A 72,089-nucleotide genomic window follows, 5' to 3' on the forward strand; every position below is an offset into this window, starting at 1 on the left:
GAGAACATTGTATTGAGATCCAAAGAGAGAGAAGAAACCATCAAGCTAACAACTATGGACCCGAATGTCTGAGGTAAACTACTCACACATCATCAGAGAGGCTATGGTGTTGATGTAGAAGCCCTCCGTGATTGATGCCCCCTCCGGCGGAGCTCCGGAAAAGGCCCCAAGATGGGATCTCTTGTTGGGGAACGTAGTAATTTCAAAAAAAAAAATCCTACGCACACGCAAGATCATGGTGATGCACAACAACGAGAGGGGAGAGTAGCGTCTATGTACCCTCGTAGACCGTAAGCGGAAGCGTTATGAGAACGCGGTTGATGTAGTCATACGTCTTCACGATCCGACCGATCCAATTACCGAACGCATGGCACCTCCGAGTTCAGCACACGTTCAGCTCGATGACGTCCCACGAACTCCAATCCAGTAGAGCTTCACGGGAGAGTTTCGTCAGCATGACGGCGTGATGACGGTGATGATGTTGCTACAAGCGCAGGGCTTCGCCTAAGCACCGCTATGCTATGATCGAGGTGGATTATGGTGGAGGGGGCACCGCACACAGCTTGGAACAATCAACTTGTGTGTTCTAGGGTGCCCCCTGCCCCCATATATAAAAGGAGCAAGGGGGAGGCCGGTCGGCCCTTGCAGGGCACGCCAGGAGGAGTCCCCCACCTAGTAGGAGTAGGACCCCCCTTTCCTACTCCTATTAGGAGGGGGAAAGGAAGGAGGAGAGGGAGAAGGAAGGAGAGGGAGGAAAGGAGGAAAGGGGGGCCGGCCCCCTAGTCCAATTCGGTTTGGGCTAGGGGGCCGCGCGCCGTGCCTCCTCTCTTCCACCACTTGGACTATGAGGCCCAATACTTCTTCCACGTATTCTCGTAACTCCCCGGTACTCCGAAAAATACCCGAATCACTCGGAACCTTTCCGATGTCTGAATATAGTCATCCAATATATCGATCTTTATGTCTCGACCATTTCGAGACTCCTCGTCATGTCCCCGATCTCATCCGGGACTCCCAACTACCTTCGGTACATCAAATCACATAAACTCATAATACCAATCGTCACCGAACGTTAAGCGTGCGGACCCTACGGGTTCGAGAACTATGTATACATGACCGAGACACGTCTCTGGTCAATAACCAATAGCGGAACCTGGATGTTCATATTGGCTCCTACATATTCTACGAAGATCTTTATCGGTCAAACCGCATAATAACATACGTTGTTCCCTTTGTCATCGGTATGTTACTTGCCCGAGATTCGATCGTCGGTATCTCAATACCTAGCTCAATCTCGTTACCGGCAAGTCTCTTTACTCGTTCCGTAATGCATCATCCCGCAACTAAGTCATTAGTTGCTTTTGCTTGCAAGGCTTATAGTGATGTGCATTACCGAGAGGGCCCAAAGATACCTCTCCGACAATCGGAGTGAGAAATCCTAATCTCGATCTATGCCAACTCAACAACTACCAGCGAAGACACCTGTAGAGCACCTTTATAATCACCCAGTTATGTTGTGACATTTGTAGCACACAAATTGTTCCTCCGGTAATCGGGAGTTGCATAATCTCATAGTCATAGGAACATGTATAAGTCATGAAGAAAGCAATAGCAGTAAACTAAAACGATCAAGTGCTAAGCTAACGGAATGAGTCAAGTCAATCACATCATTCTCCTAATGATGTGATCCCGTTTATCAAATGACAACTCATGTCTATGGTTAGGAAACATAACCATCTTTGACCAACGAGCTAGTCAAGTAGAGGCATACTAGTGACACTTTGTTTGTCTATGTATTCACACATGTATTACGTTTCCAGTTAATACAATTCTAGCATGAATAATAAACATTTATCATGAAATAATGAAATAAATAATAACTTTATTATTGCCTCTAGGGCATATTTCCTTCATCTCTTGGGTACAGAAGGTTGTGGCAGTGGAAATAGGGTTTCGTGATGCTCCTGGATGTTTTTGGGGTATGTGGACATATATAGGAGGAAGAAGTAGGTCGGTGGAGCCACGAGGGGCCCACGAGGGGCCCACGAGGGTGGAAGACGCGCCAGGGGGTAGGCGCGCCCCCTGCCTCGTGGCCTCCTCGTAGGTTGCTTGACGTCCACTCCAAGTCCCCTGCATCATGTTTCTTCCAAAAATAACTCTCCCAAAGGTTTCATTCTGTTTGGATTCCGTTTGATATTCCTTTTCTGCGAAACACTAAAATAGGCAAAAAAAAACAGCAATTTGCACTGGGCCTTGCGTTAGTAGGTCGATACGTCTCCAACTTATCTATAATTTTTGATTGCTCCATGCTATATTATCTATTGTTTTGGACATTATTGGGCTTTATTATCCACTTTTATATTATTTTGGGACTAACCTATTAACCGGAGGCCAGCCCAGAATTGTTGTTTTTTGCCTGTTTTAGGGTTTCGAAGAAAAGGAATATCAAACGGAGTCCAAACGGAATGAAACCTTCGGGAACGTGATTTTCTCATCGAATACAACTCAGGAGACTTGGCCCCTACGTCAAGACATGTAACAGGAGGCCACGAGGTAGGGGGCGCGCCTACCCCCCCCCCCAGGCGCGCCCTCCACCCTCGTGGGCCCCATGTTGCTCCACCGACGTACTTATTCCTCCTATATATACCCCCACGTACCCCCAAACGATCAGAGACGGAGCCAAAACCCTAATTCCACTGCCGTAACTTTCTGTATCCACGAGATCCCATCTTGGGACCTGTTTCGGAGCTCCGCCGGAGGGGGCATCGATCACGGAGGGCTTCTACATCAACACCATAGCCCCTCCGATGAAGTGTGAGTAGTTCACCTCAGACCTACGGGTCCATAGTTAGTAGCTAGATGGCTTCTTCTCTCTTTTTGGATCTCAATACAATGTTCTCCCCCTCTCTTGTGGAGATCTATTCGATGTAATCTTCTTTTTGCGGTGTGTTTGTTGAGATCGATGAATTGTGGGTTTATGATCAAGTCTATATATGAATAATATTTGAATCTTCTCTGAATTCTTTTATGTATGATTGGTTATCTTTGCAAGTCTCTTCGAATTATTAGTTTGGTTTGGCCTACTAGATTGGTCTTTCTTGCAATGGGAGAAGTGCTTAGCTTTGGGTTCAATCTTGCGGTGTCCTTTCCCGATGACAGTAAGGGTAGCAAGGCACGTATTGTATTGTTGCCATCGAGGATAACAAGATGGGATTTTCTTCATATTGCATGAGTCTATCCCTCTACATCATGTCATCTTGCTTAAGGTGTTACTCTGTTTTTAACTTAATACTCTAGATGCATGCTGGATAGCGCTCGATGAGTGGAGTAATAGTAGTAGATGCAGGTAGGAGTCGGTCTACTTGTCTCGGACGTGATGCCTATATACATGATCATACCTAGATATTCTCATAACTATGCTCAATTCTTTCAATTGCTCAACAGTAATTTGTTCACCCACTGTAGAATACTTATGCTCTCGAGAGAAGCCACTAGTGAAACCTATGGCCTCCGGGTCTATCTTCATCATATTAATCTCCTACTACTTAGTTATTTACTTTGCCATTTACTTTGCTTTTATTTTACTTTGCATCTTTATCATAAAAATACCAAAAATATTATCTTATCATATCTATCAGATTTCACTCTCGTAAGTGGCCCTATAGGGATTGACAACCCCTATTTGCATTGGTTGAGAGGATTTATTTGTTTTGTGCAGGTGTGAGGGACTCGCGCATAGCCTCCTACTGGATTGATACCTTGGTTCTCAAAAACTGAGGGAAATACTTACACTACTTTGCTGCATCATCCCTTCCTCTTCGGGGAAAACCAACGGAGTGCTAAAAGAGGTAGCAATAAGGATTTCTGGCGCCGTTGCTGGGGAGGTCTACGCAAAAGTCAACATACCAAGTACCCATCACATACCCTTATCTACCGCATTACATTATTTGCCATTTGCCTCTCGTTTTCCTCTCCCCCACTTCACCCTTGCCATTTTATTCGCCCTCTCTCTCTCTATCCTCCCTCTCTATTTGCCTCATTTTTGTTCGCTTGCTTTCTGTTTGCTTGTGTGTCAGTCTGTTTGCTTGTCGTTATGGCTAGTCCCTTATCTTCTCCGTTGTCTCCCGAGAATGAAATTCTAAATTTTAAGCAAAGGGAGGGTGAAAATCTAAAAGATGCTTGGTATAGAATTTGCAATGCTCAAAATAAATCTACTAGGAAGCAATCTACTACCATTCTCCTTCGTAATTTTTATGTAGGTTATGTTCTTGATACTATTACCGGAGGGAACTTTTTGGGTAGCCATACTTTTGATTCTTATAGTTCTATGTTAGATTTATTTGGCTCACCCCCTCTCTTGGTTAATGGAACTATATTACTTTGGAGCATGTAATGCAAAGGCTTGAAATTATTGAAAATAAGGTTGCTACCGTAGAATTGATTGAAAATTTGGATAAAAAGATCCACAGCCGAATCTCTCAATATGGATCTAAAGTAGGAGTTACTTTAAAAGATATTAAAGAAAAGGAACCCATAGTTAATGAGAAAATAAATCACGATTCCGTTAGGATCGATAAACTTGAGAATATTATTACCAACTTGGGAACCGCTTTTTCTTCCGTAAAGAATACTCCAAGTCCTTCCACTAAAGTTTCCAAGCTTGTGTACGTTCCTAAAAATAAGGGTGAATCATCTAGTAAGGAAAATGCGGATCTCAAATCTATAAGTGTTCATCCCAATCTTTTTGCTATCATTCAGGAACCATTTGTTACAAATGAATTTTTAGATCTTGTGCCTAAAAGTTTGATAATTAATAAAAAGAAAGAAATTTCTAAAGATGGTAGATGCCTCATTGAAGAATTGCCTACCAAAGATGGCAATACCTAGATCTATTCTTGCTTGTTATGCCTAGCTAAGGGCGTTAAACGATAGCGCTTGTTGGGAGGTAACCCAATTTTATTTTTATTCCTTGCTTTTTGCTCCTGTTTAGTAATAAATAAATTATCTAGCCTCTGTTTTGGTTGTTTTTTTGTGTTTAATTAGTTTTTGTGCCAAGTAGAACCATTGGGAAGACTTGGGGAAAGTCTTGTTGAACTTGCTGTAAAAAACAGAAACTTTAGCGCTCACGAGAACTGCTGTCATTTTTATTTGGAAAGTGATATTTAGTTAATTCTTTTTGCAGATGATTAATAGATAAATCCCTCACGTAAAGCAATTTATTTTAGAATTTTTGGGGTTCCATATCTTGCACTAGCTACATATTACTACATATTGTTCTGTTTTTGACAGATTCTGTTTTTCGTGTGTTGTTTGCTTATGTTGATGAATCTATGGCTAGTAAAATAGTTTTTAAACCATAGAGAAGTTGTAATACAGTAGGAATAACACCCATATAAATAAAGAATGAGTTCATTGCAGTACCTTGAAGTGGTATTTTGTTTTCTTTCGCTAACGGAGCTCATGAAATTTTCTACTTTAAGTTTTGTGTTGTGAAGTTTTCAAGTTTTGGGTGAAGATTTGATGGATTATGGAACAAGGAGTGGCAAGAGCCTAAGCTTGGGTATGCCCATGGCACCCCCAAGATAATCTAAGGACACATAAAATCCAAAGCTTGGGGATGCCCCGGAAGGCATCCCCTCTTTCGTCTACTTCTATCGGTAACTTTACTTGGAGCTATATTTTTATTTACCACATGATATGTGTTTTTCTTGGAGCGTCTTGTATGATTTGAGTCTTTGCTTGTTAGTTTACCACAATAATCCTTGATGTACACACCTTTTGAGAGAGCCATACATGATTTCGAATTTGTTAGAATACTCTATGTGCTTCGCTTAAATCTTTTGAGTTATATAATTTTGCTCTAGTACTTCACTTATATCTTTTAGAGCATGGTGGTGGATTTGTTTTATAGAAACTATTGATCTCTCATGCTTCACTTAGATTATTTTGAGAGTCTTAATAGCATGGTAATTTGCTTAAAATCCTAATATGCTTGGTATGCAAGATTAATAATAAAACTCTCTTATGAGTGGGTTGAATACTATGAGAAGTTTGATACTTGATAATTGTTTTGAGATATGGAGATGGTGATATTAAAGTCATGCTAGTTGAGTAGTTGTGAATTTGAGAAATACTTGTGTTGAAGCTTGTGATTCCCGTAGCATGCACGTATGGTGAACCGTTATGTGATGAAGTCGGAGCATAATTTATTTATTGATTGTCTTCCTTATGAGTGGCGGTCGGGGACGAGCGATGGTCTTTTCCTACCAATCTATCCCCCTAGGAGCATGTGCGTAATACTTTGCTTTGATAACTTTTAGATTTTTGCAATAAGTATATGATTTCTTTATGACTAATGTTGAGTCCATGGATTATACGCACTCTTACCCTTCCACCTTTGCTAGCCTCTCTAATACCACGCACCTTTCGCCGGTATCATACACCTACCATATACCTTCCTCAAAACAGCCACCATACCTACCTATTATGGCATTTCCATAGCCATTCCGAGATATATTGCCATGCAACTTTCCACCATTCCGTTTATGACACACTCCATCATTGTCATATTGCTTAGCATGATCATGTAGTTGACACGGTATTTGTGGCAAAGCCACCATTCATAATTCTTTCATACTTGTCACTAATGCATCATTGCATATCCTGGTACACCGCTGGAGGCATTCACATAGAGTAATATTTTGTTCTAAGTATCAAGTTGTAATTGTTGAGTTGTAAGAAAAATAAAAGTGTGATGATCATCATTATTAGAGCATTGTCCCAGTGAGGAAAGGATGATGGAGACTATGATTCCCCCACAAGTCGGGATGAGACTCCGGACGAAAAATAAATAAAAGAGGCCAAAGAAGCCCAAATAAAAAAAGAGAAAGAAAAGAGGCCATAAAAAAGAGAAAAGGCCCAAATAAAAAAATAAAAAAATGAGAGAAAAAGAGAGAAGGGACAATGTTACTATCCCTTTTACCACACTTGTGCTTCAAAGTAGCACCATGATCTTCATAGTAGAGAGTCTCTCATGTTATCACTTTCATATACTAGTGGGAATTTTTCATTATAGAACTTGGCTTGTATATTCCAATGATGGGCTTTCTCAAATTGCCCTAGGTCTTCATGAGTGTCACGCCCTCGATGCGGCTATATCTCCCACGTGTCGAAGCATGACTTAGAGGCATAACCGCATTGAAAGCAATGTCGCAAGTGAGGTAATCTTCACACAACCCATGTAATAAATAAGGGAAAAGATACATAGTTGGCTTACAATCGCCACTTCACACAATTACATGAATAAAGCATTACATCATCCAAATACACACAAGGTCCGACTACGGAACCAAAATAAAAGAAGGCTACCCAAATGCTACACAGATCCCCGATTGACCCCAACTGGGCTCCACTACTGATCGACTAGAACGAAAACAACACAAAGGACAAGATCTTCAACGAGCTCCTCCTTGAGCTCGGTTGTGTCATCTGCTCGGTATCCTCAGCACCTGCAAGCTGGTTTTGGAAGTATCTGTGAGTCACGGGGACTCAGCAATCTTACACCCTCGCGATCAAGACTATTTAAGCTTATAGGTAGGGTAAAAGGTATGAGGTGGAGCTGCAGCAAGCGACTAGCATATATGGTGGCTAACATACGCAAATGGGAGCGAGAAGAGAAGGCAAGGCACGGTCGAGAAAACTATGATCAAGAAGTGATCCTAGACTACATACGTCAAGCATAACTCCAACACCGTGTTCACTTCCCGGACCCCGCCGAGAAGAGACCATCACGGTAACACACACGGTTGATGTATTTTAATTAAGGTCAACTTCAGGTTTTCAACAACCGGACATTAACAAATTCCCATCTGCCCATAACTGTGGGCACGGCTTTCTAAAGTTCAAAACCCTGCAGGGGTGTCCCAACTTAGCCCATAACAAGCTCTCACGGTCAACGAAGGATATTCCTTCTAGCGGGAAGACCCGATCAGGCTCGGAATCCCGGTTACAAGACATTTCGACAGTGGTAAAACAAGACCAGCAAAGCCACCCAGATGTGCCGACAAATCCCGATAGGAGCTGCACATATCTCGTTCTCAGGGCACACCGGATGAGCAAGACGTCGGGTGGGCCAGCCCAGAGTTGCCCCTGGTAGCTCCGGACATCGCTCAGTTGGACCAACACTCAGAGGAGCACTGGCCCGGGGGGGTTTAATAAAGATGACCCTTGGGCAGGCCTACCCAAGGGAAAGAAAAAGGCTAGGTGGCGAATGAAACCAATGTTGGGCCTTGCTGGAAGAGTTTTATTCAAGGCGAACTGTCAAGGGGTTCCCATTATAACCCAACCGCGTAAGGAACGCAAAATCCGGGAACATAACACCGATATGACGGAAACTAGGGCGGCAAGAGTGGAACAAAACACCAGGCATAAGGCCGAGACTTCCACCCTTTACCAAGTATATAGATGCATTAATTAAATAAGAGATATTGTGATATCCCAACAAGTAAACATGTTCCAATGAGGAACAACATCTCCATGTTCCAACAAGGAACAAACTTCAATCTTCACCTGCAACTAACAACGCTATAAGAGGGGCTGAGCAAAGCGGTAACATAGCCAAACAATGGTTTGCTAGGACAAGGTGGGTTAGGGCTTGGTTCAACAATATGGGAGGCATGATAAGCAAGTGGTAGGTATCGCAACATAGGCATAGCAAAAGAGCAAGCATTTAGCAAGCAAAGATAGAAGTGATTTCGAGGGTATGGTCATCTTGCCTGAAATCCCGCAAGGAAGAAGAACGAGTCCATGAAGAAGACAAACGGACGTAGTCCAATGGGTCCTCACAAACGCGACGTTAACGGAACCAACCCGAAGAAGCAACACCGGAAAAGAAGCACACAACATAGTAAACAACCACCACATAAGCATGGCAAGATGCACAACCGAGTATGATGCATGTCCGGTTTAAAGAAGCATGGCATGGCAAAGTGCGCAAACAACCCTACAAATTAAGTGGAGCTCAATATGCAACTCCATTGCATATTGACGAAACACCACAATCAAGTTATTTAGTTCGATCTCGTTTATGTACCCAACAATATTAAATGTTGTTAGCATGGCAAGAGGTGAAGCAAAACAAAACTACCTATCTAGGCAAGTTTAAATGAGGCCGGAACAACAAACAACAAGTCCGGAAACTCCTCATGTGCATATTTTAAGGTTTGGTACTGTTCTGCCCTAAACACAATTTTAGAGTTGTTAAGCATGCAAAGTGAAACCACCATGTTAAACTGGCAAAATTCTACCCCATTTACATATAAAGTTTATTAAATTCGGAGTTACGGTTATTTAGTTATGAATTAAAGCATTTTAACATGGCATAGGAGCAAATTTAACCAAACAGCATTTTAAACATTTTAAACATGGATGAAAAATTGTATATTATGAAACTAGACAAAATTTTAGGCATATTTCATATATAAAGCATTTTAATCCGATGTGTGGTTTAGAAGTTATTAAATGCATGATCCCAAAGGGGTTTTCTGTAAAAATGCAAAACCTGGGATAATAGCTAAATTCGTAGAGCCTAAAAAAATAGATACTGGGCCAAATCATGTTGGCCCAGCAGGAAGAGGGGATCTGGAGGGCGGCTCACATCGGCCCAACTGGCGTTGCGGATCTGGACCGGGGTGAACTGGGCCTTGAGGCGATGCGAAGGGGGCAGCCCATACGCACCAGCGCTCGTGCTCCCCGCTCAAACAAGCGCAGAACAGAGGAGGCGGCGCAAGGCAGAGACAACGGCGGTGGCTGCTGGCAGGCTTGCGGGGCGGGAGAAGGAGCGGCTCCGGCGCGGCTGGAGACGAACTTGGCGCAGCTGGAGACGGACTTGGCGCGGCTGGAGCGTCTCGATCCGGGCGATGGGAAGCAGCGGCGTCCCGATGAACATGGCGGCAGCCATACCGTGGGTCCGGCGACGAGGTAGGAGGGAACAGGTCAAGGGACTCGAGGTCCACCGGCTCTGGGCCGAGATGGGGCACGCCGGCGTCGAGGAGCTCGCGGCGTGAGGTTGCGGGGGCTCCGGCTGGGTGTTCCTGTGAGGGACAGAGAGGGGAAGTGAGGAGCAGAGGAGAAAGCAGAAGGAGGCAGGCGAAGGAAGGAGAGATGGGGCGGGCGTGGTGGAGCTATTGGCCTGCCCCAGCGGGTGGCGAGGACGTAGCGGAGGGGTCAAGGTGCTCGGGGCGAGGGCGCCATGGGAGGAGCACAAGAGGAGCTCAGGGTAGGAGGCGCGCTGGTTGGTGGATGGATCTGGAGAGGTGGTTGGCTCTCACTGGAAACGATGGAGTTTGTTGGGTCGGCTGGATCGGGAGGGATCCCGAGGAAAACAGAGTGGCGGCGGCGCACTGAAACAGAGGGAATTGGTCTAGGGTTTGTAAAAAAAAGGGGTAGGGATTCATCTGTTATAAATACCAAGTGGGTTAGACTGTTTAAATAGGTAGGGATTAGGGTAGGGCTATCTCGTCCCTATGATTATAATCGGACGGCCGAAAAAATTAGGTTAGGAGAGTCAAAGAAGAAAACGGTGATGTTTTGTAGACGTTCGGGGATGATACGGACACAACGGTAGCAACAGTCCGAATCGGGTTCGGGACAATTTTCGGACGCGTGCGTGAGGAGGGCCGCGGGCTGACGAGAGAGCTTAGGTTGAATCTGGCGGTAGGTAGTGGGCTGTGTAGACAGTCTCGAGCTGAGAGAAGAGAAGAGAGGGAGGCCGGCGACTGTTTCCGGAGGCCGAAAACGTCCGACGATAGACCGGCTATACCGCCGCTATAGTTTAACGGTTGGGCTATCAAACGAACTCCGAATGCGATGAAACTTGGCAGGCGACCTACTAACACTATAACAACACCACATGCCAACTTTCAACCCAATCCGAGAACATTTTCCGGCCACTTATAAAATACTATTTTGGACATGCCGCGGGCGCGTGTAAGTGTGGCTAGGCTCAGAACGGACAACGGACGAAACGAGGAGACCGGGATGGATGCAAGTTTTGAAAACAAGATGATGCAATGCACATGATGACATGGCAAGATGCAACACGCAAGCAAAGACATGGCAAATAACTGGAAGACACCTGGCGCAACGGTCTCGGGGCGTTACAACACTCCACCACTACGAGAGGATCTCGTCCCGAGATCTAGAATGGCACCGGAGAGAAACAGAAGAGGAAGAGAAGAGGTAAAACTAAGTTGCTTCTTTGACAAACGAGTGAGACCAAAGAACCTTGAAAAGGTTGAGCAAATTGAAAGAAAGAAAGAAACGGAGAAGAACAAAGTTGAAGACACTCTGTTAGAAAAGAGGAACAAGGAATAATACGGGAACCTTGTAGGTTGAAAGACATAAGAAGAAGGGTTACAATGGATAAGAGGTACATGCAAGCACTCCGGTTGAAACGAGATGTACAATGAATGATAAAGGTCAATTACGACAACACTTCGGTTGGAAATGGAAGGTAAGAATATGAACTTGGCAAAATGAAAGCACTTGGATGAGACTCCGGTTAGAAGAGGAATGATAGACACAACACTCCGGTTAAAACAAGATAGGGAAGGAATAAGAATGATATAATTTGGGCAGCACTCTGACTATAAATGGAAGGAATCGAACATGATCTTGGGAAGATTGGATGATACTTGATGAAATCAACAACACATTACCTCCGGAACTATTGAAAGAATGGCACAAGGGGTAAGAAAGATTTCAGACGGCACTCCGGTTGAGAAGGGAGCCAAAAACTTGACAGAATGGGAAGAACTTGAAAAGAGGGCATGACACTCCGGTTAAATGGATAAGCACGAAAAGAACATGATCTTTGAAAAAAACGAGATGATGGTTGAATATAGCAACAATACCATGCCTCCGGAACGAATGTAAGAATGGAATCAAAAGAACGGAGAGGAAAGCAACATCTTCTACCTCAAATGAGCTTGAAAAGCATCTTTAGGAGAAGGGTCGAACGAAGTTGTTGGAAATCCAACAACGAAAAGAATAAGCTTGATATGGTCTTATGGAATACATCTTCAATTATGAGGTGACAACCTGCCACTCGCGGGAAAAAGAATTGGATTGATAAGAACAAGGAGACGAGAAACTATCTCACCGGGAGGATAAATGAAGAACTTGGATCATTGATAAACACCATAAGAGCGACAATCCTTAAAGGAAAGCTTTAGGTGAAATATAGCCCAAGATAACTCCAATGAAGAGATTGGTGGATTTAAAATAACTCATCTTGGTGACTCGTGAAACACGAAGCACGAAGGGAAATTATCAAGAATGACATAACACCACCTCCAATGATATGGAAGAAAGAATTGCACTCCGGATTGCAAGATGAATAAAAACTTGAGCTCCTTAGAAAAGAATCTCGATTAAAACTTCAAGAAGAAATAACATCCTTTATGAACCATCATGTAGAACCTTCATGAAGAACTCTGGTAAACAAAAAGAATAACGAAAATAAAGAGAAGTTGGAAACACAAGGTGAAACCTTGTAATGATTTAGATGGATCCTCGTGGTGATATAATTGAAAGAGCTTGGAACTCCGGGAAAGAAAGATGAGCACTTGAACCCAAGAATTTAATCATCATGAACAAACTCCAGAAGAAAAGATTAACATATGGATGAAACAAGAATAAGAATTACATTATGCTTATCCTTCACCAATTTAATTGATGACAAGCAACGGATTTGGCATATTACTTATTCTCGTAGAAAGGATTTAAGATAGATATGACATAAACTTGAGAATGTCTTCAACGAACCACCGGTAGAATGAAACAACGAAAGAATTAATATGATAACGAATGACGAGAACTCTTGAACGAACCACCGTAAGCATTAAAATAAACGAAGTAAAGGGATGAATCACCGGGATAAGAATTGTGAAAAGAACGAAGATACTTGAGACAATCTAGATGCACTAGAACGAAGGGATCATGACTGATTAGAGATCACTTGACCGATGCATCGGTAAAATTTAGAGAAAGAGAGCTGAAAGCTGAGGATGAATAAATCTTAGATGATGGGCTCCGGATGATCAAACTGAAAATACTCCTGAATTTGCTCCGGATGGTTGAAAAGAATTCTGATAATCGAAAACAATAAAGAGAGGATGGCATCAAAGCTAGAACCATGAATCTTGAAGAGAATGGAGCAAGATTTAGAGGAAAAGCTCTTCTTCGTCTTCAAAATCCGAGAATGACGACGAGAAACACCACCATGAATCGTTTAGGCACTCCGGAAGAATCAAAAGCGAAGAGATTGAGTCAACGATGAAAAGAGTTGGAAAGATCTTGGAGAAGGGCATTTGACTGATGATAACTCATTCTTACGTCAAACTTTAGAAAAGAATTTGAGAAGCTCCGGAAAAAATAAGAAAAGTCAGGTAAGATCTTGGGAAAAGACCTGTGGGTTAGGGCCCACTCAAAAGAAACACCGTTGATGATTTAAAAGATAGATTGCGCTAGTTGAATTACATGGCTTAAATAAGATAAGAACCTCGAAATAGCTTGAACAAATCGGGAATGGAAACGTGTATCCTTTGAGATATCTTCGGCACTCCAGAACAAATGGATGGCGAGAAGTGAATGATTATGAGGTGCACCGGCATGGAAAAAAACATTGAAATGAGGAAAGGATATACTCAACAAAGCTTGGATTGAAACCACCGGAGAAGAAAAGAACGAATAATGATAACTTGAAGCTCCGTCAGAATCTTCATGAGAATCACCGGGTAAGAACATGAAGGAAAAAAATGGAGAGACTTCACATGAATAAAATGATACTTGATTAAGAAATCTGAGTCTTTGAAGAAACAAGGGTGGTAGGGTGGGAAAAACAAAGGCAACTTGGAGACGGATGAAACAAACACCGTTGAGAAGAACTGAGATTGAATCTTGCGGATGTTGAAAAGATCGGATCCACTTGAAGAGAAAACACGCCGGTTGAAAAAGGTTTGACATGACAATCTCGATTATCATGAAGGTTCGGTATTCACATCGGAGTATGAGAACACTATTTGGGGAAGGTATGGAATCAAACACTTGACATTGAAGCGACTCGAATACCACAACTCAAAACAAAACAAAGGATTGGCTTGCAAAATAAGCCAGAACAAACATATGATAGAGATTTCGTCTGAAGTTTTCGTGGTGGGGCCTACACGGGCTCGATCGTACAACACCATCATGTACAAGGCAGTGCACATGACATACGAAGCGTCCCCGAGTCAGCATAGCCAAGGACTCTTTAAGACACAACGAGACCACTGTAAAACCAACCGTGAATAGGCGGACCACTAGACGTCGAACCCCAATTTCATATCATACATCTGTCGGAAAGATATCCTAAGAGCTACTTGAATTCCCACTTATAAACTCCTAAAATTTTCTGGTTATGCAATCAGGTGTTGGGGATACAGGGGAAGCATAATATCTCACCCAAAACTAGCAAATCCTACATCCAGCTGTATCCATCCTTCAACACATAACCAAAAAAAACCTTCGGAAATCATTTACCTCAACCTTCGAAAAGCATCCGTTATATGAGTTATGGCAATACTCCCGAACTCCCGCCCCAGTACTGGGTGGCGTCGAGGTTATCTCACCAACAACTGCATAAAAGAGATTTTCGATGTCGGCGAAACTAAACTCAGGTATTCCAGAACTGCAACGATAAAATTGTGATGACAACACCTCGGAGCTCAACTCCCCGGGACACTGCCACAACCCCTAAATGACAGGAGGCACCAAGAACAATGTTCTCGTCACAAAACCATCGGAACGATTCCAAGATACCCGCGTGATCCTAAAATTTTTTTAGTGAAATTTGAGAAGAAAAGAGTCAAACTCTACGTCAGGATGCCTTACCAGAGCGATGAAGGGACTGGGGAGTAAAAAGAATTCCTAACTCTCCGATATATATAATCCTAAATGACTCAAAACATTTTTCTAGACTCAACAACGCCAGCTATTCGATCAAGCAGGGGCTCCTAAGGTCGGGGAAGGCTCTGATTACCAACTTGTTACGCCCTCGATGCGACTATATCTCCCATGTGTCGAAGCACAACTTAGAGGCATAACCGCATTGAAAGCAATGTCGCAAGTGAGGTAATCTTCACACAACCCACGTAATACATAAGGGAAAAGATACATAGTTGGCTTACAATCGCCACTTCACACAATTACATGAATAAAGCATTACATCATCCAAATACACACAAGGTCCGACTACGGAACCAAAATAAAAGAAGACTACCCCAAATGCTACACAGATCCCTGATCGACCCCAACTGGGCTCCACTACTGATCGACTAGAACGAAAACAACACAAAGGACAAGATCTTCAACGAGCTCCTCCTTGAGCTCGGTTGTGTCATCTGCTCGGTATCCTCAGCACCTGCAAGCTGGTTTTGGAAGTATCTGTGAGTCACGGGGACTCAGCAATCTTACACCCTCGCGATCAAGACTATTTAAGCTTATAGGTAGGGTAAAAGGTATGAGGTGGAGCTGCAGCAAGCGACTAGCATATATGGTGGCTAACATACGCAAATGGGAGCGAGAAGAGAAGGCAAGGCACGGTCGAGAAAACTATGATCAAGAAGTGATCCTAGACTACTTACATCAAGCATAACTCCAACACCGTGTTCACTTCCCGGACCCCGCCGAGAAGAGACCATCACGGTAACACACACAGTTGATGTATTTTAATTAAGGTCAACTTCAGGTTTTCTACAACCGGACATTAAAAAATTCCCATCCGCCCATAACCGCGGGCACGGCTTTCGAAAGTTCAAAACCCTGCAGGGGTGTCCCAACTTAGCCCATAACAAGCTCTCACGGTCAACGAAGGATATTCTTTCTAGCGGGAAGACCCGATCAGGCTCGGAATCCCGGTTACAAGACATTTCGACAATGGTAAAACAAGACCAGCAAAGCCACCCAGATGTGCCGACAAATCCCGATAGGAGCTGCACATATCTCGTTCTCAGGGCACACCGGATGAGCAAGACGTCGGGTGGGCCAGCCCAGAGTTGCCCCTGGTAGCTCCGGACATCGCTCAGTTGGACCAACACTCAGAGGAGCACTGGCCCGGGGGGGTTTAATAAAGATGACCCTTGGGCAGGCCTACCCAAGGGAAAGAAAAAGGCTAGGTGGTGAATGATAAAACCAATGTTGGGCCTTGCTGGAAGAGTTTTATTCAAGGCGAACTGTCAAGGGGTTCCCATTATAACCCAACCGCGTAAGGAACGCAAAATCCGGGAACATAACACCGATATGACGGAAACTAGCGCGACAAGAGTGGAACAAAACACCAGGCATAAGGCCGAGCCTTCCACCCTTTACCAAGTATATAGATGCATTAATTAAATAAGAGATATTGTGATATCCCAACAAGTAAACATGTTCCAACGAGGAACAACATCTCCATGTTCCAACAAGGAACAAACTTCAATCTTCACCTGCAACTAACAACGCTATAAGAGGGGCTGAGCAAAGTGGTAACATAGCCAAACAACGGTTTGCTAGGACAAGGTGGGTTAGGGCTTGGTTCAACAATATGGGAGGCATAGCAAAAGAGCGAGCATCTAGCAAGCAAAGATAGAAGTGATTTCGAGGGTATGGTCATCTTTCCTGAAATCCCGCAAGGAAGAAGAACAAGTCCATGAAGAAGACAAACGGGCATAGTCGAACGGGTCTCACAAACACGACGTTAACGGAACCAACCCGAAGAAGCAACACCAGAAAAGAAGCACACAACATAGTAAACAACCACCACATAAGCATGGCAAGATGCACAACCGAGTATGATGCATGTCCGGTTTAAAGAAGCATGGCATGGCAAAGTGCGCAAACAACCCTACAAATTAAGTGGAGCTCAATATGCAACTTCGTTGCATATTGACGAAACACCACAATCAAGTTATTTAGTTCGATCTTGTTTATGTACCCAACAATATTAAATGTTGTTAGCATGGCAAGAGGTGAAGCAAAACAAAACTACCTATCTAGGCAAGTTTAAATGAGGCCGGAACAACAAACAACAAGTCTGGAAACTCCTCATGTGCATATTTTAAGGTTTGGTACTGTTCTTCCCTAAACACAATTTTAGAGTTGTTAAGCATGCAAAGTGAAGCCACCATGTTAAACTAGGCAAAATTCTACCCCATTTACATATAAAGTTTATTAAATTCGGAGTTACGGTTATTTAGTTATGAATTAAAGCATTTTAACATGGCATAGGAGAAAATTTAACCAAACAACATTTTAAACATGGATGAAAAATTGGATATTATGAAACTAGACAAAATTTTAGGCATATTTCATATATACAGCATTTTAATCCGATGCGTGGTTTAGAAGTTATTAAATGCATGATCCCAAAGGGGTTTTCTGTAAAACTGCAAAACCTGGGATAATAGCTAAATTCGCAGAGCCTAAAAAAATAGATACTGGGCCAAATCATGTTGGCCCAGCAGGAAGAGGGGATCTGGAGGGCGGCTCACATCGGCCCAACTGGCGTTGCGGATCTGGACCGGGGTGAACTGGGCCTTGAGGCGATGCGAAGGGGGCAACCCATACGCACCAGCGCTCGTGCTCCCCGCTCAAACAAGCGCAGAACAGAGGAGGCGGCGCAAGGCAGAGACAACGGCGGTGGCTGCTGGCAGGCTTGCGGGGCGGGAGAAGGAGCGGCTCCGGCGTGGCTGGAGACGAACTTGGCGCAGCTGGAGACGGACTTGGCGCGGCTGGAGCGTCTCGATCCGGGCGATGGGAAGCAGCGGCGTCCCGATGAACATGGCGGCGGCCATACCGTGGGTCCGGCGACGAGGTAGGAGGGAACAGGTCAAGGGACTCGAGGTCCACCGGCTCTGGGCCGAGATGGGGCACGCCGGCGTCGAGGAGCTCGCGGCGTGAGGTTGCGGGGGCTCCGGCTGGGTGTTCCTGTGAGGGACAGAGAGGGGAAGTGAGGAGCAGAGGAGAAAGCAGAAGGAGGCAGGCGAAGGAAGGAGAGATGGGGCGGGCGTGGTGGAGCTATTGGCCTGCCCCAGCGGGTGGCGAGGACGTAGCGGAGGGGTCAAGGTGCTCGGGGCGAGGGCGCCATGGGAGGAGCACAAGAGGAGCTCAGGGTAGGAGGCGCGCTGGTTGGTGGATGGATCTGGAGAGGTGGTTGGCTCTCACTGGAAACGATGGAGTTTCTTGGGTCGGCTGGATCGGGAGGGATCCCGAGGAAAACAGAGTGGCGGCGGCGCACTGAAACAGAGGGAATTGGTCTAGGGTTTGTAAAAAAAAGGGGTAGGGATTCATCTGTTATAAATACCAAGTGGGTTAGACTGTTTAAATAGGTAGGGATTAGGGTAGGGCTATCTCGTCCCTATGATTATAATCGGACAGCCGAAAAAATTAGGTTAGGAGAGTCAAAGAAGAAAACGGTGATGTTTTGTAGACGTTCGGGGATGATCCGGACACAACGGTAGCGACAGTCCGAATCGGGTTCGGGACAATTTTCGGACGCGTGCGTGAGGAGGGCCGCGGGCTGACGAGAGAGCTTAGGTTGAATCTGGCGGTAGGTAGTGGGCTGTGTAGACAGTCTCGAGCTGAGAGAAGAGAAGAGAGGGAGGCCGGCGACTGTTTCCGGAGGCCGAAAACGTCCGACGATAGACCGGCTATACCGCCGCTATAGTTTAACGGTTGGGCTATCAAACGAACTCCGAATGCGATGAAACTTGGCAGGCAACCTACTAACACTATAACAACACTGCATGCCAACTTTCAACCCAATCCGAGAACATTTTCCGGCCACTTATAAAATACTATTTCGGACATGCCGCGGGCGCGTGTAAGTGTGGCTAGGCTCAGAACGGACAACGGACGAAACGAGGAGACCGGGATGGATGCAAGTTTTGAAAACAAGATGATGTAATGCACATGATGACATGGCAAGATGCAACACGCAAGCAAAGACATGACAAATAACTGGAAGACACCTGGCGCAACGGTCTCGGGGCGTTACAATGAGCAAGCAAGTTGGATGCACACCCACTTAGTTTCTTTTTCAGCTTTCATATACTTATAGCTCTAGTGCATCCGTTGCATGGCAATCCCTACTCACTCACATTGATATCTATTGATGGGCATCTCCATAGCCCGTTGATACGCCTAGTTGATGTGAGACTATCTTCTCCTTTTTGTCTTCTCCACAACCACCACTCTATTCCACCTATAGTGTTATATCCATGGCTCACGCTCATGTATTGCATGAAGATTGAAAAAGTTTTGAGAATGTCAAAAGTATGAAACAATTGCTTGGCTTGTCACCGGGGTTGTGCATGATTTAAATATTTTGTGTGGTGAAGATAGAGCATAGCCAGACTATATGATTTTGTAGGGATAACTTTCTTTAGCCATGTTATTTTGAGAAGACATAATTGCTTTGTTAGTATGCTTGAAGTATTATCATTTTTATGTCAATATGAACTTTTGTCTTGAATCTTTCGGATCTGAATATTCATACCACAATTAAGAAGAATTACATTAAAATTATGCCAAGTAGCACTCCCCATCAAAAATTCTGTTTTTATCATTTACCTACTCGAGGACGAGCAGGAATTAAGCTTGGGGATGCTTGATACGTCTCCAATGTATCTATAATTTTTGATTGCTCCATGCTATATTATCTACTGTTTTGGACATTATTGGGCTTTATTATCCACTTTTATATTATTTTTGGGACTAACCTATTAACCGGAGGCCCAGCCCAAAATTGTTGTTTTTTGCCTGTTTTAGGGTTTCGAAGAAAAGGAATATCAAACGGAGTCCAAATGGAATGAAACCTTCGAGAACGTGATTTTCTCATCAAATACAACTCAGGAGACTTGGACCCTACGTCAAGACACATAACAGGAGGCCACGAGGTAGGGGGCGCGCCTACCCCCCCCCCTCCCCAGGCGCGCCCTCCACCCTCGTGGGCCCCCTGTTGCTCCACCGACGTACTTCTTCCTCCTATATATACCCACGTACCCCCAAACGATCAGAGACAGAGCCAAAAACCTAATTCCACCGCCGTAACTTTCTGTATCCACGAGATCCCATCTTGGGGCCTATTCCGGAGCTCCGCCGGAGGGGGCATCGATCACGGAGGGCTTCTACATCAACACCACAGCCCCTCCGATGAAGTGTGAGTAGTTTACCTCAGACCTACGGGTCCATAGTTAGTAGCTAGATGGCTTCTTCTTCTCTCTTTTTGGATCTCAATACAATGTTCTCCCCCTCTCTTGTGGAGATCTATTCGATGTAATCTTCCTTTTGCGGTGTGTTTGTTGAGACCGATGAATTGTGGGTTTATGATCAAGTCTATCTATGAATAATATTTGAATCTTCTCTGAATTCTTTTATGTATGATTGGTTATCTTTGCAAGTCTCTTCGAATTATTAGTTTGGTTTGGCCTACTAGATTGATCTTTCTTGCAATGGGAGAAGTGCTTAGATTTGGGTTCAATCTTGCGATGTCCTTTCCCAGTGACAGTAAGGGCAGCAAGGCACGTATTGTATTGTTGCCATCGAGGATAACAAGATGGGGTTTTCTTCATATTGCATGAGTCTATCCCTCTACATCATGTCTTGCTTAAGGCGCTACTCTGTTTTTAACTTAATACTCTAGATGCATGCTGGATAGCGGTCGATGAGTGGAGTAATAGTAGTAGATGCAGGCAGGAGTCGGTCTACTTGTCTCGGACACGATGCCTATATACATGATCATACCTAGATATTCTCATAACTATGCTCAATTCTGTCAATTGCTCAACAGTAATTTGTTCACCCACCGTAGAATACTTATACTCTCGAGAGAAACCACTAGTGAAACCTATGGCCCCCGGGTCTATCTTCATCATATTAATCTCCTACTACTTAGTTATTTGCTTTGCCATTTACTTTGCTTTTATTTTACTTTGCATCTTTATCATAAAAATACCAAAAATATTATCTTATCAGATCTCACTCTCCTAAGTGGCCCTATAGGGATTGACAACCCCTATTTGCGTTGGTTGCGAGGATTTATTTGTTTTGTGCAGGTGCGAGGGACTCATGTGTAGCCTCCTACTGGATTGATACCTTGGTTCTCAAAAACCGAGGGAAATGCTTACGCTACTTTGCTGCTTCATCCTTTCCTCTTCGGGGAAAACCAACGCAGTGCTAAAAGAGGTAGCATAGGTTAGTCCCAAAAAAAATATAAAAGTGTATAAATAAGCCCATTAACATCCAAAACAGATAATATAATAGCATGGAACAAACAAAAATTATAGATACGTTGGAGACGTATCAACAGTCTACGAGGGTACGTAGACAACACTCTTCTCCTCTCGTTGCTATGCATCACCTAGATAGATCTTGCGTGTGCGTAGGAAATTTTTGAAATTAATGTGTTCCCCAACAAGCATGCCAAGTTTCAGGAATTTCTTACGAGTTTTGGATTTACTAGAATTTAAACACCATTAGCAATTCTAAACATCATGTCACTCAAGCGATCAATCATGTAGGCATTATGTTTCAATTGTTTCATAACATATGCATTAATTTTTTTGCTTAACAATGTAATTATCAAATTCATTCAAGCATTGACTAGCATATTTATTATAAGGGATATCACCTTCATCAAATCTTATAAGATAATTTACCTCTGCTACTTGTGTCGGGGTGTCAAGTCTATGTATTTCTTCAATAGGTGGTAGATTCTTAACATCTTCAGCTTTAACACCCTTTTCTTTCATAGATTTCTTTGCCTCTTGCATATCTTCAGGACTGCGAAATAGAATGCCCCTTCTTCTTCGGAGTTGGTTTAGGCGGTGGTTCAGGAAGTGTCCAATCATTATCATTACTCAATATATTATTCAATAGTTCTTCAGCTTTTTCAATAGTTAGTTACTGAAAACACAACCAGCACAACTATCTAGGTAGTCCCTAGAAGCATCGGTTAGTCCATTATAAAAAATATCAAGTATTTCATTTTTCTTCAGAGGATGATCAGGCAAAACATTAAGTAACTGGAGAAGCCTCCCCAAGCTTGTGGGAGATTCTCTTCTTCAATTTTCACAAAGTTAAATATTTCCTATAAGGCAGCTTGTTTCTTATGGGCGAGAAAATATTTTTCAGAGAAGTAATGTATCATATCCTGGGGACTACGCACACAACCAGGAGCAAGAGTATTAAACCATATCTTAGCATCACCCTTTAACGAGAAAGGAAACAACTTAAGAATATAATAGTAGCGAATTTTTTCCTCATGAGCGGATAGGGTGGCTATATCATTCAACTTAGTAAGATGTGCCACAACGGTTTCATATTCATAACCATGGAAAGAATCAGATTCAACCAAAATAATTAACTCAGGATCTACGAATAATTCATAATCCTTGTCAGTAACAAAGATAGGTGAAGTAGTAAACTTAGGATCATATTTCATTCTAGCACTCAAAGATTTTTCTTTAAGCTTACATAGTAGTTTCTTAAGATCATCTCTATCATTACAAGCAAGAAATTCCCTAGCTATCTCTTCATCCATAACATAACCCTCAGGTATCTTAGGCATTTCATATCTAGGATAGCTAGACCCAATAGGTGACTCATAATTTTCAGTTTCAATAATTTCATCAGTTTTAGTAATTTCATCAGTTTCAGCATTCTCAAATTCTTTAGCTTTAGCAAGTTGTTCATCAAGAAATTCATCTAGTGGCACAGTTTCATCAAGCAAAGTACTAGCATCATTCATAGCAGAAGTAGCATCATCAATTACTTGCGAAATACCATAATTAATAGCAGGTGGTGGTGTTGCAAGCTTACTCAAAACAAAAGGTGAATCAAGTGCAGAGCTAGATAACAATTCCTTACCTCCCCTCATTCTAGAGGGAACAATCTTGGTTCTATCATCCTTAAGATTCTTCATAGTGATCAATAGATATAAATCCCAAGTGACTTAGCAAATAGAGCTATGCTCCCTGGCAACGGCGCCAGAAAAAGGTCTTGATAACCGACAAATATAGGGGATCGCAACAGTTTTTGGTGGTAGAGTATTCAACCCAAATTTATTGATTCAACACAAGGAAAGACAAAGAATATTTGCAAGTATTAGCAGTTGAATTGTCAATTCAACCACACATGGAGAACTAAATATCTGCAGTAGAGTGATCAGTAGCACAGTAATATGGTAGTTTGATAGCGATAACAATAATAGTAGCAGTAATGGTAACAGTAGCAGCAATAGTTTTGTTTCAACTGTGATAGTAGCAGCAATAATAATAATTTAGCAAAGAACTAGCTCCAATTCATCGTGTAACCTAGGCATTGGATCGGTGATGGATAATTATGTTGGATAACATTCATCATGTAACGGTTATAACCTAGGGCGACACAGAACTAGCTCCAATTCATCAATGTAATGTAGGCATGTATTTCGTATATAGTCATATGTGCTTGCGATAAGAACTTGCATGACATCTTTTGCCGTACCCTCCCGTGGCAGCGGGGTCCATAAGGAAACTAAGGGATATTAATGCCTCCTTTTAATAGAGAACCGGAACAAAGGATTAACACATAGTGGATACATGAACTCCTCAAACTACGGTAATCACCGGAAAGAATCCCAACTATTGTCACCTTGGGGTATGCGGATCATAACACGTAATAGGTGCGTATAACTTGCAAGATAGGATCAAGAACACAAATATATTCATGAAAACATAAAGGGTTCATATCTGAAGTCATGGGACTCGGGCCCTAATGATAAGCATTAAGCATAACAAAGTCATAGCAACATCAATCTCAGAACATAGTGGATACTAGGGATCAAGCCCTAACAAAACCAACTCGATTACACGATAAATCTCATCCAACCCATCACCGTCCAACAAGCCTACGAAGGAATTACTCACTCCCGGCGGTGAGCATCATGAAATTGGTGGCAAGGAAGAGTTGGTGATGATGATGACGACGAATTCCCCTCTCCGGAGCCCCAAATGGACTCCAGATCTAGCCTCCCGATGAAGAACAGGAGGTGGCAGTGGCTCCATATTGTAAAACCCGATGAAACTTCCTCTCTTATTTTTTTCTCGGGAATTATGAATTTATAGTGCCGAGATTAGGGTCAGCGGAGCCTCGTGGGCCCCACAAGCCACTAGGTGCACCCAGGGGAGTGTGCGCACCCTGGTGCCTCATGGGCAGCAGGTGGCCCCCCTCTAGTGGGTTTTTGTTCCAGTACTTTTTACTTATTCCATAAAAAGATCTCCAAAAAAATTTGTCCAATTCCGAGAACTTTTATTTCTGCACAAAAAATAACACCATGGTAGTTCTGCTGAAAACAATGTTAGTCTGGGTTAGTTTCATTCAAATCATGCAAATTAGAGTCCAAAGCAAGAGCAAAAGTGTGTGGAAAAGTAGATACAAAGGAGACGTATCACTGTTTTTTGTGTGCATGTTTTTGGTTTTCCATAAAATCCATACCTACATAAGTCCAAACACGATGACACTTTTGATGATTCTTTCTGGATAATAAGAGACCCTAGAAGCTTCGGGGAGGACGAGAAGACGCACGAGGGACCCACAAGGCAGGGGCGTGCCCTATCCTGGCTTGTTGGCCCCTCGTGGCCCTATTTGCCCTAATTCTTGGCCTATAATTTCCCGAATATTCAGATACCCTCAAAGCAAAACCCGAAAGAATTTTATCGCTGTTGCAAGCCTTTGTTTCGAAGCAATCCCATTTGGAGTTGTTCCAGTACGTTGCTAGAGGAGGGAATCATTGGGGAGGCCATCTTCATCAACCTTGCTGCCTCCACGATGATGTGTGAATAGTTCCCTTAGGACCTACAGGTCCATAGTTCTAGCTAGATCTCTCTCTCTCTCTCTCTCGCTTCAATATAATAATCTTCTTTAAAATCAACCGATGCAATTTTTTGCGGTGTGTTTGTTGGATCTGATGAATTGTGGGTTTATGATCAGATTATTCCTTGATCTACTTTGGATCTCTTGAAGTTTCCCCCTTGTGTAATTTTATAACTATGTATGCTTTTCAATCTATGAGTCCTCTTTGGCCAATTGGATGAGTAGGTCTTCAGAGGGAGTGGTACATAGTAGTGGGTTCAACCTTGTCGTGATCTTGCCCTGTGAAAGGAAGGATGAAGGCACATATTTTGTTGTTTACACTAAGGGTAAAATGATGGGTGTTGTTCATATTGATTGATCTTTTTCTGTCTACATTATGTCATCTTTCTTATTGCGTTAATCTATCTATCATGAACTTGATACTTTGATATGCATGCTGGATAGCGGTTTTGGGTGGAGTAATAGTAGTAGATGCAGTTGGATTAACGGTCTACTTGTCATGGACGTAATGCCTATGTGAGATTATGCCATGAATGATCAGAACTATTACTATGCGCAATTCTATCAATTGCCCAACAATAATTTGTTTACCACACCATTTTCTATGCTTTCGAGAGAGCTACCACTAGTGAACTACGGCCCCCGAGTCTATTCTCCGACAATAGAAAAGCCTTTATTGATCTCTATTTTCTCTTTTACCTTTTGTTACTTTGCTAACCACTATCTACTTTTAATCTTGTAACTGGAAAGAACAAGGGGAATGAAAACCCTCTTGCCTTTGCTGGGTGTAAGCAATTGTTGTGTTTGTGTGCAGGTACTGCTAATGTTGTTAGTGTGGTGCCTCCTACTGGTTCGATAAACCTTGGTTCTTAATTGAGAGAAATACTTTCTGCAGTTGTGCTACATCACCTTTCCTCTTCGGGGCATCCAACAACTCCTATGGGAGAAGCAACCGTCGGTTCAGGGACGCCACGTGGTCACAGATGGGCCCAGGGGCAACACATGGTCGTACTGTTAGAGCCAGATCGGGTTGTCATCATGCGTCGAGCACAGGAAAACTTCACGACTAAGGAACGACCACGATGGAATATTTCTGACGAACAGTCCAGACACTTGCTAGAGGCCGAGGTGATCCTAAAACTTTTTGGGAAAAATTCGACAGCCGAAGATTAGATACAGGAGACGAATTCGATGAACTAGTTTTCAAGACTAGCAACAAAGATCTCCTCGGAAGAGCCAAAGCGCGCCCAGACTTGAAGAGCGATTCAGGGGCTACTAATGGTGTCTCGGCTAGGGGGTGTCTCACCACGTCGTCTCTCGGCCTGGCGGGACTGGCCGAGGACCCCCATGCCAGTTCAGGAGTGGGGCACATCAGCCGACCCATGGCATATCGATGGAAGGCTCCTGAAGGCTTTTCATGTACTACAAGAAGTAGATTCCTCAGAGACGTTGTTTCCTTATACGTGACCGACTAAGATATTTTAACCCTGGACCCCCTGGTGTCTATATAAACCGAGGGGTAGGGCTCGTAGAAAGACAACAATCTTAGGGTAGATCATATGTACTTTGTACTCCAACCCAAAGAATAAACACAAGCAAGACGTAGGGTATTATCTCCTCGGAGTGCTAGAACTTGGGTTGAACCTCGTGTCCTTGGTACCATCGCATCTAGACGCTTAGTTCAGGACCCCCTACCCGAGATATGTTGAATTTAGCTCTGTCATGTGGCGATGGCGGGGCAAAGACGCTTATCCTTCTTGAAGGTGCTATTGCAGAATAAGTTGACTTAGTCACAGGTGTTTATTTCATGGTTATGTGCATCACAATGTTACACAGGCCACGGGTTTAACCTTCTTTTTTTAAAATAATCTTCTACTCCCATAAAAAGTAACAAAGCCTCTATCACTTTAGATAATGATCATGTTTGGCCGCTAGAGCCTAATAATGACACTATGATTGTATCTTGGACTATTTTCTTTATAGTAAAGAGTCACCATTTCCCATCAAAAGGAAAAAAGATAATCTCCCTCTATGAGTGAATAACCAATTAGGGCAACTCCATTGCCGAGCATCAAAACACCTTTAAATGCCTGGACCATGTGGTCCGAACACTTTTTGCCATCCAATATCGTGCATAAAATATCTGCGAACCGGTCCAAACTTTTGAAATCCCACAAATTGGAAGCAAAGCTGGGAGTGGTCTGTGGGTGTTCGGACCTCCGCCACGTAGGCGTACAACAACTAGGACCCACACAAAACCCACCTCTCTCGTCCCACTCCACCCCCCACTCCGCTCTCGGTCTCGGCACCGCATTGATGCCGACCCAGAACATACATGATTGGTCACTGCCGCATGGCGACCAAACAATACAACATTTGCAACAAGGCAGCGGCCAAGAAACTTGCTCCAGCCTGGTCTCCGCGTTGCATTAATGCCGGCTCAGAGCGGACATGATTGGATCGTACGGTTTCCTACCGCATTCATACATGATGAACATCCGTCCGTCTGCCCGACATTCACGCTGACGCGACAAACGAGAAGCCAATTCTAGTGGAACACGTTCAAGGCGTCGCTCCGCCAGTCTAGGCGTTCGCTACTATTTAAAGCCCATCGGCCACGGCACAAACCCTACCACCTCCAAGAGCTATCTTCCTCTGCCCGAGACGTCGACGCACCACCCATTCCCTCTTCTAACATTGCGAGCAATGGCTGAGACTCACTATGCGTGGTGGAAGACCTTGTCACCACGAAGTCATGGCCGAGGTGCACAATAGGGAAGCCCGACGCTCGGACCTAGGCATCATGGATGAGCAATAGGTGATGCTCGAGCCCATGCGCTGCGCCCGCACTATTCGCTGCGAGTGGTGCAACTTCGTGTCATGGATCCAGAGCGCAACCGCCTCTTCGACAAGATCGTGACGAAGGCGGAGGCGGAGGAGGTGCAGGTGGTGGCTGACACGCCCAATGCCAACATCACTAGCTCCACATCATTCACGTCAGCCCACAATGATCATGAGGCCATCATCGATCTCACCTCCAACAGCTCGATCGTCGACCTCACCTTCAACCGCGGTGTCCAAGGCCAGGCAAACTCCGACCAAGAATAGGACACATGCCCGCATATGACAGAGTAGACTAGGGCCAAATCCTTTTGCTATGTAAAAAATTCAACATTTTGTTCATTCGGGTTTGATTGTGTCATAGTTCTACAGTTGGAATTTGGTTTATCATTGGATGAAGTGCATTGCTGATATTGATCCCAAGAAAAAAGACAGTAGATACAACTAGTCCATAAATAGCCAGTCAAAGCACTGTAAAAAGAGGATAGGTTCGATCTATGGTCATTGAGGGCCTCCTAAAAGGATCTACTAAGTTCATCGAGTTGTTCTAAAGAATCAAAACAGTCGGTTATTAACGGAATTCCTTGTCGGCAACCACTGCCCGCTTTTTTATTCGGTAATGCTAACTGGTGATCGTTTATTGGGAAGTCGTTTGATTGAGATCAAGCGATGACAATTTTTTTTAAAAAAACTTGCCTTCTCTAAGAAAGAAATATCATAGTAATCTGAAAAAATGTTGTCCTCTATAACTAAAATTGTCAAACATTTGCACATCGGGTTCGATGGCCACCCCCTATCCGTGCGGACAGGCAGATATTAGGTGATAACACCCTTCACATGCTCCCATGATCCAAATTTTGAAAAATCACGTTTAGATGTTTCAAAAAATCCAAAAAAAAATTATGGATGTTCACGAGATATATTTTAATATCTCCTAAAAACTTCAGATAAAAATAAAAATATACATTGAAAAACAAAAAAGACAAATCCACATGTGAATAGTGTCATTTCTGAAACTATTCATGTTGTCTTCTTTTTACACTATTCATTCTGAATTTGTATTTTTTCACTCCATGTGTGTTACGAATTTTGATCTGAAATTTTTAGGGATGATAGACATATATGTCTTGTGAACATCCAAATTTGTTTCAGAATTTTTTGAAACATCTAAATACAATTTTTCAAAAGTTAGAGCATGGTTGAAGGGTGGCATCACCTGATATTTTCCCCCGCGAGGACATCTGGTGTTCTCCGTTTTGTGAACCGCGCGTTGGAGTTGCCCTTCATCCGCTGCTGTCCGCATCCTCTGGCTCGTAGTCGTAGGACACGGACCCGGCTTCAGCCCGGCACGTCCTTCTCCACCGCGCATCCCATCTCCTGGCGAGCGGCCGGTCACCGGCAGCCACATCGCCGTCCATCGCCTCCGCCGCGCCACCGAGTCGATTGTGTCAAACAGATCCCCAATTCGCCGCATCCGACTTGATGGACGACCGCCGAAGAGGCGAGCGGGAGGTGAACCGGTGGCATACAGGTCCTGAGGAGGCGCGTGAGAGGGACTCCGGCTCCTCCTCCCCGGCTGCCATCCTCCTCTTTGCCCTCATCGGCGCCACTGTCACCACCGCTGCTGTACGCCCCCCCCCCCCCCCCCCCCCCCTCCCTCCCGGCCGCGCGTTCTGTAGCTCTAATTCGAGACGCGACAGTACTTTGTAGGGTGTGCGACGCTGCTTTATTGTTGCTGTAGCGTAGATGGACAACGTTGAACTGAAGCAAACTCATGAAATGATCATTCACTTAACAGTTACTCCACTTGTGTGTTACCGATGCATTTAGGTAATGTGATTGTGCATCTGTTTCTGGGAGTGTTTGCAGGTTGGTCAACTGCGCCGCACCTTTGGCTGGTTCTACACTCAGGTATATGAGATGCTCATCTTGTGATTCTGAAATTCAACATTAACCAAATTGTAAGCAGCATTGGGAGAGATAGTTAAAATCGTTTTCTTTCACTGAAGCTTAGCAGATCAGAACCATATGTCTACTGGGAAGACATACCTCGTGGGCCGAATAGGTGTGGTGATGCGTGGCGATATTACCGGAGGACGCGTGAGACGAACGAGGATCAGAGGAAGAGAGTGGTCGGTTCCTTACTTGCATATAGGAGATTAGGATTGTTTAATGTTTTTCTGGATATTTACATTTCAAAACTTATGCTTTCATTTCACTGTAGGTGCTAAAAAGTGTAGTGTTGTGAATGCCTCAAAACTTGCTTCTGAATTATTAAGATTAACTTCAGAGAACATGAACGGCTTTAAAGGTTAATACAATGTTGTTATAAACCAGCTGAAACTTTTATCCCCTCAAGTTGAAATCGTTGATCTTACGAAAATTTCGGTGAAGCAACCACACCATTTTCTTAATTATAGAGCCACTATGTTAGTCTCATATTTATGTGCTGATATGTTTCAACTAATCATCAACCAACATTAGCGCTTTCTGTAGGAACGCATCATGCACATGCAAGATATGTTCAAGAAGGAGAGAAGTAAATGCCGGGATTATCGGACTCGCAATGGCCATAATCCAACCTATAATCAGCATAGTCGAAGAGAAGACTGGTATGAAGATGCAGAAACATTTTATGCCAATCGAAGAACAAATTTTAGATCAAGGCCCAGGGAAGCTATGCAGTACAGTATGTCACATCACTATTCTGTCTTGGGCCTAAACAGGTATATCATAAAAGCTCTTCATGTACTTTCTAGTTGTGTATGATGATAGTTGAGCTTGTATGAGCCACTTTCATACGACATTGGTCCTTCGGCCCATGTTTTCTCGTTAGATGTGCAACATGTTACAGATATAGGTTACATGTAAGTGTCTCCCTTCTCCTTAGTTTTGTTCTACCAGCTGTTCTTAGATTGTCCCATACTCCTTAGGTTTAGTTTACCAGCTGGTATCTGACTCTCTTATGCTGAACTTTATAGAATCCTGAATTATTGCCGCACATTCTGGATAAATTTCTCTTGCCTGGAAATTTATATACTGATACAGACATATGTTATACTCATAATTTTCTCATCGGTAAGATTTCTACTTTTTGTTACATAGGTCAAGACCAGAACCATTTTCAGATGCTGAGATTAAGGTGTGTCTTCTTTTACTTTGTCATTTCATGACATAGAATTCTCAGCTGAAAGATTGCCGTTATTTTCTGATATATTCTGTAGCACTTGCACTTTAGTCTTGTAGGTGAAGACAAAGTAACTAAAACGTTTTCGTTCTTACTAATCACACTGCACTTTCCTTTGTACTCGGTACAATTCTGAACAACAACAACAAGTTGGGGTAGGCTAAAGTTGAAACCCATAAGATCTCGAAACCAAGTCATGGTTCTGGCATGGGGATAGCTAACTTCCATGCACCTATGTCCATGACTAGTTCTTTGGTGATACTAGATGATGCCCCGCGCGTTGCTGCGGGAACCTTGATAAAACAGATGCATAAATAGATGCTAAAAAATAAAAATATTGCAGTCTTCTTTAAGATTGCTCTCAGTTTATATTTTAAAAACAATAAAGCATGTGAATCATGTGATAAAATGTTATATAAAAAGAGAAAACTATTGGATTGAAGTTAACGGGGTGCCTACATAACAAAAATGTATAACATGACCTACATATAATTGCTCCAAACATCCAACGTATGCACATCTTCGCCCACACAAAAAATAGTGAAACAAATTGACATGCATGATTGTTGAGGTGGCATGGTTGCATGGATACATTAGTGCACAAATTATAACTTATGACCACATGCATGACTTGATGATGTGGCATAGTTGCATGATAAGGAAAAATATATAGTGGGCTGCAACTATTTAAGAATAGAGGATTCCAGTCCTTCAGATCTCTTTTTATGGACACCTCCCATGCCAAGTTTGGTCTACCCTGACCTCTCTTGACATTATCAGCACGTTTTAACGGTTTAACCGTCTGCGATGCATTGACGCTTCTAGAGGCCTACGTTGTATATGCCCAAACCATCTCAGATGATGTCGGGCAAGCTTCTCTTCAGTCGGTGCTACCCCATTGAGACCACGTATCTCATCATTTCAGACCCCATCCTTTCTTGTGTGGTCACATATCCATCTCAACATGCACATCTCTGCTATACCTAACTGTTGGACATGACGCCTTTTAGTTGGTTTACATTCAACGCCGTACAACATCGTAGGTCGAATCACCATCCAACTTTTGTGGCACTCTTGTCAGTGAGGACGCTAGAAGCTTGGCGCCACTTCATCCATCCAGTTTTGAGTTGATGGTTCACATCTTCATCGACATCACCATCCTTCTGCAACATTCCCCAAATATCGAAAGGTGTCCTTGTGAGGTACCATCTGCTCATCAAGGCCTCCTCCTCATGCCTAGTAGTACTGAAACTGCACCTCATGTACTCAGTTTCAGTTGTACTAAGCCTAAAACCTTTCGATTCCAAAAGTCTGTCTCCACAGCTGCTCACCATCAAAAGATATGGGTCTAGCTGCTGCCCTAGCAAGAAAGAATGGGAGAATGAGTTGTGCCTCGAGAATTTTGTTATCAAGATAAAGGGAAGTTCTTCATTTGAAGAGTTAGTTGGCTGGCCTACCGGTCCGCAAATGTAGAGACAGAGATAGAGGTTGCCTCTCTTCTGGAACTGCGAAACCAAAGGAATCTGTTAACACCCATCTGACTATCATCGACTAGCACCTCATCATCCGCAAAGAGCATACACCATGGGATTTCTCTTTGTATATCCCTTGTGATCTCATCCATTACCAAAGCAAAAAGATAAGGGCTCAAAGCTGACCCTTGATGAGTCCTATTTTAATTGGAAAGTCGTTAGTGTTGCCATCACTTGTTGGAACACTTGTCACGACATTATCGTACATGTCCTTCATGAGGGTAATGTACTGTGTTGACACTTTGTAGTTCTCCAAGGCCCACCGCACGACCTTCCGTGGTATCTTATTATAGACCTTCTCCAATTCAATGAAGACCATATGCAGGTCCTTCTTTTGCTCCCTGTATCTCTCCATCAGTTTTTGTACCAAGAAAATCGCTTACATGATCGACCTCGCAGGCATGAAACCAAACTGGTTTTTGGTCATGCTTGTCATTCTTCTTAAGCGATGCTCAATGAGTCTGTCCCATAGCTTCATTGTAGGGCTCACCAGCTTAATTCCACAGTAATTAGTACAACTTTAGACATCCCCGTTGTTCTTGAAGGTTGACACTGATATACTCTGCCTGTATTCTTTGGGCATCTGTTTGACCAAAAAATGAGGTTAAAAAGCTTGTTAGCCATACTATCGTTATGTCTCCAAGGCCTCACCTCAATGAGGATACAATCAGAGCCCAACGCCTTGCCTCCTTCCATCCTTATAAAACCTCCCTGACCTCAGACTCCTGGATACATCGCACAAAAATGTCTATTGGTATCATCAAAAGAGTCGTCCAGCTCAATGGTAGAGCTCTCATTCTCTCCATTGAACAACTTGTCAAAATACTCTCGCCATCTATACTTGATCTCCTCGTCCTTCACTGGAAGCCGATCTGCTCCGTCCTTGATGCATTTGACTTGGTTGACATCTCTTGTCTTCCTCTCTTGGATCTTGGCCATCTTATAGATGTCCCTTTCGCCTTCATTCGTGTTTAAACGTTGACGCCTCATACGCATGACCCCTTGCTTCATTCATAGCTCCTTTGCTGTCTTTTTTGCCACCTTGTACTTCTCTATGTTGTCTGCACTCCTATCCAGGTGTAGGCGTCTGAAAGAGTCTTTCTTAATAGCCTTCTGGACATCATCGTTCCACCACCAGGTATCTTTGCTTCGCTTTTGCTTCCCCTAGCCGCCCCAAACTCCTCTGAAGCCACCCCCTGAACGCAACTCGCAATCTTCATCCACATATTCTTTGCATCACCTCATTCCTCCCAAGGGCCCTCCTTAATAACCCTCTCCTTGAAAGCCCGAGCTGTCCCCCCCTTCGATTTTGGCGCGCTTATCTCACTGTAGACGAATCCAAAAGCGGAAGTCAACCACCACAAGTTTATGTTGAGGGACAACACTTTCTCCGGGTATCACCTTACAATCTAGGCATGTCTTCTCTTCTTGAGAGGACGAAATCAATCTGGCTGGAGTGTTGATCACTACTAAAAGTCACTAGATGGGGTTCTCTCATTCTAAAGAGGGCGTTAGTTACGATCATCTCGTAGGCTAAAGGGCAGCTTAAAGACATTCTCTCCTTCTTGATTCCTGCTGCCATAACCCAAGCCCCCATGCACCCCTTAAAACCTGTGTTAGATGTACTCATGTGGCCATTGAGGTCTCCTCCTATGAAGAGTTTCTCGCCAATAGGTGCACTGCTAACCATGTCCTCTAGGCCTTCACGGAACTCCCTCTTGGTGCTCTCATTGTAGCCTACTTGTGGGGCATACACGCTGATAACATTAAGAACTAAGTCCCCACCTTGACTAGGATAATCCAGTCCCCTTGCCTCTTGACGTTTATCACTCCCTACTTGAGGCTATTGTTGATCAAGATGCATACTCCGTTCCTTTTTTTAGTTGTCCCCGAGTACCACAGCTTGAAGCCGGTATCCTCCACCTTCTTCACCTTTTGTCCCTTCCATTTGTTTTCTTGGACGCATAGGATATCAACACCTCTCCTCACCACTGTATCAACTAACTCCCGTAACTTAACCGACAGGGACCCTACGTTTGAGCTACCTATGTGGATCCTACTAGGCCCGGCTAGCTTCCTTACCCTTCGCACTCGTCGAGTCAAATGTGAAGACCCTTGCTCATTTTTCAGTACACTCGGGCGTCAATGTAGCACGCCACTAACGATGCGACGACCCGAACTTTGCTCACTTATCACCGTATCTAGATCAAGATACGGCGCGCCACCAAGGGGGTGACGGCGCGTTCCTTGCCCATTTAATACCACACTCCGATATGGCGCGTCGCTAAGAGGGTTACGCCCCAAAGATGTTCTTCTGGGTTTCATCTCCATAAGAGTCTGAATTTTGATGTTGGCTCGCCAAGCCTATCACAAGCATCCTCCACCCGGGCTTGGGACCGGCTATATTGAGACAACATCGGCGGAGTTGATATTACGCTAAAATGCATTTTAGAAATTTAAGGGCGTGTTCAGATCCCCTCCAGCTTCTAACTCCACAGATGATTTTGACCTGAACGCATGGCGGTGGCAAGTTGCTGTAAATTGGGCAAACTCCAGATTTTCCTGTCGGTGAAGCTGGGCCGACCGAGCTCCTGGTTTTTGCGCTGCAATTGGGCTGCCTCCAGCCAGCCCAATCTGCGACAAACAGGCCACAACCCTTCAAGCTGGGCTGTAGCCCTGAGAGAAGTTGCTGATGCAGCCGAACGGATCTGGGATCGCTACCTGGAGCTAGAAGCCACGAAGAGAAACTGGATCGTAGAGTTTTGTGAAGCTGAAGGGGACCCAAACACGCCCTAAGAACTGACATTTGCTTAATGCATCTCTTATGTGCATCGGTGGCCACTAGTTAATGGGGACATAGTTTACTGCCGAAGGGCGTGTTTGGTAGCCAGTCTCACCCTAGCATCGTTGTTCTCCTGACACATGCTGAGTGCATAGAACTACACTGTTTGATAGCTTGTATGTGCTGAGACATGCTGAGCTGAGAGCAACTCTAGCAGAGTCGCCATAAGTGGCCGATCGCCATAATAACTGCCCGTATGGCAATGATTTTGGCCGAAATGGGTGGCCTAGCAGAGCCGCCATCCTGCGCTCGACCACCGTATGTTTTGGAGGCCGCTCCAAATTGAGCGTGTGAGCAGGGGGGGGGGGGTGGGGTGGCCGTTGTTTTGGAGCATGCTCCATCGCCAACAGACCGCATGGGGGGGGGGGAGTTTTACCTCTCTCGTCCTCTTATGTGGCCTCTCTTCTCTCACTGCCAATGGCACAGACAGCCGTACCAATCCTGCCTCGCATCTCAGCCGGAAACAGGCCAATTAATGGAGGCCGCTGCTTGGTTAACTCCTCGTGCTATTTCCTGCCTCCTTTTCTTGTCGCCCGCCATGTTTACCACCGCGCGTGCTATTTCTCACCATCAGCCACCCACGGCTATAAAAAGGCCGGCGCTTTCCCGTCCTAGCTCATCTCCCCACCGCCCCAGCTCCGCTTCACTTTCCTCGCTTTACCATGTCGCTTCCCCTGCAGCCGGACTAGGTGCCGCCGTTGGAGGAGGAATGGATGCTGGACGAGGAGGCAACTGCCCTCATCGCAGAGTGGGATCACTATGGCGCGCTGGAGCCTGGAGGATCCTGCCTTCCTCGCTGACAAGGAGTGGGTCAGTGGGATCCCCGGTACGGGCTGGATTGGAATCCCCAGCATGGCTACGGTAGGATTCCGCCCTCATCGCCGACGGTGCCGAAACACTAGGCCCCATGTCAGGTTCCTTGCCACTTCACTGTGAAGGAGGCATGGGATGAGCGCTATGCCGCCTACGCCTTGGCCATCCGCCCCAGCCAAATCTTCAAAGAGACCCTTGTGACATCCTAGCTTAAAAGAAATGATAGATTACTCATATCAACAAGGCGCATCTTCTTTCTGGAAGCACATCCACAAAGAAGTTCCCGGTTAAGCGTGCTTGGCCGGGAAGTAATTTGAGGATGGGTAACCAACCGGGAAGTTCGTCCCCGTTTTTTTTTGAGCAATCAAAGACAGTAGGAGAGGCTCCTACTGACGTTTTTATAAAATAACAAGTGTTACAAGGTTATCCAACATCCATGGTAGTGGTGTCATTTTGGCCCCTAGCCAACTTGGAGGGCCATCTAACACGTTTACATGTGGATGTGGTGATGTGTACAGAAGCAGCAAAAGTTTTTTAATTTACAGAAGCTACAAAGTCTTGGATGGGCACCACTAGGGAGGGCTTGACTCTGTATGAGAAGGATCAGATCAGATTTGAACCTCCTTTTCCAGGATTGAACCGAGTGGGGGATTCTTCTGAAGATTTTATCGTTACGCTCTTTCCATATGCACCATGCCGCAGTCAGGAAGACCTCCATGAACAAAGGGCCTATCCATGCTTCCTTTCCAGAGTGTATTTTTGCCAATCTATCCCCAGCATCCCCCCAGTGTATGTTGATGGAGTTGCAGCAATTGGCGCTGAACGGGCAGTCGAAGAAAAGATACTCCACTGTTTCCTCCGTCGCCCTGTCGCAGAGGGCACAGTTAACCCCATCTGCTACGTTCCAATGTCTCCTTTTTATCATGTTTTTGGTATTTATTCTGTCCGCCGCAAGTAGCCACGCGAATACCTTAATTTTCATCGTAGATCTGGATTTCCATATCCATCGGAACACCGCATCTGCCTGGATATCTTTGAAGTAGAAGGCGTCGTATTTTCAGGCCGAGTATTTGGCACTCCACACACATGTCCAAGAATCGTGTATCGATCCATCAAGTGTTGTGTGCGCAGTGATTGCTTGCATTTCCCTGATCTCTTCAGTGGCTTGTTGAGACACAGGCACATGGAACCCCTCGCCAAGTGATGTCATGGAAAGAAATGTGGCTACGAAGGTATCCTCATCCCTTGCATACGAGAACGCTCGGGTACGCTGTTTCCAACGTTCGGTCCTGCCACATGTCCTTCCAGAACAGAGTCACGTCTCTTGCCCCCACTGATACCCCGGTGCGTATGAGTGAGGATAAAGTGTGCAGAAAAGACTAGTGTCGGTCTGTGGGCCAAGTTTGTCGGTCTGGATGAGAGGCTGGGGTGTTATAAAATGGTATCAGAGCCATATCAGCCTGGTACTTGTGGTGGAAAAGACGCAAATTGGTACATAATGAGACTACTCAGAATGCACAACAGATATTCATGGGGATACGTGCTCTCACTGCCAATTTTGTTAATGCCTCCTCGCCGAAGGCTTCCATAAAAAGAGGATGATGGTCTAGCCCCCGCCAGGGTTTGTTAAACTTAACGTTGACGCTTCTTTTGACCATGGCTTTCTCAGGGGTACGACGGGGGCGGTCTTAAGAGATGATAAAGATAGGTTCATCGGTGGGGGAAATGGTAAGATTGATTGATGTGCAGATGTGTTGATGGCTGAAGCTTTGGCTTTAAAATTTGACCTATCACTTGCGCAAAGGACGGGTTGCAATCACATAATTATTAACTCAGATAATATGGAGGTGATTGATACCATGAACGAAGGAGGACGATCGTCGAGGGCAGCAGCTGCAATTTTTTATGACTGTTTTCACTTAGCTTGCGATTTTCTTATTTCTAAATTCAAGCATTGTAATAAAGAAGCAAATAAAATTGCTCATGAACTTGCCAAATCGGTTAGATTTTCTTTCATTTCTGATTGGTTCGAGGAACCACATAATGCAATTGTACCAATCTTCATAAACGATGCAATGATTATTTCTAATGAGTAAAGCTCGAACTTTCTTTCAAAAAAATGGTATTAGAGCCGACAAGTTACATAGGCATGTGTGGGTCGGTGGCACACGACATGGCACTGGATGCATAGACGTGTGCTGAGGGGAACGTTAGTTGCCCAAACTACAAAATAGCGAACAAGTTATGCACGAGTGCCAGCTTAGCACAAATTAATTTATTACTCCCTCAGTCCCAAAATATAAGATTGTTTTTTAAGCTAACATAGCTTGGAAAATGATCTTATATTACGGGACGAAAGGAGTATTTTGTACTAGTTGCCTTTGAGCCACGCCGCAGGCCACAGGCAGGCAAATCTGGGGACCCCCGTTCCCAGAACGCCGACAGTAGCCCCCGGACCCAAGGCGCGTCCGGACTTGGCCGTGCAGGAAAGCGGAAGGGCAAGAGCGAAGCGCCGCGGGCCCTAACAGCCCGCGGCCTTGGGCGCCGCACGGCAGTTGATTGGACTTGGGCGGCACTATTCCCCCACGCCCTCCTTATCTTGCGCCTTGCTAGGCGGACCTGTAGTCGTACACAGCCGTTCCCCTTTTATCGCTCGAGCACTTCCTGTCCTTCCTCCGTTCGAACCCTGGTTTCTGTTTTCAATTCAATCTCGAATCCTTTCCCTCCCTTTTTTCTATCGCCATGGCCCCGACGAAGAAGGGAAGAAGGAAGAATCCCGTGTCTCCGCCTCGCCCGCCGCTGTTGGCGGCCCCCGCCGTTGGCGGCCCCCGCCGAGGGTTTGGGTAAGGTCAGCTTGGCTCTGGCCACCATTTTCAATGAATGCGAGAGAACGACGGCCTGGCCCGCGTTCCACTTCTTCATCGGCAGGATAGTTACCGAGGTCCCATATTTCGCCGACGCCCTGTGGGCAAGTCTGGTTCCCCCTTTTTCTGATTTCTTCAATGCCGTGCTCTCCCACTATCAGATCCACATGCTGCATCTGAGTCCTGAATCCATCACCCTTCTTTCGGTCTTCGCTTCGTCTGCGAAGCCATGGTGGGCATCCCTCCTTCGGTTGCCTTGCTGCGCCACTTCTTCTCGCTGCATCTTGTCGACCCTACCCAATGCTGGGCGTGCGTAAGCTTCGTTGCCGCGCCAGAGACTGCCGCCTCTGGGATTGACTTCAAGCTCCCCCTGTCCGCGGTTGGGTTCCGCGAGCGGTGGCTGTATGTGGACGCAGGGGTGCCCAGCCCCCTGCTAACGGAGCCGACCTCGCCTGCTGTCCCCAATTCTGGCTGGGGCCAGGTGGCGCTTGAGAGCCCCCGACTCGTCTTCGTCTGGCGCCGCTTCGTGCTCTTAAGGTCGCTTGGCGTGACAGCGCCCAAGGTGGTGAAGGAGTTCCTGCTATGCCGCGTTGCTCCTCTTCAACGCCACTCTCGCCGGATGTGGGCCTTCCGTGGGCGCGAGGATAGTATGAGGCTCCAGGAAGAGGACCTGGCTCCCGAGGTGCTGAAGACGGCGCTCTTGACCCTGGCTGGGGACCCCAACCCTGGCAGCGTCCGGCAGGGAGGGGCCTTGCTGTACCTCTGCCAGAGCAGGGTCGACTTTGTGAAGCAGATGCATGCCTTTGATGAGTGGGGGCTGCGCCCCGCCGGCCTTCAGGGGTCTCGCGGTGGTGGTGACTGCCCTTCCAGTCGGCCAAGGCGACTCGTCCTCGAGTGGCGGAGCAGGGAGGTACGAGGCGCCAGAGGCCAAGGGGGCTCCCGGCGTGGTGATGGCACCGGGCGAGGCTCATGAGGAAGCAGTTATCGGGGCCCGTACCGCTGAGGCTGAGGGTGACAAACAGCTGCCCTCTGCGCCTATGACTGGGGCCCCTGAGGCTCCAGCTGCTCCTCTTGGGGAGGCGATTGGCGGCGCACATCAGGCAGGCGCCCCTAACGCTGATCGTCTTGACGCTCCATCTTCGTCGCAGGTCGATCCCTGCGCCCGACTCTTAGACCGCTTCCGCGTGGACTTTGGGGCTCTCCGGAAGAGAAGGGAGGCCTTGGGCGACGGTTACCCTTGTCGCCCGCTGAAGCGCAGAAAGTACTTCGCCACTGATGAGTAAGCCTTCTCCTTTCCCTGCTCCTGATCCTTCCGTTGCTCTTACTGACCCTTGCTCCGCAGGCCCCTTTCAGCCGAGCTTGCTGAGACGGCTGAGGAGCCGTCCCCTTTGGCTTTGCCCCCTCCACCGTCCTCGAGCGCCCCAAGCAGCGGAGCCCTTGTGGCGAGGGCGATCGAAGAGGCGAACCATTCCGAGGCGTATCGTTGCCCCGCGCACCTCGCGATCCTCCTTTGCGAGCCTTCTCGTGGCATAGCCAACCTGCCATGGGCTTCTCGCCTGGTCGTGGACTGCGATTGGCTGAGGCGCTTCCTGCGCTCTTCTCCTGAGGTCGGGCTGGCCCCAGGCTGGGCTTCTGACGCGGCGTGCCCGACCGTCGCGAGGGTGCCACCCCCAGCCCCCAGCCCGGAGGGGGGGCGCTGACCTGCAGCCCCCGGCGCTTGATTGGGGCAGATGATGGTGTGGAAGACGTGCTTGAGCGCGCTCGGGAGCGTCGCGCTCTCCGCCAAGGATTCCTTCGAAGGGCGACTGACGCAGTGAGCCTACTTGGTGAGGAGCTTGCTGATGAAGACGCGCGCCTTGAGGCCGAGGGCCTGCGCCTGGCTGCAGAGAGGCGCGAGCTGGAGGGCGCCATCGCCCTTGCGCGCCGTCAGCGCGACCTTGATGAAGCAGAGGCCAAGACGTTGTTGGTGGCCTCTCGGGAGGCCCGGTCTCGGGCTGCTGAGGAAGCTCGGGAGGCTGACCGGCGGCGAACGGCTGCAGAGGAGCGGGCTCGGGAGCTCCTGGCCTGGTGCCACTCGCTGGAGGAGCAGGTGGAGCTGCGCGAGGCAGCCCTCGCGTCGATGAGGGTGGCCTCCGGCGACTCGGCGAAGCTCCAGAAGCGTGAGGAGGCGCTGACGCTGGAAGCCGTCGAACGTACCCGCGAGTACGAGCGTCTGGAGACGAGGAAACGCTTGGTGACGCAGGCAGAGGACGATGTCGCTGTACAGGAAGCCCGTGTCCTGGAGGAGATCGGATGTCGGGTGGCGATGGTGCATTTGAACCTCGAGCACGAGTTTGAGGAGAAGCTGGGGTTGATCCGGGCCGAAGCCGAAGGCAGGACTGCTGCCCTGAGGGCCAAGCTGGAGGAGGTGACGCGGCGGGCCGATACTTCTCGGGCCGCCCTTGAGGTGGCGCAAGGTGGGCTAACCACCTCCCAGGCTGAGGTGCTCCTCCTTCGCCAGCGGGTGGAGGAAGCTGAGGCCGTCGTGCCCCAGAACGCGGACGAGATACGTCAGCGGCGGCTCCTGGAGCATGAGCACGGCCCCATGCTGATCACGCTCCGGGAGAGAGCCAACGCGGCCTTGGGCAACATCTGCAAGGAGACCGTCGGCAAGCCGCACGCGGTTAACTACGCGGGCAATCTTCAATTCTTTACTGACGTGGTGACGCAGCTAGAGGCGCGGTCGATCAGGGCTGACAGGTTGGTGGAGGAGAGGAGCCGCGCCCTGCTCAGTCGCGCCTTTTCTCGTGTCTTCAGCCATCTCCGGAGCATGGATCCCCACTTCGATTTCGACGCCGCCATCGCCCCAGTCCCCCAGGCCGTCCGAGGTGAGCTGGCGCACTGGGTGGAAGACCATGTGGAGGCTCTTATCAGGGCCTTCGCCTCGGACAACGACGATGTGATCGTGGCGGCCGACGAGGGCGGCGTGACGGGCGGCCCTGACACCGTTGGTGGCAACGCGAGCAGCGGTGGCGAGTTTAGCGACGCCAGCAACGGCCCTGATGGCGCTCCTGAGGACGCATTGGGAGATTCATCCAACTGATTGTGCATCGTTTCTGCTTACCTTGTATGAATAGAACTCAGGTTTTGGCCTGATAGCTGTGAGAGCATTTTGGAGGGGGAGCCCCTCATGTAAAACTTGTGTTTATCGTATCAGTAGAAGCTACATTGCCCATGCGCCCGCGCCAAGTGGTTGGCTTAAGCGACGCGCTGATCGACTAATTTACTTTTGTCCCGTGCTGGCCCTGGAGCAGCCCGCAGGAGGCTGTGGAGCCCGGAGTGTTTCCTGATTGAATCCGTTGGACCTGCAGTAAGACGCCCTCCTGAGAGGACGCGGCGGCGGCAGTCTGGGCTGCGCGCAAGCTAGGCCTGACCCGGCTCGCGAGGGGCTCACGAGGGGAGGCAGCTGAGGCGAAGCGGTAACCGAAACGCGAGAAATTGCTCGAACGAGACTAAGCACCCTTTCCCCGAACACACGCAAATCTCAAATTCGAATCCAACTTGAATCCAACGGAGAAAAGCGGCAACCAAAGGGAAGAGCAACAAAAGCAAACAAAAGGCCGCGTCCGGCACCTAGTCTAGTCTTGAACGTCTTCTCATCAGCGCGGAGCTAAGTGCTGCCACTGGGCGTGGGAGGGAGCCCCAGGGCCTGAGGCCGGCACCCCTGAGACTCCGGGGCGTGTACAGCCCCACTCATTATTATGTGAGAGTGTCACGGGGCGGCGAGCTTCACAGGCACTGGGCCTTCTTCACAGGTACTGGTCTTGCTTCATATCGCCAGATGAGGGCCCCGCCTTGTGCCACACTCTAGTGCCATCAGCAACGACCGGAAACCAGGACGCCGCCCGATGGGGTAGAGCGGTCGCCAGCGGTTCCCCCGACGACCACGGGTCCTCCGCCGGGGGCAGGCCCTGGGGCACCTCCCCAGTGGAGGGTCTACCTCCTGAGAACGCCTTGCTCCGAACGCCGCGGTGGCGATGTCGGATCCCTGCCTCTCTCCTGCAGCCCCCTGCGCCCTCCTCCCGAGGGGTAGGAGACTGTGGGAGCGGGGCAGCTGCTCGCTGCGGTGACCTGCACCTCCTGCGATCCATGGTTAGCGTATACCTGCTCCTGAAGAATTAGCGGTACCCGATAATCGTTGCCTCCAGCGTGGCCAGTGGGACCGTCCCGGGGCTCCTGGAAAGGCTCATGCCACGCGGTCCTGCCTGACGCGCCCATCGTGGGGTGGCAGCGCGGCCGCCCACTGGGGCCACGGGTCGCGTTGAGTCCTTCTTCGCGGACCGGAGGCGGGGGCAGCGCCGCCGCCGGTCCGGCGCTGACAGCTTCTCTAGCGTCGGAGTAGCCTTGGAACCCGCGGGTGCGCGCGGGGCCCCCGCGTGGGTCGCCCTGGGCTTGAGATGGGAGCTGGGTGGAGAAGGGGTGAACCCCCGAGGCGGCGAAGCCCAGGAGCTCTGCCACTCGCTCCAGCAGCACGTCGTGACCGCCCTCCAGCAGTCTGCACTGCAGCAGCTCTCGGGCCACCGTGAGTGCGGCTCTCGAGTTCGCCTGCTCCCGGCGGGTGTACGGTGTCGTGGTCGCGGCGTGATTGGAGGCCCTTGCTGCCGACCGCGCCTGCCGCGGTGTAAGAGTTGTCGAAGCCTGACCGCGTCGCCCGCGGCCCGCAGCGCCCTGCGGACCGCGAGCTGCCTGGGGCACGGGGTCGCCCAAGGCGAGCGGTTCTGCGCGGGCGGGCCACGCAGCCCATGGGTCTGGGTTGCCCTCCTGGTCGCCGGGCATGATGATGACGACGCGATGGGGCACGGAGCGGTGGAAGACGAATTCCGGCGCACCCTACCTGGCGCGCCAAATGTCGGATTTCGGGTTCCGGCAGACCCTTGAGGTTCGAACACTGGGGTGCGCGCGGAGATTGCGCCTCCTACCTTCCTGCACCCCTCCGCCACGCTAGGATCAAAGCTATGAAAAGAACAACACAAGGGACACAGGGTTTATCTGGTTCGGGCCGCCGTTGTGGTGTAATACCCTACTCCAGTGTGTGGTGTGGTGGATTGCCTCTTGGGCTGATGATGATGGACAGTACAAGGAAGAACAGCCTCGCGAGGGTCTGTTCTTGGCTGGGGCGATGAACTGCTGGGAGGAGTTCAGCCACCTTTCTCTATCTCTCTCTCTGCCTACCACCTCTCTACTTGTCGAGCCCTTGGAGGGGACTGAGCCGAACCCTTTGCTACGTGGGTGGACGGTCCTATTTATAATGGCCCTGATCCTCTCCTCAAATATTGAGCGGGAAGGGAGCCAACAATGGCGGGCTAATTTGAAGGGGGACAGCAAGTATCAACTATCCTGACAAAAGTAGTCTTCGCCTGCGCAAAACTCTGGTGATGACGCCGTCTTGGGCCCCATGGTGACCTCCGTCTCGTAGTCCTCCTGGTCTTGGTCTCGTTGCACCGAAATGACAACCTTTGCCTGATGCCTCGGTACTCCACGGCTGTGCTTGCCCCCTTTGCACCAAAGAGGAAAGGAGGACACTGCGTGGGCTGGCTCCTGCCTGGCGCCCTGAGTCGTCATGGTTTGCGTCACGGGCACCTCGCGAGGTACCCCGCCTTGATCTCTCCGCCTCCTCGTGAGCCAGCCTGACGAGGCCATGCCTGAGGAAGCTCCGTGTCGTCCGCCCCGTGAGGCTTGGCCCCTCACGAGGGTCTTGAGTTTGTGTTGGTGGAGACGGGCCGTGCTGGGCTCCCTTTGAGCCACGCCGCAGGTCGTAAACAGGCAAGTCTGGAGACTCCCGTTCCCAGAACGCCGACAATTTTGTCCGCTGTGCAACTCTGAGTGTGTTTTACATTTATTTTTCTCCGTTCCTATAAGATGGGTAAAGCTTTTAGGGAGCCATATATGTCTTGCTTACTTCCTTAATGATATGCATTCATTTCAGAATGCGTTTAGGAGAAAAGCAATGGAATACCATCCAGACCAAAACCAAAAGAACAAAGGTAAATGCAGTTCCCTTTTCTATAAAGCTAGAATATGTCCACTGTATGTGTGCTGATGTCATAATCTGTCCCTTGGCAGCGGTTGCTGAGGAAAAATTCAAAGAGGTCATGGATTCTTACGAAGCAATAAAATTAGAAAGGCAAAATGGAAGTTGCTGAGCAAACTCATGATGCGGGACTTGCATCTTGGCGTTTGACACAAAGATAAAATATGTCCAAAAATCCCTTCTATTTTGTATCTTATTGATTTAGTACGTAGCAACAAATGGCCCTTTTGTTATGGGCTCTGATCCTCTAGCTGGCCGGTTAACTATGTTTTTTTTTAAATTGAGTTAACTATGGGCCCGGTTAACTATGTTTTTTTAATTGAGTTAACTATGGTTCAAGACAAGCTGATGGAGACAACGTGTTTAGTACGTGGAAAAGTTTTGCTCTTACTGACAGGACAATGAATTCTGATGGCGCATTTACAAAATGAGCGAGTTTACTGGCTTGTCAGCTATTCTAGTTCTCCGTTTTTATACAAGTTTAGACAGCCTGTGTATCATCCTCCAAAAAACGAAGCAATTCTATTAATAGTTCCATATGCATGATTGCTAAAGCTATGGAGAACACGAACCCAAATGTGATTTTTTTAATGAGGTGGGAGTTAGCTATATTATCTTTGTGGGTGTTTGTTGCTTGCAACAGTGTCTTTCTTAATAGAACGAATTTCTCAATTCGTGCTCAAGGTTAGTAGGACTGTAGGAGGGCGGTGCAACCTGAAGAAATTCAAGAGAAGCCACTCCGGGACGACTCGACAAATGATCTGGAGCAAGTCAGGAAGCCTGTGGTTGAAGAAGCATTAGCAGTTTAGCACCACGAAGGTTGAAGAGGTTGCTTGATGTATTATTGTTGGGCAAACAATCCTGTGACTTATGCAGAAGCAATGTAAGGCTCGAACTCTGGAATGGGTTGAGACCATGAAATGCGGGATATAAAGTTCATGGATGACAACCAGGTTTGGAGCTGTCGGTCTGTTTGATGGTGTCAAAATTATAGAATGCACACGAATATTTCAGAAGAAACTAACAAGGATGAAAGTTAGCTTAAATTGGCTTGAATCGTTCTAGCAATTGAAACGTCATTTGATTAGGGCAACTCCAAACGGCCGACCAAAATGGACAAGAGATTTGTCCGTTTAGGTGGCCAAATGGACAGGTGCCCAGCCCATGTTCGCCCTTCAGTGGCCGTAGCATCCAACAGACCGACCCATTTGATCCATTATGTTTATTTTTTTCCTAATGTAATCAAGATTTGACATATTTTCATCAAACATAGCAAACATGTTTAACACAACACTTTTTGCATAGTACCATATGTCATGCCGGCATACAACGTTGCACCAAAAGAATCGCACGTGCCCATAGTTCATGAAAACAAACAAATACAAGATGATCACGCATTTTGCTCCATCATGAGCTTTTATTTTCCTTCAAACCAAGCCTTTTTTTGGTTCATCTTGCTTAAGTCGGCCGCCATGATCTTCACTTCCTTGGAGTCCTTGACACCAATGCCACTCATGAGTGTCCAACCATATATATGTTCGTACGAGCCACAAAATTTGTTGCACTCCAATTGGAAGAAGCTCCACCTCTTCTGAAGTGACAAATCACCCCGGTCGCTCTCAAATTTGCAGGGCTTAAATTGCCTATGTTCATGGAAGAAAGCATGGACCCTCTTCCAAAATGTTGATCCTTTTTGCGCAGCACCCGTGTGGGGATCTTTTCCAATTTCCATCCAAGCCTCACAAAGCAAATTGTCCTCATCCTTCGTGTATGCTCCGGTCCTCACACTTTGCCGCCTCTTTTGTGACCAGGCTTGATGAGATAGCTCCTCCCTAAACAATGGCTCTTCCTCGATGTCGACACTCTCTTGTCCTTCGGTCTCATGGTCTTGAGTGTCTTGACCACCATCCCCATGGCCACCCTCATTGATCATGTCTGCCATGACACCATCATAGTGATGGGGAACGTAGTAATTTCAAAAAAATTCCTACGCACACGCAAGATCATGGTGATGCATAGCAACGAGAGGAGGAGAGTGTGATCTACGTACCCTTGTAGATCGACAACGGAAGCGTTAACTTTGGTTGATCTAGTCGTACGTCTCCACGGCCCGACCGATCAAGCACCGAAACTACGGCACCTCCGAGTTTTAGCACACGTTCAGCTCGATGACGATCCCCGTACTCCGATCCAGCAAAGTGTCGGGGAATAATTCCGTCAGCACGACGGCGTGGTGACGATCTTGATGTGCTATCGTCGCAGGGCTTCGCCTAAGCACCGCTACAATGTTATCGAGGATTATGGTGGAAGGGGGCACCACACACGGCTAAGAATATGATCACGTGGATCAACTTGTGTGTCTAGGGGTGCCCCCTGCCTCCGTATATAAAGGATCCAAGGGGAGGTGCAGCCGGCCCTAGCAGGAGGCGCGCAGGAGGAGTCCTACTCCTACCGGGAGTAGGACTCCCCTCCCTTTCCTTGTCCAAGTAGGAGAGGGGGAAGGAGAGAAGGAAAGGGGGGGGGGGGCGCCGCCCCTCCCTCCTTGTCCAATTCGGACTAGGGGGAGAGGGGGCGCGTGGCCTGCCCTGGCAGCCCCTCCTCTTCTCCACTTTAGGCCCATGAGGCCCATTAACCCCCCGGGGGGTTCCGATAACCTCCCGGTGCTCCGGTTTTATCCGAAACTTCACCGGAACACTTCCGGTGTCCGAATATAGCAGTCCAATATATCAATCTTTATGTCTCGACCATTTCAAGACTCCTCGTTATGTCCTTGATCATATCCGGGACCCCGAACTAACTTCGGTACATCAAAACTCATAAACTCATAATATAACTGTCATCGAAACCTTAAGCGTGCGGACCCTACGGGTTCGAGAACCATGTAGACATGACCGAGACACGTCTCCGGTCAATAACCAATAGCGGAACCTGGATGCTCATATTGGCTCCCACATATTCTACGAAGATCTTTATCGGTCAGACCGCATAACAACATACGTTGTTTCCTTTGTCATCGGTATGTTACTTGCCCGAGATTCGATCGTCGGTATCTCAATACCTAGTTCAATCTCGTTACCAGCAAGTCTCTTTACTCGTTTCGTAATACATCATCTTGCAACTAACTCATTAGTTGTAATGCTTGCAAGGCTTATGTGATGTGCATTACCGAGAGGGCCCAGAGATACCTCTCCGACATTCGGAGTGACAAACCTAATCTCGAAATACGCCAACCCAACATGTACTTTTGGAGACACCTGTAGAGCACCTTTATAATCACCCATTTATGTTGTGACGTTTGGTAGCACACAAAGTGTTCCTCCGGCAAACGGGAGTTGCATAATCTCATAGTCATAGGAACATGTATAAGTCATGAAGAAAGCAATAGCAACATACTAAACGATCGGGTGCTAAGCTAATGGAATGGGTCATGTCAATCAGATCATTCACCTAATGATGTGATCCCGCTAATCAAATAACAACTCTTTGTCCATGGTTAGGAAACATAACCATCTTTGATTAACGAGCTAGTCAAGTAGAGGCATACTAGTGACACTCTGTTTGTCTATGTATTCACACATGTATTATGTTTCCGGTTAATACAATTCTAGCATGAATAATAAACATTTATCATGATATAAGGAAATAAATAATAACTTTATTATTGCCTCTAGGGCATATTTCCTTCAGTCTCCCACTTGCACTAGAGTCAATAATCTAGATTACACAGTAATGATTCTAACACCCATGGAGCCTTGGTGCTGATCATGTTTTGCTTGTGGAAGGGGCTTAGTCAACGGGTCTGCAACATTCAGATCCGTATGTATCTTGCAAATCTCTATGTCTCCCACCTCGACTAGATCCCGGATGGAATTGAAGCGTCTCTTGATGTGCTTGGTTCTCTTGTGAAATCTGGATTCCTTTGCCAAGGCAATTGCACCAGTATTGTCACAAAAGATTTTCATTGGACCCGATGCACTAGGTATGACACCTAGATCGGATATGAACTCCTTCATCCAGACTCCTTCATTTGCTGCTTCTGAAGCAGCTATGTACTCCGCTTCACATGTAGATCCCGCTACAACGCTTTGTTTAGAACTGCACCAACTGACAGCTCCACCGTTTAATGTAAACACGTATCCGGTTTGTGATTTAGAATCGTCCGGATCAGTGTCAAAGCTTGCATCAACGTAACCTTTTACGATGAGCTCTTTGTCACCTCCATATATGAGAAACATATCCTTAGTCCTTTTCAGGTATTTCAGGATGTTCTTGACCGCTGTCCAGTGATCCATTCCTGGATCACTTTGGTACCTCCCTGCTAGTCTTATAGCAAGGCACACATCAGGTCTGGTACACAGCATTGCATACATGATAGAGCCTATGGCTGAAGCATAGGGAACATCTTTCATTTTTTCTCTATCTTCTGCAGTGGTCGGGCATTGAGTCTTACTCAACTTCACACCTTGTAACACAGGCAAGAACCCTTTCTTTACTTGATCCATTTTGAACTTCTTCAAAACTTTGTCAAGGTATGTGCTTTGTGAAAGTCCAATTAAGCGTCTTGATCTATCTCTATAGATCTTAATGCCTAATATGTAAGCAGCTTCACCGAGGTCTTTCATTGAAAAACTCTTATTCAAGTATCCCTTTATGCTATCCAGAAATTCTATATCATTTCCAATTAGTAATATGTCATCCACATATAATATCAGAAATGCTACAGAGCTCCCACTCACTTTCTTGTAAATACAGACTTCTCCAAAAGTCTGTATAAAACCAAATGCTTTGATCACACTATCAAAGTGTTTATTCCAACTCCGAGAGGCTTGCACCAGTCCATAAATGGATCGCTGGAGCTTGCACACTTTGTTAGCTCCTTTGGATCGACAAAACCTTCTGGTTGCATCATATACAACTCTTCTTCCAGAAATCCATTCAGGAATGCAGTTTTGACATCCATCTGCCAAATTTCATAATCATAAAATGCGGCAATTGCTAACATGATTCGGACAGACTTAAGCATCGCTACGGTGAGAAGGTCTCATCGTAGTTAATCCCTTGAACTTGCCGAAAACCTTTTGCGACAAGTCGAGCTTTGTAAACAGTAATATTATCGTCAGCGTCAGTCTTCTTCTTGAAGATCCATTTATTCTCAATTGCTTGCGATCATCGGGCAAGTCAACCAAAGTCCATACTTTGTTCTCATACATGGATCCCATCTCAGATTTCATGGCTTCAAGCCATTTTGCGGAATCTGGGCTCACCATCGCTTCTTCATAGTTCGTAGGTTTATCATGATCTAGTAGCATGACTTCCAGAACAGGATTACTGATGAGGACATCAATACCATTGTTACACCCACAGCCCCTACTGTTACATATACTGGACCAATTACTAGAGCTCGCGCACGCCAATTAAATTACCAGGTACTTTCGTTTCTTGGTAATGATTCTAATGTTCATGAGATTATGATGCTGCCTAAATTGGATACATTTGTTTTGCTTTCAAATGAAGGGCCTAGCTTGGAGAAGGATGAACATTGGAGCAAGAACACGCATGGAGTTGATGGCATGCGCAAGGGGATCAAGAACGGAGTTACAAGTGATGATTTCAGGACTTTGAAGCCGCCATAAGGAGTGCATGAAGCCTTGGACGAAATATACAAGATGCCACTTCATAATATTCGTCCATAGGCTATTCTAGGTGCTGCGTCACCTTATTAATGGGCCAGGCCCATGTAATTTCGAAATACTTAAGTATAGGCTATTTTTAGAGTCCGTATGTGTGGGGAAACAAGAGTTAGGGTTGGTTTCGGACCCCACCCTCAAGGGCCACGAAATTCCCCCCTCTTCCTCCATATATACAACCCTTAGGGCGTCGTTTAGACTTTGGGTTTTTTTTAGATTAAAAGTTCGCCCTAGCTGCAACTTCTCGTACTTCGTTTGTGTCCAACGACCAGACCAAGACGTCACAGAACCCCACCTTGATCAATAAAGCTTTCATCTTATATTCGCAATATCCAGATTGCAATCTCAGTTTCTTGCTTGTTCTTCGTTTGCTCGCAGGAAACAGGCCCTCGTGGTCAGGTTGATCGTGCTCCGACGAGGTCAATAACCCCTCGGAAGTTGGTTTAGCGATTGCTAAGGCGCGACGTCTCGCACGTTCGTAGTCGGATCGTCAAGGTCGACTCCCACAGAAAACGATAGCCACCATCTCATCGAAACATCGGGACACCTTTGCCTCTATCAAGTGGTATCAGATTTCTAGGTTGCTCGGTGAGATTTTTACAGTTTTTCGTAGATTAGATCGAGTCTGTTCTTCATACCTACAGTCCACGAAAAAGCCACAAAAAAATTAGGGTTAGTTCATCATATCCGAACCAATCTGAGCCTTTGCATAATCTTTTTAGGGTTTTTGCTTTGTTGAATTTGCGGTTGCATCGTCGTGTCAAGTTGCTGGTCTTAGAGTCTAGTCTTTTAGAGTTTCGAGTTCTGGTCATAAGTTGTCACGCCGCCGCCGCACCATCGTCATCGCCCATCTACCACCATTGCTTATCCGCCACCGTTCTGAATCCGTATCCATATACCACCACCAATCCGTATCCATATACCACCACCAATCTGTATCCATATACCACCACCAATCTGTAACCATATATCCACCACCAATCTGAGTTCTTCTCATATTAGGTTTGTTCTTGAGATCAATCTCAATTCCGATTCGTGTTTCCTTGCCTGCGTAGGTCTCGAAAAAAAAAAGTCTGGAGACCCCCGGGCAGTTTTTAGGCCAAAATTTTCACGGGCAAAAATATTTTTTCCCTATCCTATTTTTAGGCTTTTCTGAGTCTTTTGAGCCACGTGCCATCATAGTGATTTTTTGTCGCACTTTTTCGTCGTCGCTGCCCTGATTTCCGAAAAAAAAAGTGAAAAAAAAATTTTCGTGCCCATCCTATCAGTTTGACGAGGGAAGAGTTTTGAGACACTCGCCATTATAGTAACTTTTCGCAAAAAAAAAGAGGAGCGCAAAAAAAAAAGAGGAGCGCAGAAAAAAAGCGAAAAAAAATTCCAGAGTGTGCTTTTCCCTTATTTACGTGCAGCGCCGTGATTTTGTTAGTGTTCTAGGCTCGCGTCTCTAGCACGGTCTAGCCTAGGACCAGCACAGTACCGTCGTTGAGCGTTTATTCAACTTTGCATCTCTGAATTGATTATTGCTGACCCTTTTTGCTACCATACTATAAGCCTTCCCAGCTCCACATACCTCTACGTCGTGCGTTTGACTCTCCCTGGCAATCGCTCTATCCAAGCTTTTGAGAGTTTTGACTACAACGGTTGCCGATCAGCGCCTGCTGCTGGGTAAGAACTGGTAAGAATTTGAGATTTGCTTGACGGATTTGTAACACCCGCCACCAACACCTCTTGTTAGTATTCTGTAGGATCATATTCTTGTGTGTTTTCTATCGTTGCTAACCATGGCAGGATCACAAGCCGACGAGACTGACTGGGAGAACATGACGAATCAGGAGTTGCATGATAAATTTCAGCAAATGATGAATGGACAGGTGCAGGATGTGCTAAACAGATTTGAAGAGGCTATGGAGAAGATAGATGACATGGAGAAGACGTTCGAAACAAAGCTCGATAACAGGTTTAATGAATTGCTCGCGCGTCTTCCACCACCACCACCGGCTGCACCTAACGCACCTCTACAACAACAACAACGACGACTACCTACACATCGTGAAACAGCCCTCCGCCGAGCGAGCCGTCTCCCTCTTGCACCTGGCCAAACTGTTGGTGCTGCTGTTGCTACTTCTGTGGCTCCTGCTGCTGATGCGGAGGAGGATGATTTTGCTGGCGATTACGAGGATGAGGTTGATCAAAATCAGAACTACGTGCCACCACCAGCACAGCAACCATCAGGTCGTCCACATGCAAATACTGGCAATGGTAGGGCTCACCCTCAGGTACGAGATCATGACCATCTCCCTAAACTAAAATCGAATATTCCACCATTTGAGGGTAGATATGTTCCTGATATATATCTTACTTGGGAGTTAGAAACTGAACAACGATTTACATGTTTATAATATCCCGAGGAGAGACGTGTTCCTGCTGCTGTTTGTGCATTCACTAGTTTTGCATGTGTTTGGTGGTCTGAGCATTGTAGATTATATCCCATTCCTGCTACTTGGGCTGCTTTGAAAACTGCTATGCGTACTCGTTGGGTTCCACCATATTATCAACGTGAATTACTTCAAAAATTGCAGCGCTTAAGACAGGGAAAAAATTCTGTAGAAGAATATTATCAGGAATTACAAACTGTCTTGATTAGATGTGGTATTGTTGAGGAGAATGAAGCTATGCTTGCACGTTTTATGGGTGGATTAAATAGAGAGATTCAGACGATTCTAGAGTATAAGGAGTATACTAATATCACTCGTTTATTCCATCTTGCTTGTAAAGCTGAACGTGAAGTGCAGGATCGACAGGCATTGGCGCGGACTAACTTTTCTGCAGGTCGACCTTCTTCATGGACACCACATGCATCATCTACTTCCACACGTTCTGCTACACCGGCGCCTCCGTCGGCTGCCACCTCCAACCGTGATACAATAAAGCAGGCACAATCACCACTATCTGCCAAGAGCACACCTTCTGGGCCTGCAAAGAGCTCTTCTTCATCCATGGCATCAACAGGGCAAACACATGATATTATTTGTCGACGTTGCAAGGGTGGAGGTCATTATGCGAGAGAATGCCCATCTAAGCGTGTGATGATTGTTACTGAGGATGGTGGGTATGAGTCCGCTAGTGACTATGATGAGGAGACTTTGGCTCTTATTACACGTGACGAACACGGTGGAGACGATTCTGATCATGAGACGCAATACATGGCTCCTGAAGATGCTGACAGGTATGAATGTTTAGTTGCTCAACGTGTTTTGAGTGTGCAGGTTACACAAGCTGAGCAAAATCAGAGGCATAATCTGTTCCATACAAAGGGAGTTGTGAAGGAACGTTCTGTTCGCGTGATCATAAATGGAGGGAGTTGCAACAACTTGGCTAGCATCGAGATGGTGGAGAAGCTATCTCTCACCACAAGACCACATCCACATCCTTACTACATCCAATGGTTCAACAACAGCGGCAAGGTTAAGGTAACACGTACTGTTCGTGTGCATTTTAGTATCTCTACATATGCTGATTATGTTGATTGTGATGTGGTACCTATGCAAGCATGTTCCTTATTACTTGGTAGACCATGGCAATTTGATAAAAATTCTATTCACCATGGTAGAAACAATCAGTATACTCTTGTTCATAAGGATAAAAATATTACTTTGCTTCCTATGACTCCTGATTCCATTTTAAAAGATGATATTAATAGAGCTAATAAAGCAAAACAGGAGAAAACTAAGAGTGAAAATCAGATTGTGGCAAAAGAATTTGAGCAACAAATGCAGCCTAATAATAATAAACAATCTAGTGTTGCTTCTGAAATTAAATTGAAAAGTGCATGTTTACTTGCCACCAAATCTGATATTGATGATCTAGATTTTAGCAAATCTGTTTGCTATGCTTTTGTGTGCAAAGAGGCATTATTTTCATTCGAGGACGTGCCTTCCTCTTTGCCCCCTGTTGTCACTAACATTTTGCAGGAGTTCGCTGACGTCTTTCCACAAGACGTGCCACCGGGATTACCACCTATTCGAGGGATTGAGCATCAAATTGACTTAATTCCCGGTGCTTCGCTACCCAACCGTGCACCATACCGTACCAATCCAGAGGAGACGAAGGAGATTATGCGTCAAGTACAAGAACTGCTCGACAAAGGTTATATACGCGAATCCCTTAGTCCTTGTGCTATTCCTATCATTTTAGTGCCGAAAAAGGATGGTACGTCGCGTATGTGTGTTGATTGTAGAGGCATTAATAATATTACTATTCGTTATCGTCATCCTATTCCTAGGCTAGATGATATGCTTGATGAATTGAGTGGCTCTACAATATTCTCCAAAGTTGATTTGCGTAGTGGATACCATCAAATTCGTATGAAATTGGGTGATGAATGGAAAACAGCATTTAAAACTAAGTTTGGATTATATGAGTGGTTAGTCATGCCTTTTGGGTTAACTAATGCACCTAGTACTTTCATGAGGTTAATGAACGAAGTTTTACGTGCTTTCATTGGACGATTTGTGGTAGTTTACTTTGATGACATATTGATTTATAGCAAATCTTTGGAGGAACATTTGGAACATTTACGTGCTGTTTTTATTGCTCTACGTGATGCACGTTTGTTTGGAAACCTTGGAAAGTGCACCTTTTGCACCGACCGAGTATCTTTTCTTGGCTATGTTGTTACTCCACAGGGAATTGAAGTTGATAAAGCCAAGATTGAAGCTATTGAGAGTTGGCCGCAGCCCAAAACGGTCACACAAGTGAGGAGTTTCCTTGGCCTCGCTGGTTTCTATAGGCGTTTTGTGAGAGATTTCAGCACCATTGCTGCACCTCTCAACGAGCTTACAAAGAAGGATGTGCCTTTTGTTTGGGGTACCGCACAGGAAGAAGCCTTCACGGTATTGAAAGATAAGTTGACACATGCTCCTTTACTCCAACTTCCTAATTTCAATAAGACTTTTGAGCTTGAATGTGATGCTAGTGGAATTGGATTAGGAGGTGTGTTATTACAAGATGGAAAACCTGTTGCATACTTTTCTGAAAAATTGAGTGGGCCTAGTCTGAACTATTCTACTTATGATAAAGAATTATATGCTCTTGTTCGGACCTTAGAAACATGGCAACATTATTTATGGCCCAAGGAATTTGTTATACATTCTGATCATGAATCTTTGAAACACATTAAAAGTCAAGCAAAACTGAACCGTAGACATGCTAAATGGGTTGAATTCATTGAGACTTTCCCTTATGTGATTAAACACAAGAAGGGTAAAGAAAATGTTATTGCTGATGCCTTGTCTCGTCGTTATACTATGCTTTCACAACTTGACTTTAAAATATTTGGTTTGGAGACCATCAAGGATCAATATGTTAATGATGCTGAATTTAAAGATGTATTGCAGAATTGTAAGGAAGGGAGAACTTGGAACAAGTTCGTTCTTAACGATGGATTTGTGTTTCGTGCTAACAAGCTATGCATTCCAGCTAGCTCCGTTCGTCTTTTGTTGTTGCAGGAGGCGCATGGAGGAGGATTAATGGGACACTTTGGCGTCAAGAAGACGGAGGATATACTTGCTACACATTTCTTTTGGCCAAAGATGAGACGGGATGTTGAGCGTTTTGTTGCTCGCTGCACTACATGTCAAAGAGCTAAGTCACGACTCAATCCTCATGGTTTATATATGCCTTTGCCTGTACCTAGTGTTCCTTGGGAGGATATATCTATGGACTTTGTTTTAGGTTTACCTAGAACAAAGAAGGGGAGGGATAGCATATTTGTTGTCGTGGATAGGTTCTCGAAAATGGCACACTTTATACCATGTCATAAAAGCGATGATGCTGTTAATGTTGCTGATTTGTTCTTTCGTGAAATTATTCGCTTGCATGGTGTGCCAAATACTATTGTTTCAGATCGTGATACTAAATTTCTTAGCCACTTTTGGAGATGTTTATGGGCTAAGTTGGGGACTAAGCTGCTTTTTAGTACTACTTGTCACCCCCAAACTGATGGACAAACTGAAGTAGTCAATAGAACATTGTCTACTATGCTTAGGGCTGTTTTGAAGAATAACAAGAAAATGTGGGAAGAATGCTTGCCTCATATTGAATTTGCTTATAATCGTTCATTGCATTCTACTACTAAGATGTGCCCTTTTGAAATTGTGTATGGTTTCCTACCTTGTGCACCTATTGATTTGTTGCCTCTTCCATCTTCGGAGAAGGTTAATTTTGATGCTAAAGAACGTTCTGAATTGATTTTAAAAATGCATGAGTTAACTAAGGAAAACATTGAGTGTATGAATGCTAAATATAAACTTGCTGGAGATAAGGGTAGAAAACATGTTGTGTTTGCACCTGGAGATCTTGTTTGGTTACATTTGCGTAAAGATAGATTTCCTAATCTGCGCAAATCAAAGCTAATGCCACGTGCTGATGGTCCTTTTAAGGTTTTAGAGAAAATAAATGATAATGCATATAAACTTGAGCTACCTGCAGATTTTGGGGTTAGTCCCACTTTTAACATTGTAGATTTGAAGCCTTATTTGGGTGAGGAAGATGAGCTTCCGTCGAGGACGACTTCATTTCAAGAAGGGGAGGATGATGAGGACATCAATACCATTGTTACACCCACAGCCCCTGCTGCTATACATATTGGACCAATTACTAGAGCTCGCGCACGCCAATTAAATTACCAGGTACTTTCGTTTCTTGGTAATGATTCTAATGTTCATGAGATTATGATGCTGCCTAAATTGGATACATTTGTTTTGCTTTCAAATGAAGGGCCTAGCTTGGAGAAGGATGAACATTGGAGCAAGAACACGCATGGAGTTGATGGCATGCGCAAGGGGATCAAGAACGGAGTTACAAGTGATGATTTCAAGAACGGAGTTACAAGTAATGATTTCAAGACTTTGAAGCCACCATAAGGAGTGCATGAAGCCTTGGACGAAATATACAAGATGCCACTTCATAATATTCGTCCATAGGCTATTCTAGGTGCTGCGTCACCTTATTAATGGGCCAGGCCCATGTAATTTCGAAATACTTAAGTATAGGCTATTTTTAGAGTCCGTATGTGTGGGGAAACAAGAGTTAGGGTTGGTTTCGGACCCCACCCTCAAGGGCCATGAAATTCCCCCCTCTTCCTCCATATATACAGCCCTTAGGGCGTCGTTTAGACTTTGGGTTTTGTTTAGATTAAAAGTTCGCCCTAGCTGCAACTTCTCGTACTTCGTTTGTGTCCAACGACCAGACCAAGACGTCACAGAACCCCACCTTGATCAATAAAGCTTTCATCTTATATTCGCAATATCCAGATTGCAATCTCAGTTTCTTGCTTGTTCTTCGTTTGCTCGCAGGAAACAGGCCCTCGTGGTCAGGTTGATCGTGCTCCGGCGTGGTCAATAACCCCTCGGAAGTTGGTTTAGCGATTGCTAAGGCGCGACGTCTCGCACGTTCGTAGTCGGATCGTCAAGGTCGACTCCCACAGAAAACGATAGCCACCATCTCATCGAAACATCGGGACACCTTTGCCTCTATCAATTACCGTACCACTCTGGCGTGGATCTCACTCTGGTTGATCTACGAGGTTCAGTAGTATCTTGTTCTGAAGTTTCATGATCATCATCATTAGCTTCCTCACTAACTGGTGTAGGTGTCACAGAAACAGGTTTCTGTGATGTACTACTTTCCAATAAGGGAGTAGGTACAGTTACCTCGTCAAGTTCTACTTTCCTCCCACTCACTTCTTTCGAGAGAAACTCCTTCTCCAGAAAGTTTCCGAATTTAGCAACAAAAGTCTTGCCTTCGGATCTGTGATAGAAGGTGTATCCAATAGTCTCCTTTGGATATCCTATGAAGACACATTTCTCCGATTTGGGTTCGAGCTTATCAGGTTGAAGCTTTTTCACATAAACATCGCAGCCCCAAACTTTCAGAAACGACAACTTTGGTTTCTTGCCAAACCATAGTTCATAATACGTCGTCTCAACGGATTTTGATGGTGCCCTATTTAACGTGAATGCGGCCGTCTCCAAAGCATAACCCCAAAATGATAGCGGTAAATCAGTAAGAGACATCATAGATCGCACCATATCTAGTAAAGTACGATTACGACATTTGGACACACCATTACGCTGTGGTGTTCCGGGTGGCGTGAGTTGCGAAACTATTCCGCATTGTTTCAAATGTACACCAAACTCGTAACTCAAATATTCTCCTCCACGATCAGATCGTAGAAACTTTATTTTCTTGTTACGATGATTTTCAACTTCACTCTGAAATTCTTTGAACTTTTCAAACGTTTCAGGCTTATGTTTCATTAAGTAGATATACCCATATCTGCTTCAGTCATCTGTGAAGGTGAGAAAATAACGATATCCGCCACGAGCCTCAATATTCATCGGACCACATACATCTGTATGTATGATTTCCAACAAATCTGTTGCTCTCTCCATAGTACCGGAGAACGGTGTTTTAGTCATCTTGCCCATGAGGCACGGTTCGCAAGTACCAAGTGATTCATAATCAAGTGGTTCCAAAAGTCCATCAGTATGGAGTTTCTTCATGCGCTTTACACCGATATGACCTAAACGGCAGTGCCACAAATAAGTTGCACTATCATTATCAACTCTGTATCTTTTGGCTTCAACACTATGAATATGTGTGTCACTACTATCGAGATTCAATAAAAATAGACCACTCTTTAAGGGTGCATGACCATAAAAGATATTACTCATATAAATAGAACAACCATTATTCTCAGATTTAAATGAATAACCGTCTCGCATCAAACAAGATCCAGATATAATGTTCATGCTTAGCGTTGGCACCAAATAACAATTATTTAGGTCTAATATTAATCCCGAAGGTAGACGTAGAGGTAGCATGCCGACTGCGATCACATCGACTTTGGAACCGTTTCCCACGCACATCGTCACCTCGTCCTTAGCCAATCTTCGCTTAATCCGTAGTCCCTGTTTCGAGTTGCAAATATTAGCAACAGAACCAGTATCAAATACCCAGGTGCTACTGCGAGCATTAGTAAGGTACACATCAATAACATGTATATCACATATACCTTTGTTCACCTTGCCATCCTTCTTATCCGCCAAATACTTGGGGCAGTTCCGCTTCCAGTGACCAGTCTGCTTGCAGTAGAAGCACTCAGTTTCAGGCTTAGGTCTAGGTTTGGGTTTCTTCTCTTGAGTAGCAACTTGTTTGCTGTTCTTTTTGAAGTTCCCCTTCTTCTTTCCTTTGCCCTTTTTCTTGAAACTAGTGGTCTTGTTGACCATCAACACTTGATGCTCCTTCTTGATTTCTACCTCCGCAGCTTTCAGCATTGCGAAGAGCTCGGGAATAGTCTTATTCATCCCTTGCATATTATAGTTCATCACGAAGCTCTTGTAGCTTGGTGGCAGTGATTGGAGAATTCTGTCAATGACGCAATCATCTGAAAGATTAACTCCCAATTGAATCAAGTGATTATTATACCCAGACATTTTGAGTATATGCTCACTGATAGAACTGTTCTCCTCCATCTTGCAGCTATAGAACTTATTGGAGACTTCATATCTCTCAATCCGGGCATTTGCTTGAAATATTAACTTCAACTCCTGGAACATCTCATATGCTCCATGACGTTCAAAACGTCGTTGAAGTCCCGATTCTAAGCCGTAAAGCATGGCACACTGAACTATCGAGTAGTCATCAGCTTTGCTCTGCTAGACGTTCATAACATCTGGTGTTGCTCCAGCAGCAGGCCTGGCACCCAGCGGTGCTTCCAGGACGTAATTCTTCTGTGCAGCAATGAGGATAATCCTCAAGTTACGGACCCAGTCCGTGTAATTGCTACCATCATCTTTCAACTTTGCTTTCTCAAGGAACGCATTAAAATTCAATGGAACAACAGCACGAGCCATCTATCTACAATCATGCATAAACAAGCAAGATACTATCAGGTACTAAGTTTCATGATAAATTTAGGTTCAATTAATTTACTTGAAGAACTCCCACTTAGATAGACATCCCTCTAATCCTCTAAGTGATTACGTGATCCAAATCAACTAAACCATGTCCGATCATCACGTGAGATGGAGTAGTTTCATTGGTGAACATCACTATGTTGATCATATCTACTATATGATTCACGCTCGACCTTTCGGTCTCCGTGTTCTGAGGCCATATCTGTATATGCTTGGCTCGTCAAGTATAACCTGAGTATTCCGCGTGTGCAACTGCTTTGCACCCGTTGTATTTGAACGTAGAGCCTATCACACCCGATCATCACGTGGTGTCTCAGCATGAAGAACTTTCGCAACGGTGCATACTCAGGAAGAACACTTCTTAATAATTAGTGAGAGATCATCTTATAATGCTACCGTCAATCAAAGCAAGATAAGATGCATAAAAGATAAACATCACATGCAATCAAAATAAGTGATATGATATGGCCATCATCATCTTGTGCTTGTGATCTCCATCTTCGAAGCACCGTCGTGATCACCATCGTCACCGGCGCGACACCTTGATCTCCATCGTAGCATCGTTGTCGTCTCGCCAATCTTATGCTTCCATGACTATCGCTACCGCTTAGTGATAAAGTAAAGCATTACAGCGCATTGCATTGCATACAAAAAAGCGACAACCATATGGCTCCTACCAGTTGTCGATAGCTCAGTTACAAAACATGATCATCTCATACAATAAAATTTAGCATCATGTCTTGACCATATCACATCACAACATGCCCTGCAAAAACAAGTTAGACGTCCTCTACTTTGTTTGTTGCAAGTTTTACGTGGCTGCTACGGGCTTAAGCAAGAACCAATCTTACCTACGCATCAAAACCACAACGATAGTTTGTCAAGTTGGTGATGTTTTAACCTTCGCAAGGACCGGGCGTAGCCACACTCGGTTCAACTAAAGTTGGAGAAACTGTCACCCGCAAGCCACCTATGTGCAAAGCACGTCGGGAGAACCGGTCTCGCGTAAGCGTACGCGTAATGTCGGTCTGGACCGCTTCGTCCAACAATACCGCCGAACCAAAGTATGACATGCTGGTAAGCAGTATGACTTATATCGCCCACAACTCACTTGTGTTCTACTCGTGCATATAACATCAACATATAAAACCTAGGCTCGGATGCCACTGATGGGTAACGTAGTAATTTCAAAAAAATTCCTACGCACACGCAAGATCATGGTGATGCATAGCAACGAGAGGGGGAGAGTGTGATCTACGTACCCTTGTAGATCGACAACGGAAGCTTTAACTTTGGTTGATGTAGTCGTACGTCTCCACGGCCCGACCGATCAAGCACCGAAACTACGGCACCTCCGAGTTTTAGCACACGTTCAGCTCGATGACGATCCCCGGACTCCGATCCAGCAAAGTGTTGGGGAAGAGTTCCGTCAGCACGACGGCGTGGTTACGATCTTGATGTGCTATCGTCGCAGGGCTTCGCCTAAGCATCGCTACAATGTTATCGAGGATTATGGTGGAAGGGGACACCGCACACGGCTAAGAATATGATCACGTGGATCAACTTGTGTGTCTAGGGGTGCCCCCTGCCTCCGTATATAAAGGATCCAAGGGGGGGTGCGGCCGGCCCTAGCAGGAGGCGCGCAGGAGGAATCCTACTCCTACCGGGAGTAGGACTCCCCTCCCTTTCCTTGTCCAAGTAGGAGAGGGGGAAGGAGAGAAGGAAAAAGGGGGGGCGCCGCCCCTCCCTCCTTGTCCAATTCGGACTAGGGGGAGAGGGGCGCGCGGCCTGCCCTGGCAGCCCCTCCTCTTCTCCACTTTAGGCCCATGAGGCCCATTAACCCCCCGGGGGGTTCCGGTAACCTCCCGGTGCTCCGGTTTTATCCGAAACTTCACCGGAACACTTCTGGTGTCCGAATATAGCAGTCCAATATATCAATCTTTATGTCTCGACCATTTCGAGACTCCTCGTTATGTCCGTGATCATATCCGGGACCCCGAACTAACTTCGGTACATCAAAACTCATAAACTCATAATATAACTGTCATCGAAACCTTAAGCGTGCGGACCCTACGGGTTCGAGAACCATGTAGACATGACCGAGACACGTCTCCGGTCAATAACCAATAGCGGAACCTGGATGCTCATATTGGCTCCCACATATTCTACGAAGATCTTTATCGGTCAGACCGCATAACAACATACGTTGTTCCCTTTGTCATCGGTATGTTACTTGCCCGAGATTCGATCGTCGGTATCTCAATACCTAGTTCAATCTTGTTACCGGCAAGTCTCTTTACTCGTTTCGTAATACATCATCTTGCAACTAACTCATTAGTTGTAATGCTCGCAAGGCTTATGTGATGTGCATTACCGAGAGGGCCCAGAGATACCTCTCCGACATTCGGAGTGACAAACCTAATCTCGAAATACGCCAACCCAACATGTACTTTTGGAGACACCTGTAGAGCACCTTTATAATCACCCATTTACGTTGTGATGTTTGGTAGCACACAAAGTGTTCCTCCGGCAAACGGGAGTTGCATAATCTCATAGTCATAGGAACATGTATAAGTCATGAAGAAAGCAATAGCAACATGCTAAACGATCGGGTGCTAAGCTAATGGAACGGGTCATGTCAATCAGATCATTCACCTAATGATGTGATCCCGTTAATCAAATAACAACTCTTTGTCCATGGTTGGGGAACATAACCATCTTTGATTAACGAGCTAGTCAAGTAGAGGCATACTAGTGACACTCTGTTTGTCTATGTATTCACACATGTATTATGTTTCCGGTTAATACAATTCTAGCATGAATAATAAACATTTATCATGATATAAGGAAATAAATAATAACTTTATTATTGCCTCTAGGGCATATTTCCTTCACATAGTACCTCAAGTTGTCGGGTGTCAGGGGCGGCATTCCATCAACCAGGTTGCGGACATCAGGGAAGTTGGCCGGGGAAGATGCCTAACACAAAATATGTGTTCAACATCTGGCCATACACTACTACAGATTCAAATAGCACTGACCGAACAAATTGTATCATCATGGACGAGTATCATGCCCGTCACTGCCTTGGGGTCAGTGATGATATTGTCATAACAGATGGGCATGGCCTGTCGGTGATGCATTTCATCATAGACGGACATACCGGTCAGTGATAACTTTGAACAGGATCTTCCGTAAAGTTCCTTTACTGACTGACTATTTGCATACGCCCCGTTAGTGATGATAATCTGTTGGTAATGCAAAATTGCTAGCAATGCAGCCCCATTTTGCACTCAATATATGAGCACATAATTGCATTACATTTTCTTCATACATTGTCATATTTACAATTATCTAGGAATATACTCAACTTATAGAGGCAAAGGTGTCCCGTTTTTCGATGAGATAGTGGCTATCGTTTTAGAGGAAGTCGACTTTGACGATCCGACTACGAACGTGTGAGGACGACGCGCCTTAGCAATCGCTAAACCAACTCCGAGGGGTTATTGACCACGCCGGAGCACGATCAACCTGACAACGAGGGCCTGTTTCCTGCGAGCAAATGAAGAACAAGCAAGAAACTGAGATTGCAATCTGGATATTGCGAATATAAGATGAAAGCTTTATTGATCAAGGTGGGATTCTGTGACGTCTTGGTCTGGTCGTTGGACACAAACGAAGTACGCGAAGTTGCAGCTACGACAAACTTTTAATCTAAACAAAACCCCAAAGTCTAAACGACGCCCTAAGGGCTATATATATGGAGGAAGAGGGGGGAATTTCGTGGCCCTTGGAGGAGGGGTCCGAAACCAACCCTAACTCTTGTGTCCCCACACATACGGACTCTAAAAACAACATATACTTAAGTATTTCGAAAATACATGGGCCTGGCCCAATAATAAGGTGACGCAGCACCTAAAATAGCCTCTGGACGAAATTTATGAAGTGGCATCTTGTATATTTCGTCCAAGGCTTCATGCACTCCTTATGGTGGCTTCAAAGTCTTGAAATCATTACTTGTAACTCCATTCTGGATCCCCTTGCGCATGCCATCATCTCCACGCTTGAACTTGTTTCAAGGTTCATCTTTCTTGTCCAAGCTAGGCCCTTCATTTGTAAGCAAGACAAATGTATCCAATTTAGGCAGCATCATATTCTCATGAACATTAGAATCGTTACCAAGAAACGAAAGTACCTGATAATTCAATTGGCGTGCGCGAGCTCTAGTAATTGGTCCAATATGTATAGCAGCAGGGGCTGTGGGTGTAACAATGGTATTGATGTCCTCATCATCCTCCCCTTCTTGAAATGAAGTCGTCCTCGACGAAAGTTCATCGTCCTCACCCAAATAAGGCTTCAAATCTGCAATGTTAAAAGTGGGACTAACCCCAAAATCTGCAGGCAGCTCAAGTTTATATGCATTATCATTTATTTTCTCTAACACCTTAAAAGGACCATCATCACGTGGCATTAGCTTTGATTTGCGCAAATTAGGAAATCTATCCTTACGCAAATGTAACCAAACAAGATCTCCAGGTGCAAACACAACATGTTTTCTACCCTTATCTCCAGCAAGTTTATATTTATCATTCATATGCTCAATGTTTTCCTTAGTTAACTCATGCATTTTTAAAATCAATTCAGCACGTTCTTTAGCATCAAAATTAACCTTCTCCGAAAATGGAAGAGGCAACAAATCAATAGGTGCACGAGGTAGGAAACCATACACAATTTCAAAAGGGCACATCTTAGTAGTAGAATGCAATGAACGATTATAAGCAAATTCAATATGAGGCAAGCATTCTTCCCACATTTTTTTGTTATTCTTCAAAACAACCCTAGGCATAGTAGACAATGTTCTATTGACTACTTCAGTTTGTCCATCAGTTTGGGGGTGACAAGTAGTACTAAAAAGCAGCTTAGTCCCCAACTTAGCCCATAAACATCTCCAAAAGTGGCTAAGAAATTTAGTATCACGATCTGAAACAATAGTATTTGGCACACCATGCAAGCGAATAATTTCACGAAAGAACAAATCAGCAACATTAACAGCATCATCGCTTTTATGACATGGTATAAAGTGTGCCATTTTCGAGAACCTATCCACGACAACAAATATGCTATCCCTCCCCTTCTTTGTTCGAGGTAAACCTAAAACAAAGTCCATAGATATATCCTCCCAAGGAACACTAGGTACAGGCAAAGGCATATATAAACCATGAGAATTGAGTCGTGACTTAGCTTTTTAACATGTAGTGCAGCGAGCAACAAAACGCTCAACATCCCGTCTCATCTTTGGCCAAAAGAAATGTGTAGCAAGTATATCCTCTGTCTTCTTGACGCCAAAGTGTCCCATTAATCCTCCTCCGTGCGCCTCCTGCAACAACAAAAGACGAACAGAGCTAGCTGGAATGCATAGCTTGTTAGCACGAAACACAAATCCATCGTTAAGAACGAACTTGTTCCAAGTTCTCCTTCCTTACAATCCTGCAATGCATCTTTAAATTCAGCATCATGCACATATTGATCTTTAATGGTCTCCAAACCAAATATTTTTAAGTCAAGTTGTGAAAGCATAGTATAACGACGAGACAATGCATCAACAATAACATTTTCTTTACCCTTCTTGTGTTTAATGACATAAGGAAAAGTCTCAATGAATTCAACCCATTTAGCATGTCTACGGTTCAGTTTTTCTTGATTTTTAATGTGTTTTAAAGATTCATGATCAGAATGTATAACAAATTCCTTGGGCCATAAATAATGTTGCCATGTTTCTAAGGTCCGAACAAGAGCATATAATTCTTTGTCATAAGTAGAATAGTTCAGACTAGGCCCAATCAATTTTTCAGAAAAGTATGCAACTGATTTGCCATCTTGTAATAACACACCTCCTAATCCAATTCCACTAGCATCACATTCAAGCTCAAAAGTCTTATTAAAATCAGGAAGTTGGAGTAAAGGAGCATGTGTCAACTTATCTTTCAATACCGTGAAGGCTTCTTCCTGTGCGGTACCCCAAACAAAAGGCACATCCTTCTTTGTAAGCTCATTGAGAGGTGCAGCAATGGTGCGGAAATCTCTCACAAAACGCCTATAGAAACCAGCGAGGCCAAGGAAACTCCTCACTTATGTGACCGTTTTGGGCTGCGGCCAACTCTCAATAGCTTCAATCTTGGCTTTATCAACTTCAATTCCCTGTGGAGTAACAACATAGCCAAGAAAAGATACTCGGTCGGTGCAAAAGGTGCACTTTCCAAGGTTACCAAACAAACGTGCATCACGTAGAGCAATAAAAACAGCACGTAAATGTTCCAAATGTTTCTCCAAAGATTTGTTATAAATCAATATGTCATCAAACTAAACTACCACAAATCGTCCGATGAAAGCACGTAAAACTTCGTTCATTAACCTCATGAAAGTACTAGGTGCATTAGTTAACCCAAAAGGCATGACTAACCACTCATATAATCCAAACTTAGTTTTAAATGTTGTTTTCCATTCATCTCCCAATTTCATACGAATTTGATGGTATCCACTACGCAAATCAACTTTGGAGAATATTATAGAGCCACTCAATTCATCAAGCATATCATCTAGCCTAGGAATAGGATGACGATAACGAATAGTAATATTATTAATGCCTCTACAATCAACGCACATACATGACGTGCCATCCTTTTTCGGCACTAAAATGATAGGAACAGCACAAGAACTAAGGATTCGCGTATATAACCTTTGTCGAGCAGTTCTTGTACTTGACGCATAATCTCCTTTGTCTCCTCTGGATTGGTACGGTATGGTGCACGGTTGGGTAATGATGCACTGGGAATTAAGTCAATTTGCTGCTCAATCCCTCAAATAGGTGGTAATCCCGGTGGCACGTCTTGTGGAAAGACGTCAGCGAACTCCTGCAAAATATTAATGATAGCAGGAGGCAAAGAGGAAGGCACGTCCTTGAATGAAAATAATGCCTCTTTGCACACAAAAGCATAGCAAACAGATTTGCTAAAATCTAAATCATCAATATCATATTTGGTGGCAATTAAACATGCACTTTTCAATTTAATTTCAGAAGCAACACTAGATGGTTTATTATTAGGCTGCATTTGTTGCTCAAAGTCTTTTGCCACAATCTGATTTTCACTTTTATTTTTCTCCTGTTTTGCTTTATTAGCTCTATTAATATCATCTTTCAAAATGGAATCAGGAGTCATAGGAAGCAAAGTAATATTTTTATCCTTATGAACAAGAGTATACTGATTGTTTCTACCATGGTGTACAGAATTTTTATCAAATTGCCATGGTCTACCAAGTAATAAGGAACATGCTTGCATAGGTACCACATCACAATCAACATAATCAGCATATGTAGAGATACTAAAATGCACACGAACAGTACGTGTTACCTTAACCTTGCCACTGTTGTTGAACCATTGGATGTAGTAAGGATGTGGATGTGGTCTTGTGGTGAGTGATAGTTTCTCCACCATCTCCATGCTAGCCAAGTTATTGCAGCTCCCTCCATCTATGATGACGCGAACAGAACGTTCCTTCACAACTTCCTTTGTATGAAACAAATTATGCCTCTGATTTTGCTCAGCTTGTGTGACCTGCACACTCAAAACATGTTGAGCAACTAAACATTCATACCTGTCAGCATCTTCAGGAGCCATGTATTGCGTCTCATGATCAGAATCATCTCCACCGTGTTCTTCACGTGTAATAAGAGCTAAAGTCTCCTCATCATAGTCACTAGCGGACTCATACCCACCATCCTCAGTAGCAATCATCACACGCTGAGATTTGCATTCTCTCGCAAAATGTCCTCTTCCCTTACAACGACGGCAAATAATATCACTTGTGTGCCATGTTGATGCCATGGAAGAAGAAGAACTCTGCGCAGGCCCGGGAGGTGTGCTCTTGGCAGATAGTGGTGGTTGTGCCTGCTTTCTTGTATCACGGATGGAGGTGCTGGTGTAGTGGAAGTAGAGGATGCACGTGGTATCCATGATGAAGATCGACCTGCAGAAAAGTTAGTTCGCGCCAATGCATGTCGATCCTGCACTTCACGTTCAGCTTTACAAGCAAGATGAAATAAATGAGTGAAATTAGTATACTCCTTATACTCTAGAATGGTCTGAATCTCTCTATTTAATCCACCCATAAAACGTGCAAGCATAGCTTCATTCTTCTCAACAATACCACATCTAATCATGCCAGTTTGTAATTCCTGATAATATTCTTCTACAGAATTTTTTCCTTGTCTTAAACGCTGCAATTTTTGAAGTAATTCACGTTGATAATATGGTGGAACCCAACTAGTATGCATATCAGTTTTCAAAGTAGCCCAAGTAGCTGGAATAGGATATAATCTACAATGCTCAGACCACCAAACACATGCAAAACTAGTGAATGCACAAACAACAGCAGGAACACGTCTCTCCTCGGGATATTGTAAACATGTAAATCGTTGTTCAGTTTCTAACTCCCAAGTAAGATATATATCAGGAACATATCTACCCTCAAATGGTGGAATATTCAATTTTAGTTTAGGGAGATGGTCATGATCTCATACCTGAGGGTGAGCCCTACCATTGCCATTATTTGCATGTGGACGACCTGGTGGTTGCTGTGCTGGTGGTGGCACGTAGTTCTGATTTTGATCAACCTCATCCTTGTAATCTCCCGCAAAATCATCCTCCTCCGCATCAGCAGCAGGATCCATAGAAGTATCAACAGCAGCACCAACAGTTTGGCCAGGTGCAAGAGGGAGACGGCTCGCTCGGCGGAGGGCTGTTTCGCGATGTGGAGGTAGTCATCGTCGTTATTGTTGTTGTTGTAGAGGTGCGTTAGCTGCAGCCGGTGGTGGTGGTGGAAGACGCGCGAGCAATTCATTAAACCTGTTATCGAGCTTTGTTTCAAACGTCTTCTCCATGCCATCTATCTTCTCCATGGCCTCTTCAAATCTGTTTAGCACATCTTGCACCTGTCCACTCATCATTTGCTAAAATTTATCATGCAACTCCTTTTTCGTCATGTTCTCCCAGTCAGTCTCGTCGGCTTGTGATCCTGGCATGGTTAGCAACAATAGAAACACACAAGAATATGATCCTATAGACTACTAACAAGAGGTGGTGGTGGTGTCACAAATCCGTCAAGCAAATCTCAAATTCTTACCAGTTCTTACCCAGCAGCAGGCGGTGATCGGCAACCGTCGTAGTCAAAAACTCTCAAAGCTTGGATAGAGCGATTACCAGGGAGAGTCAAACGCACGACGTAGATGTATGTGGAGCTGGGAAGGCTTATAATATGGTAGCAAAAAGGGTCAGCAATAATCAATTCAGAGATGCAAAGTTGAATAAACGCTCAACGACGGTAATGTGCTGGTCCTAGGCTAGACCGTGCTAGAGACGCGAGCCTAGAACACTAACAAAATCACAGCGCTCCACGTAAACAATGGAGGAGCACACTCTGAATTTTTTCTTTTTTTCACTTTTTTTCCTCTTTTTTTTTGCTCCGCAACAATTTTTTTCTTCGAAAAAGTCTACAAATGGTCTAAAAACTGCCTAGCCAGAATTTTCCAGACTTAGTTTTTTTTTGAGTTTGGAACTATTTTTCTTCTGCGGGTAGCACGTAATCTCGGGAGTCCTACTCTGTCACGACTCGGAGTATGGCGTGATATGGAACTCAAAAACAAAGCAACAAATACTGGACTCGGACTAGGACTGGTGGCGGAGATGAATCTGGTGGAACCGGACTATGGTGGTATATCTGGACTCGGATTGGTGGTGGTATATGGCGATGGTATATGTGGACTCTGATTCTTCGTCTACGAATATCCAAATTTTTACACCTAATACTCCATGGATAGTCCGAATTGGATAGCAGCAATAATCAATTTTAGCGCGAATTGTTTGGAGGGGAAGTCTACCCTTTTTAATAGATTCGGCGCGTGCAATTTCTTTTCCTCCGAGACGACCCGCAATTTTTACTTTTACTCCCCTTATATCTGCTTTGTATATGGTGGGGTGGTGGTATATGGTAATGATGATGACGATGGTGCGGCGGCGGCGTGACAACCTGTGAACGGAACTCGAAACTCTAAGTGAGACGCTAAGACCAGCAACTCGACACGACGATGCAACCGCAAATTCAACAAAGCAAAACTCTAAAAAGAATATGCAAAGGCTCAGATTGGTTCGGATATGATGACAGAACCCTAATTTTTTTGGCTTTTTCGTGGACTATAGGTATGAAGAACAGACTCGACCTAAACTACGAAAAACTGTAAAATCTCACCGAGCAACCTGGAAATCTGATACCACTTGATAGAGGCAAAGGTGTCCCGTCTTTCGATGAGATAGTGTCTATCGTTTTAGAGGAAGTCGACTTTGACGATCCGACTATGAACGTGCGAGGATGTCACACCTTAGCAATCGCTAAACCAACTCCAAGGGGTTATTGACCACGCCAGAGCACGATCAACCTGACCACGAGGGCCTATTTCCTGCGAGCAAACGAAGAACAAGCAAGAAACTGAGATTGCAATCTGGATATTACGAATATAAGATGAAAGCTTTATTGATCAAGGTGGGGTTCTGTGACGTCTTGGTCTGGTCGTTGGACACAAATGAAGTACGCGAAGTTGCAGCTACGGCGAACTTTTAATCTAAACAAAACCCCAAAGTCTAAACGACGCCCTAAGGGCTGTATATATGGAGGAAGAGGGGGGAATTTTGTGGCCCTTGGAGGAGGGGTCCGAAACCAACCCTAACTCTTGTTTCCCCACACATACGGACTCTAAAAACAGTCTATACTTAAGTATTTCGAAAATACATGGGCCTAGCCCAATAATAAGGTGACGCGGCACCTAAAATAGCCTCTGGACGAAATTTATGAAGTGGCATCTTGTATATTTCGTCCAAGGCTTCATACACTCCTTATGGTGGCTTCAAAGTCCTGAAATCATCACTTGTAACTCCGTTCTAGATTCCCTTGCGCATGCCATCATCTCCACGCTTGAACTTGTTCCAAGATTCATCTTTCTTGTCCAAGCTAGGCCCTTCATTTGTAAGCAAGACAAATGTATCCAATTTAGGCAGCATCATATTCTCATGAATATTAGAATCGTTACCAAGAAACGAAAGTACCTGATAATTCAATTGGCGGCAAGCTCTAGTAATTGGTCCAGTATGTATAGCAGTAGGGGTTGTGGGTGTAACAATGGTATTGATGTCCTCATCATCAACTAAATAGACTTTTCCTACGGCTATCCAATGGGGAGATGAATCTCGCCACCAAACAGTTCAAATCACTAAAGTACAACCCCTTTAAACCCGA

At 45.4% G+C, this 72,089-nt stretch overlaps 1 protein-coding gene across 5 annotated transcripts; it reads left to right on the plus strand.

Annotated features, from left to right (window-relative positions):
* Positions 1-29,008: 29,008 nt before the first annotated feature.
* Positions 29,009-50,716, plus strand: LOC125537442 (uncharacterized). 5 transcript variants are annotated; one of them, XM_048700759.2, is made up of 7 exons: positions 29,011-29,397; positions 29,641-29,682; positions 29,781-29,903; positions 30,268-30,497; positions 30,877-30,913; positions 37,815-37,873; positions 44,975-45,009. In XM_048700759.2, exons 1-6 carry the CDS (start codon positions 29,254-29,256, stop codon positions 37,842-37,844), a joined length of 606 nt encoding a protein of 201 aa, XP_048556716.1. In that variant the 5' UTR covers positions 29,011-29,253; the 3' UTR covers positions 37,845-37,873; positions 44,975-45,009. The 5 variants fall into 5 exon arrangements, with proteins under 5 accessions (XP_087400096.1, XP_087400095.1, XP_048556716.1 ...); XM_048700758.2 differs by lacking the exon at positions 37,815-37,873 and adding an exon at positions 45,112-45,485 and having other exon boundaries at positions 29,013-29,397; positions 44,975-45,032; XM_087543970.1 differs by lacking the exons at positions 37,815-37,873; positions 44,975-45,009 and adding an exon at positions 50,594-50,716 and having other exon boundaries at positions 29,009-29,397.
* The last annotated feature ends 21,373 nt before the right edge of the window (positions 50,717-72,089 follow it).

The sequence above is a fragment of the Triticum urartu genome, chromosome 2A (genome assembly GCF_056163025.1).
Source record: "Triticum urartu cultivar PI428250 chromosome 2A, HENAU_Tu73, whole genome shotgun sequence".
Taxonomy (NCBI): Eukaryota; Viridiplantae; Streptophyta; class Magnoliopsida; order Poales; family Poaceae; genus Triticum; species Triticum urartu.

What these genes read in the sequence shown, in the direction of transcription:
- LOC125537442 (XM_048700758.2), top strand. Translation starts at nt 29,254, where the DNA reads ATGGACGACCGCCGAAGAGGCGAGCGGGAGGTGAACCGGTGGCATACA. An exon ending in TTGGCTGGTTCTACACTCAG is followed by an intron (nt 29,683 to 29,780) that starts GTATATGAGATG and finishes CTTTCACTGAAG; the next exon opens with CTTAGCAGATCAGAACCATA. An exon ending in CCAAAACCAAAAGAACAAAG is followed by an intron (nt 45,033 to 45,111) that starts GTAAATGCAGTT and finishes GTCCCTTGGCAG; the next exon opens with CGGTTGCTGAGGAAAAATTC.